The sequence below is a fragment of the Hesperophylax consimilis genome, chromosome 4 (genome assembly GCF_061612785.1).
Source record: "Hesperophylax consimilis isolate HC1 chromosome 4, BYU_Hcon_1.0, whole genome shotgun sequence".
NCBI classification, from domain to species: Eukaryota; Metazoa; Arthropoda; class Insecta; order Trichoptera; family Limnephilidae; genus Hesperophylax; species Hesperophylax consimilis.
In genome coordinates, this window is record NC_142839.1 from 44,144,316 (window position 1) to 44,216,404 (window position 72,089).

General features: G+C 35.7%; 3 protein-coding genes across 5 annotated transcripts; 1 reads left to right on the forward strand and 2 right to left on the reverse strand.

Annotated features, from left to right (window-relative positions):
- Positions 1-2,392: 2,392 nt before the first annotated feature.
- On the reverse strand, positions 2,393-21,050 carry LOC149424782 (aldo-keto reductase 1B-like). The gene is made up of 7 exons (XM_089631495.1): positions 20,806-21,050; positions 19,117-19,259; positions 14,668-14,809; positions 8,910-9,101; positions 3,540-3,739; positions 2,818-2,973; positions 2,393-2,596 (listed from the first exon to the last, which is right to left on the reverse strand). Exons 1-7 carry the CDS (start codon positions 20,881-20,883, stop codon positions 2,551-2,553), a joined length of 957 nt encoding a protein of 318 aa, XP_089487621.1. The 5' UTR covers positions 20,884-21,050; the 3' UTR covers positions 2,393-2,550.
- Positions 21,051-26,265: 5,215 nt separating this feature from the next.
- Positions 26,266-28,063, reverse strand: LOC149424783 (neuroguidin). Its single transcript, XM_089631496.1, has 2 exons — positions 27,847-28,063; positions 26,266-27,754 (listed from the first exon to the last, which is right to left on the reverse strand). The coding sequence occupies exons 1-2, from the start codon at positions 27,853-27,855 to the stop codon at positions 26,837-26,839; spliced, it is 927 nt and encodes a 308-aa protein (XP_089487622.1). The 5' UTR covers positions 27,856-28,063; the 3' UTR covers positions 26,266-26,836.
- Positions 28,064-36,408: 8,345 nt separating this feature from the next.
- On the forward strand, positions 36,409-52,316 carry TM9SF4 (transmembrane 9 superfamily protein member 4). Of its 3 annotated transcripts, XR_016302126.1 has the most exons (10): positions 36,409-36,648; positions 36,726-37,111; positions 37,292-37,447; positions 37,876-38,153; positions 48,636-48,839; positions 49,688-50,105; positions 50,302-50,485; positions 50,586-51,042; positions 51,375-51,564; positions 51,943-52,314. XR_016302126.1 is itself a non-coding variant. In XM_089631497.1 (9 exons), exons 1-9 carry the CDS (start codon positions 36,640-36,642, stop codon positions 51,473-51,475), a joined length of 2,193 nt encoding a protein of 730 aa, XP_089487623.1. In that variant the 5' UTR covers positions 36,409-36,639; the 3' UTR covers positions 51,476-52,316. The 3 variants fall into 3 exon arrangements, 2 of the variants coding, with proteins under 2 accessions (XP_089487623.1, XP_089487625.1); XM_089631497.1 differs by having other exon boundaries at positions 51,375-52,316; XM_089631499.1 differs by lacking the exons at positions 50,302-50,485; positions 51,943-52,314 and having other exon boundaries at positions 51,375-51,487.
- Positions 52,317-72,089: the final 19,773 nt, after the last annotated feature.

The following is a 72,089-nucleotide window of genomic DNA, read 5'->3' on the forward strand; positions in this document are numbered from 1 at the left end:
ACGCATGTGAATAAAGCAAGATGTGTTACTAATGAATACCGCACAAGAGTCCCAACTGCTCTCGGCTATGGCATCCCCAAATCGGGTATGTTGTGAAGCTGAAGGTAGTGGGGGGGGGGGAGATAGGGAAGAGGAGGGTGGGGAAGTACCTGGCTATCCAGATCTGCCCACCGAACACGGCCAAAGCCATTTCAAGAAACATTACAAGTGGCCTCATACCAGGGCGATACTAAGAGTATTTTCCACTCTGGAACATGCCTCAAATATACTATATATTATTTAAAATGAGTAATTCGTGAAATAAGGCAACTCCCGCATTTACAGTGGCGGCCGGTGGTCAAAATATGTGGGGGTTCACCAGACTACAACGCTAAGTCAGAAAATAAATTAAATGAAGGTACATACCTATTAATAAAAAAGTTCTATTCTCCACTCCTTTTATTATATTTAATGTTGAGAAACATCTTTCAATTTCAACTGAGGTCATTGGAATGGTGCACACAAGTTTTAGTAATTTGACAGCCTCGGAAAAGTCTTCTAATAAACAAGTACTATAAAAAGTTGTAAAATTGACAAAGCGCCGTCAGCATTTGAAAAATCGTCGCGGGCGTAAATTGCAGCTTTATTTTGGAAGTCTCTCTACTCGACCCATTGTTCTTAATATATTCCACATTCAAACACATTTTTTTATACGATGAAAAAATATAAAAGTAATCATAAGTTGGTACAACCTGCAATTGATATACCTAATTAACAATTGATATCTATGATCGATATAACCTGCAATTGAACTTCAAAACTTTCGCAGATCAAGAAAGGTTTTAAATTCAACGGACAATGCCCGACAACTGACTAAACTGATAACAGCTAATCTGAACATCACTCATCTCTTAATGACATATTTTATCTTGTATGCGAAGAAAGCTGTAAGCGGAACATTCGCTGAAAAAGAGCACATGGTAAATTAATTGAAGACACAATATCGACAATAATATCACACAGTTTTAGTTTAACTTTCTACTGAACAAACCGTTCCTTCTGATGTGGTGGTAAAGCTCCGGACGCCATCCTGGATAAGGTAATATTTGCAAAGAATAGTATGTACCCACACTTTTGACTGTTCCACAGAATATGCGAACAAAGCAGTCAAATTTTGGATCGCAATCGAAAACGAACTGCTACGAACATAGGCACAAGTCACAGTCGTTCTGCAAGTTAAGCGCGCTTAATAAGTAGGTACCTTTTGTATGAGATATTATAACCGAATCGAATTTCGTATTGTGATTAGCCATAGTGGAAATTTTGTTGGTTGTTCGGCGCTCGGGAGCACATATTAGCTGGCCGCCACTGGTTGAAAGTTTGTTGGTTGTTCGGCGCTCGGGAGCACATATTAGCTGGCCGCCACTGGTTGAAAGTTTGTTGGTTGTTCGGCGCTCGGGAGCACATATTAGCTGGCCGCCACTGGTTGAAAGTTTGTTGGTTGTTCGGCGCTCGGGAGCACATATTAGCTGGCCGCCACTGGTTGAAAGTTTGTTGGTTGTTCGGCGCTCGGGAGCACATATTAGCTGGCTGCCACTGGTTGAAAGCCTCAGACCTCGACCACGGAGACCGTCATAGTACCTAGCAAACATTTATGAAAATTTTCATACCTCATTGTTTTAGAAAAACACGAAACTGGGTTGTACTAAATTATTGTTATTTTGTAATCACTTCGAACCGCCAGCTGCACGTGCAAAGCGACAGATCTGAGTAGGTACCTACCTAGCTCGATCTATGAATTGTATACATAATAATATTCCTTGGACCGAACAATATTTGAACATTTGTAAAAAAACAAAAAGAATATTTTATCAGAATCACAAATCATTTCATGCAATTTTTTACCTTTTTACCACAAACATATTTAACTGTTCTGGAACCTGTTCAAGCTCAAGAGCTTGCACAAGTGCTCCAGGTAGATTTCCCTTTAGTTCGACTCTAGCGAACTTCGATACTAATTTACTTACTTCTCTCTCCAGCTTTCTGTGCTCTTGGTCTCACTTATGGTCCCCCTATTGCGGCGCTCCTGCTAATAAATGAAGTGTGTACATTTAACTGTAAACACCAACGGCACGAAACGCCGCTTGCGGTTGCTTCGTTCCTTTCCCATAATTCGGTTCACAAATGTATGTGGCATTCTGTCTACTAACAGTTGAAGGAACCTAACTGGTTATATTATTCAGATAGGTACGTGGGAGCTCCAGACCACAGCAATCTCAACAGGGCACACTTGTAATTTGTATAGTCAAGTGTGTTTGTACACTATGTACAGTATGCCTAGCTTTTGAGAAGATAACATGACAAATGGAGTTGTTTATTGTAATTTATTGGGTTTTAAAACATTAGATATTCATACATTTGATCTTTTATTGGTGGGTTTTGTATAAACACAAATATAAAACAGTAAATCACTTTAACACTTGCATAAAAAATGTCATTGCAAAATATACAAATTTCAATCTAGGTGTAAACTCAGTGCACAATGTGTTTCTTTTAGGACGGGGGACTCTTTTAATAGGCATCTTTCTCGAAAGGATGGTACTTGTGTCCCAGAGCTCTGTAATCATAAATAAAACAGTAATCAGCCTATGTAGTTAATACATGAAGACAGATTGAAGTATGGTTACCTATGTACAATTTATTTGTTTGAGGGAATATTTAGATAATTCATGGAACTGAATTGGTGTATTAGTATATTTATTATCGGTTATGAAACCGATTTGAGGAACTTCATTTTATGGTAATTACCATGTGAATAAAAAATGTAATATCATTTACCCATTCATTGGGCAGATTCGGCCATTGCAATCGAAAGTGTCTATCAGCTTAATGTCATCAGCAGTCAACTTGAATCCAAACACATCCTTGTTCTGTGCAATGCGAGCCGCGGTCACTGACTTGGGGATGACGATGTTTCCACGGTCGATTTGGTATCTGTTCATCATCAAACACATTAGTTGATAATATATGTATATATTATCACATTACATGTAATATTAGATCATATATTATCACATTATATATGTATATATCACATTATAAATATATGGTATTTGCACCAATATCAACACTAAAGTAAAAAAAAATAATATCGGTTATTTTCGAGTGCGGCATGCAAACAGATTGTATGAGAATTGATGCTTCTGTTTCACCTTAAATCTCGTAGCTAACAGCTCAGATCTTAATCAATGTGCACAACTTAAAGTGTACTCATAATAATGGAATACACATTAGACCATAATTCACACAATCGTTGGTCCTGGGTGAAATCTTATTCAATAAACTCACATTTACTTTGAATAAAAGTGTCGTTTTTAAAATTAGAACTAATTGTGTGAAGAACTCAGACAAGAGATAACGATAAAATATTTGAACAAAAAATTATTGATGATTTGTCAAGAATTCAGACTCTCTCGATTTTTCACGGGTCTGAACTAGTTATAAATAATATTGTAGATGTGCGTCATATTATATGTACTATGTAATATAATTAAAATGACCTGATGACAATTTGGGCGGGTGTCTTGTTGTATTTTTCAGCTAGAGATTTGATTTTGACATCTTCCAGGAGTTGGGGATCTTCGGGCTTGGCCCACGGCCTGTCGGGGGAGCCCAGAGGGCTGTAGGCTGTCACCAGGATGCCATTGTCCTTGCACAGCTTGATGAGCTTGGACTGGTTGAGGTAGGGGTGGCATTCAATCTACAAAGAAAATAGGAAAAATTAGGAGAAATAAAAGTAAAAAATACACAATTCTTTTGAAAAGAAAAACATCCACATTTTTTTGTTGCTACAACTGCAATGGAAGGTTCAATAAAATTAATAAAAGTAATTATTGCTCAAGGAAAGGTATTTATAAAATTTGTATATTATCATCTCGACAAGAAATAAGCTAATAGATTCTTATGAGAATCTCCCAAGTAACCAATCCTTAATCTGAAAGAAACTTTATAATTGCAAGTAAAAAGACGTTATAAATTTAACAGAAAGCTAAATTTAAATTTCAACTGTCATTAAAGTAACACGGATGTTAAATAGGATCACGCGCTGTTTCAAGTATAGTTTTGCTAAAATAATAGTTATTAGTGTGGCTAGTCTAAAAAGCAGAATATTCATGAAAATTATGTGAAAAAACACGCCACATTATTTTTTGGGGCTGCCACACCGACGATTTGTCTGTCCATTTATTTATGGATCTGTCTCTATGGTGACAGGCAACTACTTTACTGTCAAAATATTCTGCGGTTTGTATTTCATATCGTACCAAGGTACTATAATCTACAAATATAGCTGAATTTATCAAGAAGTAGAAATATGCGGTTCTACTTTTTTATTGACATGCCCTTATTAAGCATTGTGATAATATTATTATGGGAACAAGGCTAGCAATTTGAGCATTTGCTAGCAAGAAATTACAAAGTTAAATGTTGCGAAGTAGGTATTAATTCTATCCAACAAGTCGAATTCAATGGATTTGGGCACCAACAAGCAAAAGCCTGTGAGGTCGGGACTGTATCGAAGCTTAGTTCAACTGCAGTATGCCTGAATCCATTCTTTTAATTGCTTTGTGAAATGGAATATAATAAAGTCACAAAAGTTATAGTAAAAATATGGCTCAGATTAGAAAAATATATTTGTTAATTTAAGCTTTTTTCTAAATCTCCCACCATCACAAAGTGACAAGAAATATTTCGACATACGCGCCAGAAATCTTGAATTATCCCAAATAGCATATTGTTTACAAGTAGGTAATCAAAATGTGTTCGCTTTTAGCTGTAACACATATTGGATAAGGAATTCATTGTCACTGTCATCATATTCTGTAATAAATTACAATTAACAATCATAAGTTTTACCCTATTTTTCGACATTCTCACCATATAAACAAATAATACCACTTTTATTAACACGAATATTTCTCACCAGTATTAATATTTGCGGTTCTTTCTTGACAACACTTAATACATTTACCTCAATACTATTTAAATCTTGGAAAGAAAGTTACTGGAAATGCTCTAACTCTGTTTTAATTACATCTTTGTTCACTAACCTTGTTCTTATCTATTCATCACACTTACCCATACTCTTCATACATGCTCGTGATACAATTAGCTGGTACTAGTCAAACGAAATGATTGATATTAATCTACAAATAGAAAACCACGGTAACGTGATTTCTCCTGAAACCAATGATGCCTCAAAGTGCATAAATATTCTAAAACCCTATAAACGATTAAAAATATTCTCAACAAACATTCGAAGCATTGATAAGAACTATAATGACCTTCTTGTAACACTTTCCGATTTGAATAATATTTTTGACATAATAATTTTAACTGAATGTTGGATCAAATCAAATTACACTCACAAAAACATTACAGGATTTACAGTTTTCAATACACAAAATAATAAGACACAGTCAGATGGAGTAATTGTCTATGTAAAATCTGAGCTGGACCCGATTATCTCTGAATTAATCATTGATAATGCCAACTGCCTTAAAATAAAAACCATCCAAACCACAATTCTTGCACTATACAGGTCACCTAAACACCAAAATATTTCATCCTTCCTTAAATCCTTAGACTTGGCCTTAACTGTACACCAAATGAAGAGCTAATGGTGATCGGTGACATTAACATAGATTTACTTAAACCAAAAGCATCACAAACTCTCGACTATAAAAATCTCATGACTCAACACGGGCTTATTTCTTATATTAATGCTCCTACTAGAGTAACTGATACTAGTAACTCATGTATTGATCACATATTTCTACGAACAAAAAAAAATGCAAAGGGAATTATATATCAATCAACCATAACGGATCATTTCTCAATAGCAATTGGTCTTATGCATAATAAACCCACTACCGGAACGTCACGTAGTAATATAAAAAAGAAACACATTAATCTCGAGAAACTAACTTCTAAAATTATTTTAGAAAATTGGCTCTCCACTCTAAACTCCACAGACGTAGACATTGCTTTTAATACCTTCTCTGAAACTCTCTTGCAACATATTGAGGATGTCACTGAAGAATCCCATGTGAATAATTCAAAAAATAAAAAACTAAAACCATGGATAACAGATGGCCTAATTTTTTGTATTAAAAAACGGGACAAGCTTCACAAAAACTTACTCAATAATCCAGACATTCAAGCCCAAATATTTTATAAAAAGTACAGAAATATATGTAATAATATCATTAAAACCACAAAAGAAAACTACTACAAAGAAAAACTGTCCAGAGTCGGAAATAATAACAAACAAATTTGGAATATCGTCAAAGAAATATCTAACACTGTACACCCAGTACAACCAATCAATAAATTAAACATCAACGGCCAAGACACCTCCCTAAATGACCATCCAGACACTGTGACCAATCACATAAATGAATACTTTTGCAATATCGGTAAAAATCTAGCATCAAAGATTTTAAATAAGACATCAACCGATGAAAATGCCTTTGCCGACATTATCAATCAATGTGCCAGTGAAACAGATAATATACTCACCTTAAACCCGACCAACTACGATGAAATTTCTCAAACCATTAGACAATTAAAGCCCTCTCATTCGTGCAATCATGACAAATTTTCCTCAACTATACTAAAAACAGTTGAACCCTTTATAATCCATCCATTAGTACATATCATCAACCTCAGTCTCACTAAAGGTGAATTCCCAAACAAACTCAAACTTGCCCTAGTTCAACCAATTTTTAAGTCCGGAAATCCTACTGACATAACAAACTACAGACCAATTTCTATATTATCATCACTATCAAAAATTATTGAAAAAATAGTAAAAAAAAGACTTATCGACCATCTTACAAAATATAACATACTCTCGTCAAACCAGTATGGCTTTAGAGAAGGACTCAATACTGATTCAGCTATTTTAGAACTAACATCACATATAACACAAGCCTTAGACAAAGGTGATAAATGTCTGGCAATATTTCTGGATTTAGCTAAGGCATTTGATACAGTATCTCATCCAATCCTTCTAGCCAAGCTCAAAAAAATCGGAATAAAGAATAAGGCATTTGATTGGTTCAAATCGTACCTCACAGACAGAAAGCAATGTGTTAAGCTACCATCGCATAAACCATCCCATTCAACTAGCATTAACTTTGGTGTGCCACAGGGCAGTGTACTCGGTCCCACACTTTTTCTCATTTATATCAATGACTTATGTAAACTATCTATTATTGATGGCAATATAATCACTTTCGCCGATGACACTGCCCTAGTACTAAAAAGTAAGACATGGGAAGAAACATTTCACAGAGCGGATCTAACATTGCAAATTATTAAACAGTGGTTGGATGATAATCTACTCACCTTAAACATAACTAAAACGAAATATATAACGTTTAGTCTAAATATTCCGAGTCAGCCTTCAATCAATCATACACTAAAAATACATTCTTGTAGAGATAACTCTAGTTGTCTGTGCAATCCACTAGAACGAGTAGATTCCATTAAATATTTGGGTGTAATAATTGACAATAAACTACGATGGGAAGATCACGTAATAAATGTTACAAACCGTATACGGAAACTGGCATATATCTTCAGGTCATTACGAAATATTCTAAATAAAAATACACTAAAAACGGTATACTTTTCTTTATGCCAATCAATTATATCTTACGGTATAATAGTCTGGGGAGGATGCTCTAACACGATATTAGATCCATTAATTAAAGCTCAAAAATTGATAATGCGGACTATTTACAAAGTACACTATATTCACCCCACGAAAGACTTATTTAACGACTTCAAAGTACTCAACATAAAATCCTTATACGTCAAAAACATATCCTCCTACTATAAATTCAAACATACGAAAAAAAATATTTTTGAATCGACCCATAATACAAGATATTCCAACAAATCGAATTATACTATTCCCCCAATAAAAACCTCAATGGCACAAAGACAATTTAACTTTCTTGCTCCAAAAATATTCAATAATTTAACGTTAGAAATAAAATCAATAGCCAAACACGACAGTTTCAGGAAAGCGCTCGGGGATTTTTTGATGTGTGATTGTTATAGTGTTAGTAGCCTATTCCAAGTACTCAGATAGAGGTGTATATATTGTTTATATGCGTGAGGATGTGTCATATGGGTGTATGTATACATGTGCTGTTATATGTATATAGGTATGTCTGCTGCTATATACACATGTGTGCTTGCATGCACACATATTAAAAATTATATATATAATTATGTACATTTTTACAATCTAATGCTAATTTACTTCTTTCTCCTTTCTAATTTCTATCTTCTACTTTTTATTACAATTTTTCCAAAATTTGAGCTTCATCTATAGTTACTAATTTCATATGTTTACACTAGATTTCATATTTCATACAAATTAATTACACTCAATTGGTCACCATGAAACAGGCAGCCGCCTAGTATGGTGATTCATTATATCTACTTTATGTAAATTTCATAATAATGTAACATGTATTAAATAAATAAAAATAAAAATAAATAAATAAGTAATGTTGAAGCGTGCAATTCCGCTAACAGAACTGTCAAATGTGTCAAAATGGCTGAGTAACTATCGGTTTTCGGAAAGTAAAACCTAAAGTTAAAAGTGACGTAAAACAAGCAGTTAAATAGAATTAAAAATGCATATTGGTGAAATTTTACTTTAGCAATTACTTTTACTGTAGCAAGTGTTGAAACACATGGCCTTAATTTGATCCATAATTATATTTATTAATGTTACCTCATTCTAGAATACAGTATTTGTACAGCCCAACAATGTTTAATTCCTACGCCAAGCTCTAAGAGCCAGGTCTCTTCATTGGTGCAGAAATACAATTTATAAATGAATTGATTACCTGGTTAGTGACAGGCTTGATGGTGCAAGACTTGAGAAGTCGGTTGAGCTGAGCGGCATTGAAGTTAGAGACTCCGACGCTACGGACAAGACCAGCGCCCACCAGGCCCTCCATTGCCTTCCAGGTGTCCAGGTAGTCGACCTCCGAGAACTGGATCTTCTCATTCACAGTGGGGAACAGCTCACCGTCTTCCTGTTAAACAAATAACGAATATCAATATAGGAAATACTCTGCTAACCGTTGGGTTAATGCATGATTTGAAATGAAGTTTTGTCAGCGATGTTCACAGCGATAAGGGGCAGTTCCTCCTTATAATGGGAGATGCTTCACGTATTAATAGAAATCTTCCATACACTCTAGCATCAATTGAGGAGCTGCTACTGAACTGGGGGGTTGCTACTGAATTTGGAGCGGGTGGCTAAGAAAATAATTCCCTCAATTAACTAATTTCGTCAAGGTTTTTAGAATTTCTCTAGATTTTTGTGCTTTTTCACAAAAAAATATTTTTCTCCCCTATTTTGTTTGTATTAAAAAAAGGAGCTAGATTATCTGAAAAATGAGCTCTGAAGCTAAACCACTTTTATGGAGCTGACGGCCTCAATTTAGAGCTAAATCTAGCTCTAAAGGAGCTGACTTGGCAACACTGGTAATATTTTGACATTTCAAACATTTTTATTTAAAAACATTTTAGGCTAATAATCTCAATGAGAATTATATTGTCTAAGGTCGCGCCTTTTTTTGAGTTTCCTCTATCCTCATCGATGGTGTGTGACGTAGTTTTATCGCATGCATAAAATTTGTCTAAATATTGGCATATCTATGGTTAAATAGAGGACCAATTTGTTTCATACAAAAAGCCCGAAGATATCGCTCTAGTGAGTGGTTTTATTTAAAAATACTGCTGTAAAATAAAATAAAATAAATATGCTGCTATCTACAATCATATTTATCTGGTTCAAATTTAATTCTAAATTCAAAGAAGTTTATGCAAGCTGATTTTTGGTTGTTGATTGGCCTTGTCACAGCAGTATACTTCCCAGTAATAATAACATTATACAGGGTGTATCGGCACTAACCCGACAAACTTTAACCAGCTATTCCTTAGCACATTTGGAGTAAAAAATGTTATGTACACTTTGCTGTCCGGTAACATTTTTTTTCTTTTAAAAACAAAAAATAAATAAAATTTCCACACTCCGCTACTGCCCACAGTATAGGGGTAAAATAATTGGCAACGCCGCGCTACTGTCATCTCTTTCACACATATTCTGTCTCAAGTCCCGTGTGGTTCCCGCCACCCCGTCTCGTATCAGTGGTCAGTGCTGTTTTGGGAGTTCGCATGTCATCAAGTTTCTAGTTTCGTTTTTGTTTTGTTATCTAAGTTTTTACTGTTGAAATATGCCCCTCAATTATCCACCTGCCGAGCAAGCAGATATTGTTTTTGTTTATGGATTTTGCAATGGAAATTCACGAGCAGCCGTAAGGGAGTATCGCATGAGGTTTCCTGGAAGACGCGTCCCACACCATGCTACCTTTGTCCAGGTTTGTACCCTATCAATTGTTTATTGAAACTATTTACATTCATTGATAATGCCAAAAAGCGCTTTTGAAATTTAAACTGGGAACATTAAAAACATAACAAGGGGCCACCAACTTTAAAAATGTAAATTGTACTTTAGGTGATTTGTGTTCAGTGGTCACTAAACGGCGTTTTAAAAAGTTAATTAATTTTAATCTCTAATAAATGCATCATTCACTGCAATTGAATTCACTCCCTTTCTCACCATGGGATTATTTAAATTACTTGAATTCAATTTCACCCCTGTGAATCCAAGATATCAACCGTACCTAGTTAAGAAAATTATAATTTAAAACACTTTGTTATACATTTTACTATAAAAAAATGAAATAAATGAAGAGAAAACGTAAGTTTTCTGATATGTGCCTAAAATAAGTGTTCTTTAAAAATAAAATGAGTGAAAAAGCCCGCGATTGTTTATTTGACATTATTACTGAGCTGAATAATAAAAGCAGTTGTTATTTGTTGTTTTGTTTCAGATGTATCAACAATTGCGTGACTGTGGCATCGGACGGATTGAAGGCGCCGGCGGAGGACACAACATCGTTCCTGTGGCAGTTGAGGAGAGAATCCTGAACTTAATTACCGAAGACCCCACGCTGTCCGTGCGTCGGGTCGCTCTGATGATAGGACACAGGGAACACATGGCGGTATGGAGAGTTCTGAAGAAGCACGGGCTCAAACCTTTTCACTATAGGCGCTGCCAAGGCCTCATGGAGAATGACCACTTTTCCAGAGTCGTGTACTGCAGAAGAATGCTGCATAATGTCATAAGAGATGCAGACTTCATGAAAAACATATTGTTTACCGACGAAGCACAGTTCACTAAAACAGGAGTGCTAAATGTGCACAACTTGCACCATTGGGCTGAACAAAACCCCAAGCTTGTTCGGGAGTCGTCGAGCCAGGACAGATTTTCCATCAACATGTGGGCAGGAATCCTGGGAAATCAAATACTCGGTCCAATCGAGTTGCCTCCCAGACTAAATGGACCGATGTATTTGGAGTTCTTACAAGTGCAACTGGGCGAGATTCTGGAAGATGTGAACCTCGAATTACTACGGAGAATGTGGTTCCAGCACGATGGAGCCCCACCACACTATTCGATTGCCGTGCGGAACTACTTGGATGTCGAGTTTCCTGGTCGTTGGATAGGCCGTGGAAGTCCGGCCATTGCTTGGCCACCAAGATCACCCGACCTGACCCCCCTGGATTACTACCTGTGGGGGGCTCTCAAGGAAAAAGTGTATGCTAAGCCAATAGCCTCAAGAGAGCAACTGCTCGAACGAGTGATGGAAGCCGCTGCAGAAATTAAAGCAAATCCTGCAAACTTAAATAATCAAAATATAACAAGACTACACGCTTGCATCGAAAATAATGGTAGTCACTTCGAACAAATGCTCCAATAAAAAAATTAACATAAACTACATGTCCGCATTTTCATTTATTATTTATTGGTAAAATTCTCACAATGTCATTCATTTACACATCAATATTACCTACATATCAATATTTAATAAAATCTGTAGAAGAGTATGCCCGTCGGCATTCAACAAGTTTTTCGACAAGTGTGTCGAAAAGCGTCTTCTCTCTTTCCTACACACTAAATATTAATGGTTAAAAATGAGACGACTGATGCTTGTAAGCGCGCCAATACGTAAAAACAACGAAACTCGAATAAGAATTGCCAGGTGGGTTTTTTAATCGCTTTAATCTGACTTTAAACAATAATTAAACACGTAAAAATTATTTAATATAATATTACAGTACAGTACTTTGAACCTTCGCAATAAATTTATTTGATTTTAAGTTTAGTTTGTAGAACTCCATTTCAATTTAGAGATTTTTTTTATTTTAACAGTCTTATTAAAAAATTTATAAAAACAGTGTGTTTATAAACAAGTTCTGCTAGTTGTAATTATTATTACGCGTGACAGCTGTTTCACCTTCTGACGGCATTATCAAACTTTGGTAAAGCCACTTACAGACGACGTAAGTGATAACTTTCTTTTTTTATTATTCTGGCTTTATTGATTTCCGAGTAAATTGTCGTAAATTATTATTTGCTAATCCCAATATTATTTGCTAATGCTAATAATTAAGTGAAATTTTAAACAATGCAATAATAGGATTATTGCATTGTTAATTTCACTTAATGTCGTTGGTATTTCCAACTGATGACTCAGGGGTTTATTTCCCTGAATAATTAAGTATTTTGGGGTCTAATTATTATGCATTTCATTACATCCGATAATTTAAACAATTTTTATGTTGAATTGGGGTAAGTTTTATGGCTAAGGGAAGGAGTGGAAGGTGAGGAAGTACCTGGATATTCAGATCTGGTCACCAAATACGGCTAGTCATTTCAAGCAACGTTTAAATTCTAAACCTGGATATTCAGATCTGGTCACCAAATACGGCTAGTCATTTCAAGCAACGTTTAAATTCTGAACCTGGATATTCAGATCTGGTCACCAAATACGGCTAGTCATTTCAAGTAACGTTTAAATTCTAAACCTGGATATTCAGATCTGGTCACCAAATACGGCTAGTCATTTCAAGCAACGTTTAAATTCTGAACCTGGATATTCAGATCTGGTCACCAAATACGGCTAGTCATTTCAAGCAACGTTTAAATTCTAAACCTGGATATTCAGATCTGGTCACCAAATACGGCTAGTCATTTCAAGCAACGTTTAAATTCTGAACCTGGATATTCAGATCTGGTCACCAAATACGGCTAGTCATTTCAAGCAACGTTTAAATTCTAAACCTGGATATTCAGATCTGGTCACCAAATACGGCTAGTCATTTCAAGCAACGTTTAAATTCTGAACCTGGATATTCAGATCTGGTCACCAAATACGGCTAGTCATTTCAAGCAACGTTTAAATTCTGAATTAATTAATCAATTACGAAAAAGCGTGGGGTTAAGAATATTTTTTTTAAATTATAGTTGTAATTTATTGTCGATTTTTTAAAAAAATTGCGATATTTTAAATAAAATTTAATAATTATTGTTTAAATAAATTAGCAATCTGGCAGCATTCATTTGCAGGTGGTCAATCCAATGCAGTCATGACGTTTGTGTGAGTGCTTTCCTTTGTCTCAGTGTGTTGCGCAGCAGTTTTATATGAACCGTTTTTTGATTCATCGGGATTGTTTTTAAAACTATACATTCTTTGTACCTTCAAATTAGTGGAAATAAACTTAAGTGTGTCAAGCTGCTCGTTATATTCCGGTAATTCTGGAAGGCTTTTAACATAAGCAATAATATTCATAAATCACATTCCGCGAAGTTGTAAATAACTAAATTTATTAAAAAATATACGTTGTAGGATAGCCTAGCAAGTAACATTTTGACAGAGCACTTACGGTGATTTAAAAAACAACGGCGCTGTTCAAATAATCCAATTATTATTATTGATAAGTACCTAAGTGAGGAAAATTGTTTTTAAAAGTGCTCAGAATTATTGGACTTCGATTATAAATTCAGGAAATCTACTAATTAGTTTCTTAGTTTCAAAATTAGACTATTTAATACGTGAAACGCGTAAGAGGTGAAACCAAAGCATTCCAGAGGTGAAACAATTTAGATACAAAAATAAAACTGATGTGTACAATACAAGAAGACAATCAGTGATTCGCATACGAAAAATGTGAATAATCATTATTGTTAAATAAAATATTTCTTTTCTGGTACTGGATTATGTAATACGGGCTTCGTTCGCAGCAACACGCGAGAGTTGCGATGTTGCTTTCAAATTTTGACAAAGGATAAAACAGTGGTGACATGTGGTGAAAATATGTTTAATTAATTTTTTATTAAAAAAAAACGTTACCGGACAGCAAAGTGCACATAACATTTTTTACTCCAAATGTGCTAAGGAATAGCTGGTTAAAGTTTGTCGGGTTAGTGCCGATACACCCTGTATGTATTTGTTATAATGATTAGATTTGGCAGATCTGCCTTGCAAGTATTGTTTTTTTAACTTCAGTTAATTAATTAGTTAGCGTCATCTGAGGTATGAAGATAATAGTGAACATTCAATCTTATTTAACACTTATAGTAGGTCCACATCCGATAAGCATTAGACATGATTTTATAAGCATTGTGAATTTACATGCATATAATAAATTAAAATATTTATTTATTTCAATGGAAGATTTTCAAATTACCTTGTAGCCAAATGGCCAGTGAATGAGGTAAAGGTCCAAATATTCTAGACCAAGATCTGACAGAGTCTTCTTGACGGCTGGAACTACCAAGTCGGGGCGGTGGAAAGTGTTCCATAACTTGGATGTGATGAATAATTCTTCCCTGTAACAAGACAAACAAAAAATGTAATAATTTGTAAATATGTATTTATAAGAGTAATGCAGTATCCAAAGCGCCCCCGAGGTGACTTTTATCACAAAGCGGCGCTATATGAAGTTGACCATTTAATTATTAACAAATTATTTCCTACAGCCCTGGCAACATCGTATGATTTCCATATCAGGATTATTTCTTATCATCCACCCTTTAAATATAAAGCACTGCATTCACTTTGACGTCTATAAATATCATATTAATTATCAGCATGTCATGACACTGTATTGCCTGATTTAATAACTGCTGGGACTTATCAGATAAGCATGAGTGCGTATTTGATAGATTAAAAAAAAAACAATTAGATTGCTAACAATTACGGTCCTATATGAAAATATTAGCAGTTTGTAATGTAACTTCAAAATATAAGATTTTTCTAAAAATCTAACGGCCGTTGTTCCCAACATTTCGAACGATCAATCTCAGGGTCCGATCAGCCAAGTGATTTATTCAGTAACATTCGATTCGCCTGTTTCCAAACATCTTTACTGTTGATTATCTTAAGTGGCCATGCCCACTTTCATAGACAATAAAATGACATCAAAGTTAAAACTTTTAATGCTAAATTAACATTGAAGAATTAATTATTGTATTTATTATTAATGCATATATTTTTTTAAGTACTGTAATACGTAAACCGATATTTAATAGTTAAGCGTTTGAAATATGTTAAAAATAAAGTATTAGCTTGACTTTAATGCCACCGTGCCTTGGTCTCGCAAATATGTTTCACTCTGTTGACACTTTTTATAAGTAGTCATTTACTGAGGCAAGCTTAATCCAGTAGTTTGGCTTCCTTAAATTGGTTGATCACTCAGTTGTCACTTTTCCGTTGGAAAGAGCATAGTTGTGCGTTTGAGCAGTGTTGAGCCAAAATTTCGGCTCAGTAGTTGATCAGTAGGATTGGGAAGAACGGCCGTTTGAGAGCAATATTTCTAGAGGAATTGACAAATTCTTCCATTGTTTCAGCAATAATTTTTTTTTTTATTTAGTTACTTTTTAAAATAATTAGGTACATTTTTGTATGGCACATGAAATAAAATATATAAATAAAATTAAAACAGATCATTGAAGTCCTCCTCACTAGGAGATCCTGTGCTGAGGGGGACTATATATGTTAGAATACGTTTTCAGCAACTAAGATGATGTTTTAAATATATTAGTTAGTTCTTCTTCCGATATTTCCATAAGCCAAGATTTGATGTCCTTAATGTAGTTATTTTTCGTTTTCCTTTGTTTGATGTTGAGAGGGAGTTTACTATATAATTTAATTGCTAAAAATTCAGAGTTTCTTTGTCCAAAGGTAGAATTACATTTAGGAATATTTAGCATGTCTGTTTGCTTGGCTCTGGTTTTATGATCGTGAGAGGGGTTTGCCTCTGGTTTATTTTTTAAGTGATGAACTAGAATATTTTTAGCATAGATTTTTTGTAAACTTGGAACATCAAACAGATTAAAAATATCAGTAGTTGGCGTCCTTACGGGGAGCTTTAATATGGTCTTTATGATCCAATTTTGAGTTTTCTTTAGTAGTTTAATATGGGTTGATGATGCTGAGCCCCATCCTATTATTCCATATTCCAGTAGAGAGTGGCATAGCGCATAATATACTCTCTTTAGATCTGTAGTTGACAAGATATTTCGTAATTTTTTGAAGAAATAGATGAGTTTTGTTAGCTTTTTTGAGGTTCCTTCGATGTGTGCATCCCAATGAAGTTTGTCGTCAATTACGATCCCAAGATATTTAATTGTTTTAGTTTGGACTATATGCGGGCAAGAACATTGCGGATATTTATTTAGACATTCATGTAATTTGAGTGTATGTTCATTCGTTGGTTGACCTCTGTTGGTTTTAGAGAAAGTTAGATATTTAGTTTTACTCACATTTAATGTAAGGGAGTTTGCTTTTAACCAGTTTTGGAGTACAGTCAGACCTTGCTCCGCTTTTTTATGTGTGCTTGTCCAATTTTGTTCATAGAATATAATGACAGTGTCATCTGCAAAGCTCATTATGTCTCCTTCAATGGGAAGACTCATAAGGTCATTAATATAAATGAGAAATAGTATTGGACCCAATACGCTTCCTTGAGGGACACCGTACTTGATTGATAGTGTTTTGCTACTTTTATTACCAATTTGTACATACTGCTCTCTTCCAGTTAAGTAACTTTTAATTAGATTTAGAGTTGTTTGTGTTATTCCATTTTTTTTTAATTTAAAAAATAGTATTTCATGGCCAATTGTATCAAAAGCTTTTTGAAGGTCAATAAAAACTGCCAAGCATTTTTTACCTTCATCCAGTTTTTTTATAATTGTATTTGTTACTTTAGCTATAGCATCACCAGTACCCAGGTTTTCCCTAAAACCGTATTGTGTCGTTGATAATATTTTATTTTCATCCAAAAATTTAACCATTTGTTTTTTTATTACTTTTTCCAATATTTTCGATAGTGTAGGTAATAGACTAATTGGTCGATAGTTAGATATATCATTTTTGGGACCGCTTTTGTATATTGGAATAATCGTAGCAACTTTGAGACGTGTGGGAAAAATACCTTTTCTTATTGAAAGATTTACAAGGTACGTCAGTGGGTAGATTAGCTCATTTAGTAGATATTTAATTGCTCTGTTTGATATCAGTTCATTTCCCGATGAGGTATTTGTGTTTAGGGAGGCTATGGTATTTCTTATATCTTCACTTGTTATCTTGACTATGTTAAGGGAGTTTTCTTGATTGACATTTTCATTCCATACTGTTTTTTCGGCAGTAAATGAAGATTGTTTGATTTTATTCGCTAAGTTCGAGCCTATATTGCAAAAATAGTTGTTTGCAAAGTTGAGAATTTTTTCTGGATGTTCTGCAAAAGATGTTGGTATCCTGTCAATGTTTAATTCTTTAATGTTTTTAACATTGTGCGAGGCTTTAGCGTTTGTAATTTCGTTTATAATCTGCCAGAATTTCCGGGAATCATTATTACATTCCTCGATTTTCTTTTTATAGAATGCTTCTTTAGCATAACGGATTACATTTTTACAAATGTTACGATATCTTTTGTAGAAGCGATTAGCGAATTAGATTCATAGATCAATGTCAGTAATGCAGTTGAATGAAGGCCAATAATAAACAATATCATCTAGAATTATCTTCATTAAATAATATACTATTATGTAATTTAATAAATAATGAACAAACCAGATAATAATTGAAATATCATCCACCATATTACTTTTATCTTATCTCTGGTTATTATTTACTGTAATTATATTATATTTCATAATTAATGATGTTGTGCAATAATGTGAAGGATATTGATAGAAATCAGTTATACATCTAATTAAGTACATAACTTAAATTGAACGTCAGAAGTGTTTTGCAAATAAGATAAACTTGCAGAAGATGGTTCTAATGATAACAATAACACGATTTGGATCTCTCAAAATTGAATAAATATGGAAATCAAAAATGTCTGACTTTTTAGTAAAATATTACATTTAAACAATGCAGTTATTTGGCATGTCCAGTAATTCGGCACCATATGTGATGGAGGTACGGGCGGCGAGTGTGGTATGGCAAACTACTAACATACCTCTCCTTTTCTCCACATGCATTTCTTTTGCTTGCGGTCTAGCTATAGTAGCAAAACATTTCTAGTACACATATATATCTATATAAATAAAAATTTAATTGTTTGTTTGTTTAAAATCTTAAATCTCCGAAAGTCAATGCTCCATTCGAATACGCATGTGTTTTTATGTACCTATATTATATAGATGTCACTTGTGAGAGGTAGAAACATGTTTTTTTTTAAAAACAACAAACATGCTTAGTTAAAAAACAGCGCCATCTGTTGGACGTATATATACTATCTGCACAGACACACTGAGCCATAGCAATGGGTGGCGGGGTGCAGCTAATTTTATTTATAAAAGCACAAAGAATCACAAATTTTAATGTTTTGTATTTTTTTCAGTAATACAGCACCGTACAACAGACGAGACAGAGCGCGTATCACATGATCCGTTGCGACGTGTAATAGTGTGATCAGTGGCGACGTGAGAAATATTTTTTTTAGGTTTTATTAAAAAAAATATATCATTAGAGAGCAAAATGACATCCAAATTATTTACTCTAAATATGCTCAGGAATGGCTGGTTACAATCCTTCGGGTACCTGCCGTTACACCCAGTATATTGCCGGATTAGTGAGATTAGCCAGATTTAAAAATAATTATAATCACTTTAATTGAGTAAATTACCTCTTGACAACTCCTCCATCAATCTTGGTCTTCAGAGCTGCTCCGACTTCCTTCTCGTTGCCATAGACGTGAGCGCAGTCAATGTGTCTGTAACCAACGTCGATGGCCGCCTCCACAGCATTCTTCACCTCACCTGGGGGGGACTGCAACACATTATATCATCAAACGCGGCTCTTTTACTGAGCTACTCACCGACATCACTGTCAGGTCAAGGACATTATTACATCTAGCAAGTCTCTTTTACTGAGTTACTGACCTACTGCCCTCACAGTCACTGTCAGGTCAAGGACATTATTACATCTAGCAAGTCTCTTTTACTGAGCTACTGACCGACATCACTGTCAGGCCAAGGACATTATTACATCTAGCAAGTCTCTTTTACTGAGTTACTGACCTACTGCCCTCACAGTCACTGTCAGGTCAAGAACATTATTACATCTAGCAAGTCTCTTTTACTGAGTTACTGACCTACTGCCCTCACAGTCACTGTCAAGTCAAAGACATTATTACATCTAGCAAGTCTCTTTTACTGAGTTACTGACCTACTGCCCTCACAGTCACTGTCAGGCCAAGGACATTATTACATAAAGCAAGTCTCTTTTACTGAGTTACTGACCCCACAGTCATTGTCCGATCGATCGAGGATAGATCGTCAGAGGAAATATATTAGTTTTTAGTGAAATTTTTTGTTTTTTTACTTAATCTCCACACAGGAGGTCCTGAGGAAAATCATTTCCCTCAGGGCCTGTGTCATCTTTGGGGATGCTGTGTGGAGGGTCTCTTTTAAGGCAAAAAGGTATGAGGGGTGGGTAGGAATCTAGGGATCAGTGTGTCCAGGAGTGACGGACGTATGAATATATCAGTGGGAGGGGACAAAGCAGCCTCTCCCGTTCTGGCACGCCACGCAGCTGGTGGGCTGGCACATCTGAATACCTCAAACCACTCGGGGTGACCTATGGCAAAGGTGTTGGTTATCCAATAAACAGTTCCCAGGGCGGAGATACCCGCCTCCCAAATTGAGTTGTTAGAAATAAGTTATGTACTCATTAAAAGGTAAGCAAATTGAATACCACACAACCCTGGCTCACTCCACATTCATACCTATGTACTCTTAGGTAATTCCAACTCCTTTATGAATTAGTTTTATATGAGTGTGTGTTGTCTTTATCGAAAGTAACATTTTAAGCTTGTCATGGAGGCGTTGCGAGCTATTTAAACATTGCTAGATTATTACGAGTTATTCAAATGTTTGTTTCTTTTTTTAAATAAGAAAATTAAGTACATACCTAATGTAAAATAACTTATTCTAGTCAAGATTTAAAAAACATAAATCATATGTGTACTAAATAAAATGTTTTCTGCTAACACATTACTAAAATGCAGTACATTTGAGGGAAGGTTGTTAATATTTATTAAATATGCTGAAATAGGCCAAGCCACGAAAATATAGCGCGCTTATAGCGTGGTCTGTCACAAACTTTAAGCGTGGCCAGCGATCCCGAATAATTACCGAATTTATGAATAGAAGAAGAAAAGACATTACTTATGGAATGTTTAATTATCACTAATGGAATGTTTGAGCCAAAGGTAAATTATCTATATCACAAATCCAATGACATTACAGTTGTGTTGTGGTGTTATTGCTAGAAACATAAAATGCCGGCTATTAATTGAAGTTTGTTTGTTTACCTTCCATGTTCCCAATCCCAGGACGGGAATCTCCTTCCCGTTGTAGAACTTCAATGTAGGAATAGTGGCTGCCATCATCAGAACTGTCACTGTATATGTATAAATTGTTGGAAAGTCAAAACGAACACCACCGACCAAACCAGGAATTGGAATGCCAGTTTTCACCGGCTGTGCTGTAATTTATTGACAGTTCCCTCCGCAAACAAGCGATAATGACAACACATAGATAGATATGTGCATAGATATGTGGATATACACATGACAGTTCAACACATTCAAACAGCATGGCAACATGACATCACAATACATAAACATCAATCTAAAGTTCCATCTGACACATTAATGTTATGCGATAATGGACTCTAGAAGAAGTAACTCTAGATATCATTATCTGATAATATTGTTATGTCAGATGGGATCTTGTTATTCTGAGAGGGTCATCACGCGAATATCATTGAATTACGCGTTTGAAATTGGGTAAAGTTCCCAGTTATCAATATTAGGTATCTACTTTATGGGGATGTTTTGGTTATTCAGTTTTTTTGTGCAATGCCTATATAATATGTAAAACATGTTTATTTCTAAATATGGCAAATATCGTTTTAAAAATATAGCTTTGGAGTGGTTAGATTAGATAAGCAGAAGTAAGTGATTCAGTTTCCGAAAATTAAAAAAAATTTAATCTTCATTTCGTAAAATTAAAATCGATTGTTCATTTGGCGGTGAAAGTTTTGAGGTTAGTCTTTTTCCTCTCTTATTTAACCCAAAATATCATTTGACCTGTGATCCTAAAATAGGTTTTTAGTTTGGGTAATTAAAATAATGAATAAAACTTTTTTAATAATAGCATGTCAAAACATGGCGTGAGGAAAAGACTGTATATAAATTATCCGTTTTTTTAACGAAATAGCTAATCAAGTGCATTATTTTCCATCTCCGGAAACTGGAATACATGCTTCTCATTATTATCTGATATAATTATCTCATCTTAACTGATGCAAATTGTTTTAAAAATAAAATGTGCACATTAAGCGTTTCCCTATTTTCTGTACATTTACCCTGAATATGTGTAAACATTTAAGACTTTATAGGCTACTTAAGTAGACACCTGAATGAGATTTTAGTAGTCATTGTGGAAAAGCATTTTCGATGTCAGATCTTATAGAAAGTAGTTTACTTGTATGGAAACTATTCACAAAAAAATGAAGAACATTTCTACTTTTATTAGATACTAAACTCCGTGGTCGAGGGGTAAGCCTCGACTACCAAGTTGGAGGTCACAGCTTCAAATCTCGGCGTGAACAAGTAAATTTTATTTGATTAATTTGTGTTGCTTCGCACTGACTTAACTCACTAAAAATAATATGTTGTATATTTGCGGCACATTCCAAAGTGGAAGATACTGTGAGTATCGCCCTTGTGTAAGACCACCATTTGGAATTGAAACGTTGCTTGAAATGGCTTTGGCCGTGTTTGGTGACCAGATTTGAATGGTCAGGTACCTACTTTCCCACCTTCCCCCCCACTACCTTCAGCCTCACAACGTACCCCAATTAAGGACGCCACAGTCTCTAGACGGAGCAGTTGGGTCTCTTGTGCGTTTTCACATTAAAAAAATATACATTTATTAAAGAACTGAAACTTGTAATATTGTATTGAAAACTTATGGGAAAGGAACGAAGCAACCGCAAATGGCGCAAAACGCCGCTTGCAGTTGCTTCGTTCCTTTCCCGTAATTTGTGGCTCCATAAAAAACCTTGTTTTATGTCCATCATTTATTTATGTGTCTGATATTTTGTACGGAAACGGCGTCTTTGATCCTACACTAAATGTATTGTGCACATGATTTGAGGTTGCAAGTCATTGCAAGTTCACCGCATTACAAACAGATAGGTCAGTAGGTAATGTTCTAATAATGTTTTATTGTTTTGCTGATTATTATGGGCAATGTCAATTTAGGCTGGCCACGCTTAATACGATTTAAAAAAAATTAAAACCTTTGGATTTACCTTAAATTAATATAAAAGGAAACTGTCTGCATTTTAAGTGCGGCCAGCGATCCCGAATATTTACCTCAATTTATTATTTTAGCTAGAGTCCAAAACAGTGACACACAACTAATAATATTTAATCATCCATCACTGAGTGATTATTTATTTATGCTATATTACTTATTTATTGCTAACGAGAGTGCGCCACAATACAGACTTGATAACAATCAATAACCTGACATTTCGTTTCATATCTTTACCTACACCATTATTAAATGATTATAATTTAATTAATGGAGTGAGATTTTACTTTCTCCCTTGCTTCTTCTTTTTAGGTTGGCACATCATGTTCAGTGTCTGGAAATGTGATAGGTTAGCTCTATACTTACAATACTTAACATTAGCGATTAAAAAGAGTTTGTTATTTCCAATTCCGAAAAAACCAAATTGCGTCACGAAAATCGCCACCTACCAGTGGCGGTTCTTGCAATGAGGTAGTATGTGTATTATATATATCATAATTTACCCAAAATGTCTCCGTAAAAGATGCATGTATCCGATGCATCTGTACATCACAAATATAACTTTAATTTAAATATTGTAAGCCTTAAAGTTACTTCAATTTAAATATTAGCCATTAATATTATCGTATTTCACTAGGACTGGTTGTCTTTATGCATACCAGAGTAGTTCGGCTGGCCACAAGTGGATTTCCACTCACCCAGTTACTACACAACATAGTAGAATAATAAGCTAGTGAGGCAAATAAAGGGCCCGCCTCCAGGAGTCAATGAAGTGGAGAAATCAGAAGATCGAGGTGTGTTCAGGTCTTGGCGGCAGATGCGCATCAGGTATGCGGTTTAGGGAAACCCTTTGACATCTTCAGCTGGTACCTCTAGATCCATCGCCTTGCACCGCACCGGGAGGGATTACTGACCCAGATTCCTATCCACCCCTCATACCTTTTCCTTCCCAAATATTCCTCTCCACAAAGCATCCCCAAGGAGAATTATTTTTCTCAGGGCCTTCCTGTGTGGGGTTAGTAGAAAAAAAAAAAAAAAATATATATATATATATATGGAACGGTCGCATATTGTTTAGTTTGAAGAAACAGTTTCAAACAACAAACACTTCCGAAGTATAACCGATCATTTATGTTAGCATTATTGCAGGGTGCAATTGGAGCAGTCCGAAGTGTGACCTAAACCGAACTGAAAATTTACATGAGAGGCTAAAATTGATTATCTGTTCATGAATGAAAAAGTTTGCTGTTTGTGAAAAATCAAATTCTCTTAAAGTAAAGGAAAATTGACCTTACTTCAGGCACACTAGACGCGCCCACAACACACTTCTAGAAAAGACATTAAAGAACAGTCTCAGGAAATTAGCGTAAGTACCTACACTAAACTCCTCCAAAGCAACCGATGACCACTTGGAATGAACTGTAGCCTTTTCATGCTTAATGTCGTTTTCTTCAAGTCTGAATGTCGATTTTAGAGTATTCGTGCCTGGGCCAACAGTCCTCTTTAATTATAGTATCATAAGTAGGTACTTTCAGCCTAACAATATTAGTTAAACCCGTTACAGCATGGAACGAAACAGTAAATATAGGTGGTTGTGGTTAGGGCCTGGCAAACAAGAGAATGCTAATGATTGTCGATGCGCAGAAACACATTTTGGTAGGAGGTGGAAACTGGACAAAAATCACCAATCACCATTTGGATTTCCGAGGAAATTCAGCAAAGCTATGCAGAACACAAAGAATATTGTATAACTACTATTAAAATAAGTTTATACTTAGCCATGAGTTTCCAACACTGTTCAGAAAGTAAGCAATTTCTCTGATTGTTATTTTTGATAATTTTTATTTCTTTGACGCACGATTTGGAATTGTGTATTATTTCCCACCTAATTAAGTACATAGTTCTTGATAATATCTGATCGGTAGATAACCACTCACTTATTTAGTACCCATAATCTTGACTTCTAATGACAAAAACCAATGACTAAATAAAATACAGACAAAACTTATAGATTTAGATTAGCGCCCCTGAGGTGATAACTCACAAAAGCGGCGCTATAAAAATTGTCCAATATTATTATTATTATTATTATTATATATAAATGTTTTGGTTGAAGACGGGATCTAATAGAAGAGCCACAATTTGTAGCTAGAAGGAACTTATCACATAGCCTGAAGTAGTTACCCACCTTGTGGATAGTGGATACAACACAAACGTGGATTTATCAGATGAGGCATTACACTTGACGTTGGATTCAGGTGTTGACATACACCCTAGTAAGAAAGGGAATGAATTGAAAATAGTACAAAATATTGTATCTACCCACAGCATTGTCTATGCATAAAAAATTATAATTAATATTTGTTTAACCAACAAAATACCTGTAACAGATATAAAAATGATATACAATCATTTCCGGTATGCGAATACCGGGAATAATTCTATCTCTTTTTTAATAAATGATTTTTTTGTCACATACAAATATTATTATGAAAAAAGCAATGAAAATGCTCGGTTTCATAATAAAAATTTGCCAAAGACTAGGGAAATAAGAGGGGGTACGCAAAAGAAGCCAACTGATGTTGTGGTGGGTGGTGTTTTTGTAGTTTTATATCTACTTCAAAATGTCTGTATTGTATACTTCATTAGTCCCAAGCCACATTGAGTATAACTCAGCTATTTGGTCACCGCATTTTAAGGTTCATTCAGATTCTATTGAAAAAATGCACCACCAATTTTTAATACATATAAATTATAAACCTATTGAAAATTTAATCTTCTGTCAGAAGATTGGCATCTGATGTCATGTTTCTTTTTAAAATTATTAATGCCCTGCATTATTACAATAGATTTCATTTCATATTCTTAATAGTCACACCAATTAAATCTATATTTCACTGCAACAAAAATGTCAATACCAATCCGTTTATAAACTCCCTTATACCACACATAAAATAGCTTAGGTAACCAATATGCAGGAGTAGCAGATATTTTTGATAGCACTTAAAGAACTTACAAAAAAGCATTTCACATATTTTTTGAAAATAGTTATTGGTTAACATTTTGTTTCCTGTAGCACGATTGTAAATTTTAGTTATCATACTAGTTTGTTTAGACTGTATAATTGATTTGTAACCCTTTTTTTGTTGAAAATGTTTTATTGTGTGTTGAGGTGATTTTACACGAAAACAGCGCTATTTAGCCAAATATTATTATTATTATTTAAAGGTGCTTGTACAGTAAATAAATAAATAGTTGATTTGCTTTGCTTGCTTGTGCAATGACCGAGGAATTACGAAACAGAGGATTTAACCCGGGATACCTGGATGGGAACCATTTATCATAATTCTTTAAAATCACACTCTTGATTGTATCTCTCAACATCCATGCACCCACTATCACAGGTGAAAATACATACAGACTAGGGTTATATAAAATGATATTCATATTTTTTCAACTCAGTGTATTAACAGATATTATGTATAAAGTTGTCTGATGATGATAAACTCTCGGATTTATTTACAAAAAGGCATTATCAAAAATTTAATCTTCATGTTTGTAAGATAAACCAATGTATATCTTGGCTATAAAAATAATACAAAATTAACGACTATAAGAGAAGACGGTAACAGAGTACTCCCGGTTCGTGGTGGTTTGTGAAAACCCAAGGCCACTTGTTCTAGTCCCTACGTGTCGAGTGCTGCAGCCTGTAGCCAGTAGAGACATGTTCAGTTATATCAGTGAAGACTTCGGTGGAAACTACATTCCAACAATTATTATAAAATGAATGGGTTTCCAATGGAAATCGTTCAATTCTGAAACTTTGAATACAAGTCAGAAACATCGGCGTTTGCTTCATAGAATTCTCTTGAAGGTACACTCAATCGGTATAAGGTTAAACATTTGAACTGTTGAGCTTCATTTTACCGAATGAAAACTTTCTACCCGGAGAGGCTTGTTTAGCTCCATTTACATTTATTTGACAGAAATATCGCACATCTTGAACACATCGCTATGTTAAAAGAAACGCTTTTTCTTTGAACCTTTCTTTGAAGGGGTGCTTTTGCGCTTCTTTTTCTTGCCAGAAGATGATGTTCCACTTTCATCCAGAGCGCTGTAGTCTCCAAAGCTGGTGATTTCGTCACCGAGAGTGCCGATAGTGGTGACTTTCCTCTTTTTATGTTTTTCAGATTTGGTCAAAGGTAAACGAGTCAGGTAGTTTTCTTCATAATCTGTCTTTTCCTGTTCAAACTTAGAGACGGTAAGGTGGCGTCTGCTTCCGCTGGATATTTCTAAGGGAGAGTCAGTGAACTCGTCTCGTAACTCGCGCATGACACTAGAATTTAAAGCCCGTCTTCTATTTCGATCAGTCTGACGGCCTTCTCTTTCAGCTTTGGTTTCATTATCTGCGTAATGCATGGCGGCAACCTTAGGAGGAACATAGACACCGACCTTTGAACTCTTGTCCTTATCTTTCGACTCTTCATCGGCACTTCCCTCCGAGTCTTCCTCTCCTAGCTTACTGACTAGGTTCTCCGGGTGAGCTCTGTATAAGTTAGGATTATTTTCTGAATTGACGCCAGTAATGGCATTTTTCACAACTTTGTCAATTTGATACTTTAATTTAGTGTCAATAGGGCGTATCTTCTCCAAAACGGTTCTAATTTCAACAAGTCGATCAATAGATGGGTCGGCTTCGATCTTTTCACCGGAGCACTTTCGCAAGACGATGTATGTTAAATCGATAAGGTAACTCAGAAGCATGTGATACTTCATTTCTAAAAAACTTAAACCTTTGTCGGTTGTGATTTCTCCACTCTTAACCCTGACGAGCATGCTATCCACTAAGGCTGTTACTTGCAGCACGCTGCTGTTCATCTCCTTCAGTAAACACAGCGCCGCTGGCAGGTCTTGCTGCTCCGTCTCCTCCGATGCCTGCGACGAAAATAACACTAATTATTACAAGATCAAGAAAGGAAAGGAATATTATATAGTGTTAATAACAAATTTGGATAAAGTTTGACTACCTGCACCATGTCTGCGTGGTGTTTTCAACAGTGTACACATATATTTTTAAAAGTATTTAAAGAATATCGATGAAAATGTGGGCTAAATCAACAGGAAGACCACCGGTGGTTCGTTATACAGAAAATAACATTTAGGAAAATAATGAAGAGTAATCAGTCATTCAAAAACACAAAATTCACACATGTGCCCAGCCCATCAACAATCAAAGCAGCAATAAAAATAAATAGACAAAAATAAAACTCAGAGTCATAGATAATACATGCTAAAAGGTCTATGGCAAGGCTGCCCAACCTTTTTAACAGTAGGGCGAAATTGACGATTTTGAATCACTGGCGGGCCACTGAATACCTGACGGTTCCTATTTCCATGGGGGGGGGGGGGGTTGTTAGAGAATTTCTATAAAACATAATTCCCCACAAAAAAAATTCAAAATGAGTGCTCCCCACAAAAAATATTTGAAATCCATGGGGGAGGGGGGTTGTTACGGAACTTCGCTGAGAAAAAATTCCCGCGCACCCAAAAACATCATATTGTGATTCCCCGCAACAATTTTTCGAATTCCATGGGGGGGGGTGGCTACAGGATTCCATTTCGGACGCAAATAATTTTATTATATCAAAAACCGGTGTATTTTTGTTTAAAAAGTAAGTTCAACAGGTTAGATTTTTTCGTCGCTGATTCTCGTTCTGAGTAGCCTAAATAGCGATAAATCGCCTTCGTTGGCAACACTGGGGACCGCGCGCAAGCTGCATTGTTTGTTTTACCGCGGGCCCGCGACACTTTTTCAAATTGGCGGGTTTTTTGAAAATGGTTCACGCGGGCCACTTATAATTCGTTCGCGGGCCACAATGTGGCCCGCGGGCCTGGGGTTGGGCAGCCTTGGTCTATGGGAAACCGAATACCGAAAAATAATTATGAACCCTACAGACCATTCAATTTGGGTGAACGAAAAAGTTGAACCATGTGGAAGAGCGTTGTAAGCGATAAGGGGGCGTTGATATCAAGTTAGACGGTTGTAGCGCCAGAACATCCGACCACCATTCAACCAACCGACCGTCCAACCAAGGTGTCTGTAGGGTGGTTGAGCGGTTGAACCAACTTTATTCAATGGCAGCTATCACACGTCCACTTCGGAGCGGCGGTACAGCGTGCCACTCCAGACTGCCGCGCAGAAAAGTAATATCCGAAAATAAGATAACGGTTTACAGCGCAGTACATTGTAATACTTTCCTTCGCGGCGGCCTGGAGCGGTGCGTGATACTGTTGCTATGAAGTGTACGTGTGGGTGGGCCCATTTTTCCTAGGGAAAAATTAACGAATAAAAATATTTGAAATTCCGGGAACGTGAAGTTTGGACAGATTTTTTGATATTATATAATATATTTTTGATATTATGTACATCTTGCTTGTGTGATACTACAAGCAAGATGTACTCTGATAGAGATGCCAGGAAGAAGCTTTTGTGATTATTTTGGAGCATTCAAATTTATTGAAAATGATGTAACGATTAAAATCGTAAACGCTAAATTTTCATTATTTTTGTAGGATCTTATGACTGATTTTTTTTTCCATGAACCGTTTTTGTCCACGTTTTTCTTTTCCTTTACATGGTAGTAATCGACGATGCTACTAGAGCGTTCGCATTTAAAAAAAAAATAAAGTAGGATACACGCTGCGTGTGTCTTACTTTATTTAAACCCAGAGAAGTAACGGATGAAATTGAATCGACCATCGCGTTGTCTGTACGCAACACTTAACAGTTGGCACAGAACGATTGAATCAACCAAATTAAGTGGTCTGCAGTGGTGACCAGTTTTATTTATGCACATAGTTCAGCCTGCTTTGGGTAGTTAATGTAGGGGCTGTAGGAAGGGATTTATTGAAAAACGAAAACAGATTTTCACGTCATGCTTCACATACATGCACCGGTGCATCGGGGACATATCGGGAATCAATGCTGCTAGCTGCTAGGCTGTTTGCAACTTCCCGAGCTGTTCGGACGTAATAAGTGGAAGGTGGCTTGTAAAAAAGATAACCACCGTGAACTGTGCTGTCCTCAGCTCAGCAATGAATTGGTTCACATTTAACGAGATCGTTGTGTGAATTCGAATGTGCAACAAAAGAGCGTTGGTGACAGCACAGATTCTTGTGGAACCCCAGCATTGATTTGGTGCGGAGAAGAAGAGTCGTCAACTACGGTTTGAATTGTTCTTCCCCTGAGAAAGTCCGCAAATCAACTTTGCAGGGTTGGGATGGATCCCATACGATGGCAATTTCCCGACAAGCACTCGGTACTAGACCGTATGGAAGGTTTTGGGAAAAGTATTTGAGTTTCTCCAAAACACTCCAAGTACCGCCCCCAAATATGTGTCACATATCCGAGCAGATCGCTTAGGATTTTGTTATTCTCGGTGACCAGATGACTAAAAAAGATTTTCATAACATGAGTTTTCAACACCGGCATATTGCTCACATACATATTCGTCATATGACAATTAAACACGGTTATGGTTAAAAACGATCGTAACTAAGAATAGTGATTTTTAAAAACATGACATATTCAGCACAATTTGCCAGTTATTCTACGCAAGTGGTACCAACTACCAATATGCCAAACAATACCAAGCCAACTGTCACCGACATGCCACGACATGCGTCCGACCACGTCCGAATAAAGCCTTTTATTTATGCCTTTTCCCCAAAATGTGTTCTTCACTGTTCTTCACCGTTATTTTCGAGGTAAGTGAGAAATGTGTTATTAACCACCCCTTCCAAAACCTTTGAGAGTACGAAAGGGATGGCTATGGGGCAGTAGTTGGAATCGGAGTGGTTCCCCTTAGGGTTGGGTGGACGATCGCCTTTTTCCGAAGATCTGGCACCTGTCACTTTTGAGTGAGAGTTAAAATAATTTTGAGAGCAACGGAGTTAACTAACTAACTAACTAACCATCACGCCGTTTCCCCGCAGGGGTAGGCAGAGAGGACGGACCGCCAAACAACTCGGTCTTGGCACACACTCCTTGCCTCATTCACATTCATACATCGTCTCATACATACTCTTCTATTATTCTGACTCTTGACATGGCCCAAGCAACGGAGTTAATTCTGAAAAACAGCTCTCAAGGACTAGGGTAGAGATTCCGTCAGGCCCGCTGGCTTTGTTGACTTTCAACTCATTCAATCCACGGAAAAACTTCCCGTTCCGGATCTTTGGTTCCTTCATTTGGAAACAGCACTGCGAGATGGAAGGGGAGCAAGGCCGGCCCTACGCGGCCGCCATTGAAGCAGTGCGCTCCGGACGGTGAATTGCCAAGGCGCGGAAATGCTGATAATACCTAACAACTAACTCATCGCCTATGAAATATTTTTCATAAGAACGGCGCTACATAAAAGTACAAATCATCCAAATATTATTGATTACCAGCTGTACCCCGCCACGCATCTCTGTGGCTCAGTCTGTCCGTGCAGATAGAAAAACAGCCCGTGTTGCTTAAGAGATTTTTTTTTTAGGGATTTAAATTATATTTATTCAAGAAAATTTTTGACAATGTGTGATATACATACATATTTCACTAGTAACAAGATAAAAGATATTATGATATGATTATTATTTATTAATTTTAAATGTTCTCCCATAATAAGCAATTGATTGTGTGTATGGGATGAGGTATTATTTGTTTAGTTTCTTAGATTATATTTGTTTTTTTAATTTTTGTTGTTTTTTTTCTATTTTTGATTTATTTAAAAAAAAATAGTTTAGGTTTTCAGTATATTTTTCAATTATGTTTTGAATTCTTTGAATCTATCACTAAGCGATCTTATATTTTCTGGCAATTTATTGAAGAAATTTGCTCCTAAGTATTTGTAGTTTTGTTGACCAAAAGTTTTTTTACAAATCGGAATTGGTAACATGTATTTTTGCCTGAGATTTGCTGTGTTTTTGAATGGTGCGGTTTTGTTTAGGATACAGGAAATGATTATTTAATTTTTTTAATTCTTTGAAAATGAATTCAGATGAATATAAAAATGATTTCTTTAATATTATTTTAATTATTAGTTTTTGCGCAATGTAAAGAGGTTGTGTGTGAGTTTTATAGGCGCCCCACATCCTATTATACCATATTGGATTATGGATTGACAGAATGCGAAGTAAGTCATTCTCAGTAGATGGCGCTGTTTTCCAAAAAAACATGTTTGTCCAACAGATTGCACTGTTTTTCATCAAATAAGCAAGTTTTTACCTGTCACAGGTGAGATCTGTTTATAAAAACACACGCATATTCAAATGCAAAGAACTTTCGGAGATTTAAGATTTTGAGCAAACGTACATTAACATTTTTATTTATAAAGATTGATGAATGGTGATCACCTAACTAAATAGGCGTCAATTGGTTTTGACAAAGGTGCGCCAAGATTTTACTTTTGTTTCAGGGCCGCCCCCGAAGAGGAACCTCTCCATCATCTTTAAGAGTTTTTAGTTTTCTGGGAAATTTTTGCCTATTAACTCAGCTTTCTCGCGGGCCGGGTTAGCCAGCCGACCATCGGGCTTGGTCAGAAATGGAAAAGTAATTCTGCAGAAATTTCTCCAGATTGAACTAGCGAGCGAGCAAAAAGAATGGCTGCCAGTGGAGCAATCTGCAAGTTTTTGAAAAGTCTTCGGCCATGGTCGCTCTTAGCTCTATTTAGAAATCTCTTGTAATCCCTTGCCGCTTCTTAGTACTTCAAAAGATTATCCAAGGCGCCAAATTTCCGGAGTGCATTATAAGCCATGTTTTGGAGTCTGAGTGTTTCAGCATAGCGATAGTCAAACCACGACTTTGTGCCCGCTCCAGAGGATTTGACGGAGATTGCTTTGTTTACGTCCGTGAAAGTACGCTGTACTAATGCCCCATTCAGAGAGAGCGATTTTAGTTGAACGACTTTTATTGAACCACAAAAATTGAACAAGATTTCGTTAAGACGTTTAAATTTAACTCGAACCGATATTCTAAATCAAAATGGCGTCAAGTGAAGTTATCGCTGCGTCTATTTCGAACCTTTTACGGAACGAACTTAAGAATATGAAAATAATAATACATATATTTTTAAGTTTAGCTTTTATGCAAAGAGTTCCAAAAAATACGATATCATTGTTAATAAAAGAAGTGCTGGTTTCAATAGTTGATGCCCTAAAGTTCGTTATGATGTTTGTTGTATAATTTTTTGAAACATTGAGAGACGTGTTATTGAATAATAATAACTACTTTTTTTTTTTTTTTTAATTTATTCACATTTAAACCCGCTAAACTACTTATGTAGTTTGTCAGCAGGGACATAGAGACAACATTTATACATTCATAAGATACAATTTGAACGGTACATAATTACATAAATTGGTTACATTGCAGAAAAGTTTAAATAGCAGCATAAAAGCCTTATATAATAAGCAAGTAAAAATAAATGTATGAACAAATTAGTATTATCAACAAGTACATCAATAGTTTCATAAATAGAGGTAGGTAGTCAGGTATTACAAAATAATTGTTTTTCCATTTTCTAAGAATATGAATTCCATTTCAGGGGCATCAGTATAATATGATTTAAGATTTTCACGGCCAAAAGTATTTTTGTTATTTGTTTTTACAAAGTTAAGTTAACTAAGTTACAGTAACATTTCAAAAATAATATTATTGATTGCAGTGTTACGGGCATTCTTATTTATGTAAACTTCTTGCTGCTTATTCAAACGACAGGGATGGCTTTGGTATGGATCTTTAGGGATCAATGGTGAAGGCAAGAAATAAAAGGCGTGTCGTGAAGTTCACTGTGTTTTATTGATGAGTCAGTGAAGCCGTAACGAGAGTTGACGCTGGACAGAAGAATATACCAGATGCTGGCTGATGATGTGCTGGTCAGGCGCGGGTCAGTGAGTCGACGCCGGGCGCTGGTGACCGGGACTCGATGAAGGTCAGGCACTGGCGAAGAACGTAGGTCTTCAGGCACTCCAGTGCTGACGAGACGGCCGAAGGTGCGGCGGACCTTGTAGGCGGTTGAACGGGAACGGTGTGACCAGTGAGGATGCTGCGTGTCCTCGTGGTGGTCATGGTAGCGTGGAAGAAGCGCTGGTCAGAGACACTGGAACCAGGGCGCTTGAAATCCGAGTGGCGCTGGCCACGGACGTGGCCGAGGCGCTATGATGGTGTCCCGATGGAGTCCATGATGGTACGGGCGAAGCCGGGAATATTGTCCTTTGCGCTAGTAAGAGTAGCGCGGGTTATCACTCGTTGAGCCTTGTAGACTGACGGCGGAAAGACTGACTGACTGACTCGCTGCGTCGGGCTTATTTATACTACACGGCCGATGGCGACAGTAGGTAGTAAATTGCAATTAAATCGAGACCACTCACTCGGACTGTGTGTTTCGGGAACCTTTGACATTGCGGCGATTATGCAAAGGCCGTAGACTCAAACCTTCTGGCGAGTTCTCGTAGTATCCCAGACGGGCTGCAGTATTATTGTCGTCGATAGACAGGTAGGTACTTGAAGTACGTAGATTACTTTGTTTACGATGCGATGCAGGTACATAATTCGGGAGTAGGTACTAAGTAGGTCGAGCGGTTTATTATTAATTATTTAATCTAGTTTTTTCTCGACGCTACAGATCCATAAATCTGAACATCATATTATCCGATCACTTAATACATTCTTTCATTGAAGTAGATGCCGTGATGGTAAGTAAGAGGTACGCATAAATAAACCACTCATTAATAACGTCTATCGCCTACTTTCCACCCCATGGAACTAAAAATCGTAAGCGACTTGAGACATAAGTTCATTTATTCGGAAGGAAATCGAATGATATCTCATACTTGAATAACAAAACTAGACGGGCTTTCAACTTTCGTCGCACAACCAAAAACTTGATCAACTCTGTTGGAAGTCTGTCCACATTAGTCGATTAGCTTTCATATGTCATTCAGCACAAAGTCGTTCAACTAAAATCGCTCTGTCTGAAATAGTGATGGGAATGATCGAAATATTTATATAATCGATTTTTTTTAACCGAAACATCAAAAGAATCGAATGATCCATTCGAATGAATCGCTCGGAGTGCGGGAGCAATAGCTACGGACAGGGGAAAAAAATTTCTATCCAATTGACTATTCCTATCGTAAAAAAAATTGTTTGCATATTCCGGTTGTAATTTATTTTCATTAGTATGGCAATATTTTTGGTAAGCAGGTACTAGCGAAATTTCAATCACTAATTTTCATTCCTGGCAATGATTCCCTTGTTGTCTGCTAGCAACATTAGTATTATTCCTGTTAGCCACGAATTTCAAATATGTATGCATATGCAATTAACATTTTTATAAATAATTAATAAGATTCGAATATCTACATACGTACAGTTAAAATAAATTATTATACAAGTTTTTTAAGTACAAAGAAAAATATTTTCTGAATTTCTTTACGCTAAGCAGATATATTATGTTTATATGAACGCACACATGTCACTTGATGAGTTTAATATATACTAAATATTGTATACTGCCCGAAGAAGCTACGGTTGTAGTGAAACCCGATCAGCATTAAATATAAAAATGGTGTTTGCTAAATTATTGGTTTATTTTATTTTAAATATACACTACCCGAATGTCCCGAATATATGATACATAACCTAAAAATAACAAAGGTAGGTATTAAACCTTCAATTGTGAAAAACTATCACCATGAAAATCTTTTACACATAAACTATACCTACTGAAAACGTAAATCGTCACCTAAAAGTATTAATTCATAATTTAAAATTCACACACGAGGTTGATTATAACATCAACATGCTTCAGTAGGCAGCCAACAATGTACTTATAAAATATTTCGTTTGTCAAGCAATCTGAGATATTTTGACATCTCGAAATATAACCTCTCGAATGTGAGAATCGATTTGCGTTTTCGAACGAATTCTGACAGTTTGAAAACGATTGTCTCGGACTGAACATTCGAATGATTTCTGATATTTCAGAGCGATTGTCTCGATTCCACTTTCGATGACATTTGAAAACGATTATTTCGGACCGTGCATTCGAAATAATTCTGACCAATCACAACGCTTGGCTGGCATCGATTATTTCTGACCAATCACAGCGACGACTTTCGATGACGTTTCAAAACGATTGTCTCGGGGTTGCATTCGAATTAATTCTGACCAATCACAACGCTTGGCTGGCATCGATTATTTCTGACCAATCACAGCGACGACTTTCGATGACGTTTCAAAACGATTGTCTCGGAGTTGCATTCGAATTAATTCTGTCAATGAATCGAGATATTTCGAATGGTAAAAAAGATCGAGTAAACCATCGATGATTCATTGATTCCGCCCATCGCTAGTCTGAAAAGGGTCCGAATTTGAAATTATGTTTGTTTATGCTCATTTTCTCATAAATTTGTCCATACACAGAAAGTTTCAAAATCAAATACGGACACCAATGGTCGTCGCTGAATTTGACAACTGCTTGCTCACAGAAACACCAACCCCCTAGAACGAAAATAATATTTTTGACAGATCGAAGCGATAGAAAACACTTATCTTTGCATATCTTTGGTTTGTAGACTTTTCATATCGTAGACGGATTTACACAAATTTTGCCGACTGATGGCAGAAAGTGAATATCAACAACGTCCTGTAAAGTTTAGATGCGAATAATTTTGCCTTTCATCTGAATTCCACCACTTCTTCTACATGCATGTGATATGTTATTATTGAGTCCTTTGTAAATTGAATGTGTCACTGTTCAGTGTTTTGAATTGCCATGGATTTCGTAAGTTCTACCATTGTACAGAACTTGTTTATGTATTTTATAAAAGTAAATAATCTATAAAAGCTTTTGTTTTTCAGCTAACATTTTCTTTCGCCTCGTTCCTTTTGTTATTTACTGCTGCGGAAGCGTTTTATGTCCCGGGTGTTGCTCCTGTTGAATTCCGAAAAGGGCAAAAGATTGATGTCAAAGCCGTCAAAATGACCAGTGTCCACACTCAGTTACCATATGAATATTACTCGCTTCCCTTTTGTTTGCCCAAGAATGGCACCTTCGTTTACAAATCGGAGAACTTGGGCGAAGTCCTCCGAGGGGACAGGATAGTGAACACTCCCTACAGCCTGCAGATGGCTGAGGATGTACAATGTCGGTTACTGTGTCATACTAAAAATAACCCCATGAATTGGAATGCCGAAGAATCGCAAAATGTTGGGAATCGAATTGAACATGAATACTATGTGCACCTGTGAGTAAATCTCTTATTATTGAAAATGCTTATTTTAATTTATAATACCATCTATATGATTCATAAACATTGTTGATTTGGTTAATGCAAAATATTTGATTGTATCCATAATGTTTATTTAATGCTGTTATAATGACTCCTGTTCTGACGACTAATGTGTTTTCTTGCATCATTCTGTAGATTGGTAGACAACCTCCCGGTAGCAACGCATTCCTTGAAGAGCGGCAACTCGGAGCAGGTGGTGGAACAGGGCTATCGCCTCGGCCTCATGACGCACCAGCGCCCCTACATCCACAACCACCTCAAGCTCATCCTGCTTTACCATCCGCGGAGTGCGTAAGTTCACCACACACTGTAATAGTACCTCCAGGCAACCTTCTTGCCAGGATGCGAGGCAAAAACCGCAGCCTTGGGTGTTGGGAACTGGAAATAAAAACAGCAGGACATCAGCTGGAGTAGAACCTGAAAGGAAATGTTATCTTTGTTGTTATCATCATTCCGTTTCAATGCAGAGTAGCAGTAGACAGAGAGGATAGACATTCAAACTCCTCGGTCTTGGTACACTTTCTTGCTTCATTCTTCACAACTATTTTATTCACTCGATGGTGAAATATCTTCCTCGGGCATCCCCAACGTCTTCTATCATATACATTCGCATTATATATTCTCCTTTCTTCGTACATCCGCTCTACATGCCCAATGACTTTTCTCAATCTTATTCATTACTCTGAAGTGTTTGTAGTAAAATGTTTGTTTTATTTCAGTGACAGGTATCGCGTGGTGGGCTTCGAAGTGGAGCCCATGTCGGTGGATCGCGAGGAGCTGCAGTTCAGCGGGGAGTCGTGCAGTTTCCCCAGCGACCCCAAGCCGCAACTGGTCAACACGCAGACCGGCACCAAGCTCTTCTTCACCTATTCCGTGGAGTGGATCCAGTCTGATGTCAGCTGGGCCTCTCGCTGGGATATCTATCTCGGCATGAACGATGTGCAGATTCACTGGTTCTCCATCATCAACTCTTTGATGGTTGTGTTCTTCTTGTCAGGTATACTTTATTATTAGAAGAAATAAAACAATTGATTAAAAATAATTAGCAAGTTTTAGCCACTTATATTGTTCAGATACGACCGACATGTTCACCTCAGTAAACACTCAGTAAATACTTTTTCCTGAGAGCAGGGTTTACTGAAAACATTTATTTATGCAGAATGTAAAGTCAGATGTTAATTAGTTTTTTTAGGTATAAAACAAAACAATCTTTGTAAAGAAGTGTTGAATCTTCTTTTTGGATTAGCTTTTATTCTATAATGAGGAAAATTCAGTTATTAACTATTACATAGTCTAAAATTTATTTTTGGCTATGTTTTTTTTTGCTTAAATGAACACATAACTGGCATCAAGTGACAAATTCAACCTTATCGTCATAAGCGTAATGACTGCATTATTTTGTTGGAGTTCAAATGGATTGGCTTTAATCCTGTAAAGGATTGGCAGAATGCTCATATCGACAGAAGTAATAATGTTTCAGTAAAGGATTGGCAGAATGCTCATATCGACAGAAGTAATAATGTTTCAGTAAAGGATTGGCAGAATGCTCATATCGACAGAAGTATAGGTCTCGCAAGTTAAGTTGGCTTCATCACAGTACTCACACAGATGCAAAACTTACATACAGCGTGTTTCGATTTAAGATTGAAAAAAAAAAACAATTGATGATTATTTCACAATTGAGAACTCTAAGCCAAAGCGTGTTGAAGTCGGTCACATAAAACTTATTTTGTTTTGCGACATCGTTATTGAAATATTGAAGTTTATCATTTTTTTTTCTAAACTAATGTGATAATTTTCAGGATTGAATTCAAATGGGTAGGTATTCTTAAAAAAGACAATGGTATTGCTAACAATTCTTAGTCATTTATGTAAGAATGCTGTACATAACAAACTTCCATCGATAATGACCCTAATTCACGGAAATTACGGCAATTGGAATTTATACCTAATTGTTTTTCGGGGAATAATTATTATTCTGACCAGAAATATTTATTTTACAAAGCATGTTTAATGTTAATTTGATATATTTCCTAGAAGTATAATTAACCCACATTTCCAAAATTTTATCGTTTCCTAGAATATTTATTTATCTATTTTAACGAAGGGATGGTTTCTTTATGTCTTTGAAAGAATCGCAAAGATGTGATTTTTTTTACAGGGTCATTTCGGAAAACATCAATAATTGCATTCAGAGTGAATGAGTGGTTTCTTCAGTGAGATCATAAGTAGGAGATTCTTTCCATACCATTTTTTAGAGAACATTTATAATTGTATAATTAGAATGTACACATTTATAAACCAATATATTTATGACATATGAGTTCCCAATGTTTATATGACTAGATATTTAATTTTAAATAAAGTACTATAATTTTTAGAATTTCTTAAGTAGTAGATTTTACACATTTATAAACCAAGTATATGACAAATGATTTTTTTTCAAGCTCGTTTTGGAGAACATTAATTTGTTAGTTGTTTCTTTATTTATTTTGTTTTGCGCCCAGAGGGCTTTTACATAAATAATAAAGGCAGGCAGGCAAAAAATGATGAAAACTATTTATTATTTCAAATTCAAAAATTGGTAATTATTTCACTTGCGATATGTAGGTGCACGTATGTTTAAATCAAATTACGAACTGAATGAATAGGACACCCCGTAAGTAGACCCCGTAACGGTATTGTTAAAACTTGCCTCTCTTCTAACTAGTTACAATAAGTGAGCGTAAGCAAGACAGAGAGCCTTATCGCGTTAGTGGGCGGCGCTTGACGTTCACACAGATAGACCAATACATCAATTCTAAGCATTTTTATTGCTTCCTTCTTTCGTTGCGTTACCTATAATAATGTTTCAGTAAAGGATTGGCAGAATGCTCATATCGACAGAAGTAATAATGTTTCAGTAAAGGATTGGCAGAATGCTCACATCGACAGAAGTAATAATGTTTCAGTAAAGGATTGGCAGAATGCTCATATCGACAGAAGTAATAATGTTTCAGTAAAGGATTGGCAGAATGCTCATATCGACAGAAGTAATAATGTTTCAGTAAAGGATTGGCAGAATGCTCACATCGACAGAAGTAATAATATTTGACATAAAACTATTAAATTATTACACACGACATAAATTATATTGTAGCGTTATGGCTTGCATTTTACGAAACACTCCTTTTTTATTTAAAATTTTATCACCACACTTTATTTTTTATATCTTTTCTGTGAACAAAATATTGTATAATAATAAGAACTATAAATATATAGTTCTTATTCTTAACCCAGTTACAACTTGAAACCTTACGACGGGTTTTTTCACAGAATTTAAATAATTCATCAAATTTCAAAGTTAATATTCAAGTTTTATGAAACAACTGGCCCATGATGAAATAATACCAGCACTTGAATAGAATTCTCAAGTAACTAGAGTTTTTACTTTTAAATGTAATGAATTAATGATAATGATTAAAGCAATAATTGTCAAGTGTATCAACATGTCAGGGAATATGTGTCAAGTGTATCAACATGTCAGGGAATTTTTGTTGTTTGTTTTTGGGGTGTTATGCCGTGTTGCGCTAACTCTGGATCTGCCCTGATGATGGACACTGCAACGCTGTCCGAAACGTCGGCTAAAGAAGGAGTTAGCGCAACACGGCATAACACCCCAAAAACAAACAACAAAAATGCTTTTGGCCGTGAGAATCTAAAAACTTACCATGTCAGGGAATATTTGTCAAGTGTATCAACATGTCAGGGAATATGTGTCAAGTGTATCAACATGTCAGGGAATATTTAAGTATACTAGATTTTTGCCCGTTGCAGGCAACTAATAGGTAAAAATGACTCAGTTAAACTAATGTTTAAAAAAAATGATGTATGATTTGGTGTTGAATGTGGATGAGTGTATGAGTACATATATATGTTTGAATGTGGATGAGTGTATGAGTACATATATATGTTTGAATGTGGATGAGTGTATGAGTACATATATATGTTTGAATGTGGATGAGTGTATGAGTACATATATATGTTTGAATGTGGATGAGTGTATGAGTACATTTATATATTTGAATTTGGGTGAGTGAGTGCCTACTTTGTATTTATGATTTGATGTTTGAATGACTACTTTTGACTAAGGGCTCAGGAATTTGACTGTTCAGTTTAGTACACCTAGTTTTCACCGAGCCACTCGGGTTGTGTAGCTCTTTACTCGTAGTTTGATACCGATATTGGCTACTTTCCAGTTGTAACGAAGATTCCTACCGCTGAGCCACTTTAAAAGGGGATTATGTGCTTTGATGCATATTCAGTACCTACATACAGTGCCTAACTAGGATACCTTCCTGCGGTACCTACACAACATACGCATACGGGAATGTGTGTACTGATGCATATAATGATTGATGCCAAACGTCACTGAGAAACAGCAATTTGTCAATGGGTACAGATCACACTTCTATGGATTCTGTTACTTGTTACTGTCACTTCTGTGGACCACTTGGAGTAAGACCCAGAAGTGTTTGTCATCCAATGACTGGTTCTCGGGGCAGCGGTACCGAAATAAAATTATCATAATAAACATGCAAAACGTAAAAACGGTGAATATCTATTTAAACTTTTAAAAAAAAGATTATATCAATGAACATATAATTTTATCAATTGTATTTTTAATAAAATTTCATCTTTAAAAAGTTCTGTGCTCCTGGTACATTTTACATCACGTGAATTTTCACAGAAATGGCGCTGTACAAATTATCATAATTTAGAAAAAAAATATAACATTAATTTAAAATAAAAATACAGATTACATATTTCCTACACTATTTAAAAGTAGGTAATTTTGCATCTTCACAATTCAAAATCACATGGCACTTATCCATAGTTATTTCAAATTATTTAATATTTATTTCATATTATTAAATATTTATTTCATATTATTTAATAAGCCCTATGGGCATTTAAATGAAATAAAAAACTTTAAAAAAATAAATGTATATTATTAGATTAATTAAGTAGGTACCTACCAGGATTACAGCTAACAAAAAATAATACTGGCAAACTAGTCAAAAGGCAAAAGAAATGAACCCAGATGAAGTGTGCACTTGTCCGTTGAACGCAGGTTGAGAAAAGGGATATTTTCTCTCCTGTCGACTACATATACGCCTGCAAATCAACTCGAATTACACCAAAACCTTATGAAGTTGAATATCTTCGGCATATTTTTTATATTCTGCAGTGCAATTTTTAAGGTCTATTCGTCCTGGATCTACAATGGGTGAATATTTTTTAAAGTAAAGTACTCTGATGACTGGACAATTTTTTGACAAAAGAGATTTTCTAAAAAAGTTCGATAGATGTCCGTATAATCAGTTAAAACCACTTTATACGGAGCAGAGGAAAATTACAAATGAAAAATTCAGTAATCTGCAGCAGCTGAAAAGTGTGATTCCCCGTGATTATCAGTTATTTGATGATTCCTTAAGCATGAATAGTGTAGTGAATTTTTAATTTTATTTGGGATCCAACTAATTTTATATTGTTTAATGTATTCTTCAAATATAATTTTTTTTTTAAATTTCAATACAATTTTAACAACCTTAAAAAACTGTTTATATGCCACCTTAGTTATTATCTGAGTTATTAAATCTATACAAGAAAACCACCCAAGATTCTTAAAAAGTTATATTAAGCAAAATTAACAATATTTTCACACTAGCATGATGTCGGTAATACCATAAGCTTGCCAAACAAATTAAATTTGTATTTTTGTTTCTCAACATAAATTTTTGGTGGTGTATTTTTCTTCTCCTCTAACATTTTTCTAAAACAGACTTACGAGGTCTTAATAGTAATGGTGACGATATGTATCAGGGGAATAAGAGAAGAACGGCTGCGTGGCTGTTTTCTAAAACAGACTTACGAGGTCTTAATAGTAACGGTGACAATATGTATCAGGGGAATAAGAGAAGAACGGCTGCGTGGCTGTTTTCTAAAACAGACTTACGAGGTCTTAATAGTAACGGTGACAATATGTATCAGGGGAATAAGAGAAGAACGGCTGCGTGGCTGTTTTCTAAAACAGACTTACGAGGTCTTAATAGTAACAGTGACAATATGTATCAGGGGAATAAGAGAAGAACGGCTGCGTGGCTGTTTTCTAAAACAGACTTACGAGGTCTTAATAGTAACGGTGACAATATGTATCAGGGGAATAAGAGAAGAACGGCTGCGTGGCTGTTTTCTAAAACAGACTTACGAGGTCTTAATAGTAACGGTGACAATATGTATCAGGGGAATAAGAGAAGAACGGCTGCGTGGCTGTTTTCTAAAACAGACTTACGAGGTCTTAATAGTAACGGTGACAATATGTATCAGGGGAATAAGAGAAGAACGGCTGCGTGGCTGTTTTCTAAAACAGACTTACGAGGTCTTAATAGTAACGGTGACAATATGTATCAGGGGAATAAGAGAAGAACGGCTGCGTGGCTGTTTTCTAAAACAGACTTACGAGGTCTTAATAGTAACGGTGACAATATGTATCAGGGGAATAAGAGAAGAACGGCTGCGTGGCTGTTTTCTAAAACAGACTTACGAGGTCTTAATAGTAACGGTGACAATATGTATCAGGGGAATAAGAGAAGAACGGCTGCGTGGCTGTTTTCTAAAACAGACTTACGAGGTCTTAATAGTAACGGTGACAATATGTATCAGGGGAATAAGAGAAGAACGGCTGCGTGGCTGTTTTCTAAAACAGACTTACGAGGTCTTAATAGTAACGGTGACAATATGTATCAGGGGAATAAGAGAAGAACGGCTGCGTGGCTGTTTTCTAAAACAGACTTACGAGGTCTTAATAGTAACGGTGACGATATGTCAGTCGTCAGGGGAATAAGAGAAGAATGGCTGCGAGGCTATACCAAACTTAATTTTATATTTGAAACCAAAGTATCCAACCAAACTGAAAAATTAAAAGGTATAGCAAATATTTAGTAGGATGAGGGCTATTTGATTTATTTTTTTATTTTAAATTATAAAGTAAAGGCCAATAAAGAATTATAAATTACAGGCCAATAAAGAATTATAAAGTACAGGCCAATAAAGAATTATAAAGTACAGGCCAATAAAGAATTATAAAGTACAGGCCAATAAAGAATTCTATTTTCTTGATAAAAGCTGTTAGAAGTTCTACCGAGCCGAACCCTCTGATATGAAAATATCTGGAGTCGGTGAATTATTTTCCCATTTGATCTCTGGTGAGTTGACGTGTTGTTCTTGTATTGTTTTGTATTTATTTTTCTTATATAACGCACTTGTATAATGTTGATAGACTAGATGATCATTTGTGGAAAAGTGTGTGGAAGGGTTTAGTTTTTCCTATGGGGAAGATTTAACCCGGACATAAAATCGGAAGTAGAAATAAAAAATATAAAATAAATTATAAAATCAAACAACTTTTTTATCATGGTTATTTTAAAATGTTAAACGTAGGGTTACCCTCATGCTAATTTGTTCACCTTTGGGAACAGAAATCGTTCAAAACAACTAACTTGAGAGTGTATTTATAAATATCCACTTGGGCGATCGCTTTACTAATTGAAAAAATTAGTCGAACGGCCGTGATATTTCTGAGCATTTGATTAGGAAATTTATAAAAATATTATAAAAAATCATTTCTCTGAATTTTAATATGAAGACATATAAACTGATTATAGTGCTATATAGCCAATGAATCCACCCATATTATAACATGAAGACGTATAAACTGATTATAGTGCTATATAACCAATGAATCCACCCACATTTTAATATGAAGACATATAAACTGATTATAGTGCTATATAGCCAATGAATCCACCCATATTATAATATGAAGACGTATAAACTGATTATAGTGCTATATAGCCAATGAATCCACCAATATTATAATATGAAGACGTATAAACTGATTACAGTGCTATATAACCAATGAATCCACCCACATTTTAATATGAAGACATATAAACTGATTATGTATACTAGTGCTATATAGCTAATGAATCCACCCATATTAGAATATGAAGACGTATAAACTGATTATAGTTCTATATAACCAATGAATCCACCCACATTTTAATATGAAGACATATAAACTGATTATAGTGCTATATAACCAATGAATCCACCCACATTTTAATATGAAGACATATAAACTGATTATAGTGCTATATAGCCAATGAATCCACCCACATTTTAATACAAAGACGTATAAAATTCAAAATTCAAAAAAATAGTTATTGCACAAAAATACAGAGTACAAAGGGTTAGCTTTTAGGTTACATCCTATTTCTTCCAGCTAACCCAACAAATATACATTATATTACATAACCCAACAAAACAGAGGTATTTAATTTATGTAAGGTATTCATTTAATGTGTAGTGACATTTGTAAGAAATGTTTTTAGTGATGATTTAAATTTAAGTATGTTGGTTATTTGTTTGATGCTACCTTGTTATATACTTTTGGCCATGTAGTGTGGTGCTTTTTGAAACATAGTTTTGTTTGCTTTGGGATTAATAAGTTTTTTGTGAACGTTGTAGCGTGTTTATGTGTTTAGTTTTTTTGTGGGAACTTTTCTGGAGATGATTGAAAACTATAAACTGATAATCAAAATATTCACTTTATTCAAAAGATTATAATTGCAAACCAAACTTAACCAAAATATAATAAGTAAAATGAAATATTATACACGTTCTTCAAGAATTATCCACAAATACATACACTCACATATAAAAGTGTGTTTTCATGTTTCAATATAAAAATGTCTGTGAAAAAAAAAAATAATAATAATAACTTTCTACCACAACACATAAATACCTGTCACCATTAATCACAAACACGTTAACACCTCAGCACAGGTTCTCCTAGTGAGGTGCTCACGTTACATATAATATCACACACACACAGTTTTACCTAAATCAACCTATGTTCTTCATTTTTTATACCTTTTTTCTGTACTTTTTTCTCTGTACTGCAATATAAACCACTGTAATAATTTGTAAAACGTGTATTCAAGAATAGACATAAATAAATAAAATAATAAAAAAAATAAAAAAAATATATATAAACTGATTATAGTGCTATATAGCCAATGAATCCACCAATATTTTAATATGAAGACGTATAAACTGATTATAGTGCCAATGAATCCACCCATACTTGAATATAAAGACATATAAACAGATTATAGTGCTATACAGCCAATGAATCCACTCATATTTTAATATGAAGACATATAAACTGATTATAGTGCCAATGAATCCACCCATACTTGAATATAAAGACATATAAACAGATTATAGTGCTATACAGCCAATGAATCCACTCATATTTTAATATGAAGACGTATAAACTGATTATAGTGCCAATGAATCCACCCATACTTGAATATAAAGACATATAAACAGATTATAGTGCTATACAGCCAATGAATCCACTGATATTTTAATATGAAGACGTATAAACTGATTATAGTGCCAATGAATCCACCCATACTTGAATATAAAGACATATAAACAGATTATAGTGCTATACAGCCAATGAATCCACTCATATTTTAATATGAAGACGTATAAACTGATTATAGTGCCAATGAATCCACCCATACTTGAATATAAAGACATATAAACAGATTATAGTGCTATACAGCCAATGAATCCACTGATATTTTAATATGAAGACGTATAAACTGATTATAGGGCCAATGAATCCACCCATACTTGAATATAAAGACATATAAACAGATTATAGTGCTATACAGCCAATGAATCCACTGATATTTTAATATGAAGACGTATAAACTGATTATAGTGCCAATGAATCCACCCATACTTGAATATAAAGACATATAAACAGATTATAGTGCTATACAGCCAATGAATCCACTCATATTTTAATGTTCATCCCATATTTTTTAAGATTTAAATAAATTTATTAAAAAGTTGTAAACTTTATAAATGCGCGAATTCTGTGCATTAGTTCCTTTGAAATTGCAGTGCGAGGTACTTATTCGGGTCAACATTGGATATTTTATATTTCTGTGTGTTGTTTATAACCTAGTTGATAATCAGAGATGCAAATATATATTAGAAGACTCTATTTTTAATTGTTGTTTTATAAATAAATATTTTTTTAAATTTTGGGTTCACGGATTGTCAAACTGAACGCACTAAATTAGGATATTTGATACATTTACCACAAATAACTGTTATACTAGAGCAGACTATATTTTATCTCCATGGCTTCCGTGGTCTAGGGTTAAGGGTCTTGACTAACAATCCGAAGACCTGTAAGACGTGTAATAGTTATTAAATTAGAAAGATATGTTAATTATCTACCATTATCAATAAAAATAATTTCGATTCTTGCTTTATTTAGTTCAATTAATCGTTTTACACAGCCAGCCTGAAATTGAAAAAGACGTGAGGCGGAGAATTCACACTTTGTTGTGAAAAATTTGGAAAAAGCCACTATATATGAATTCAAATCAGTTGAAAACACGTTAAACGATAGATTATTCATTTACGATTACACTGGTATGTAATAAAAATCGAATAAATCAAACAAACTTACACCATTTTAACAAGCGCGCTTTTGAGAAAAAACTTTTGTGAAACTTGAGAATTAAGAAAATTGTATAACAAATCATTATAAGCAATAATTAGTTTTTCGAAATATCCATACAAATTGAAAATATCCCCCGAGTAAAAATAAATGCCGCCGACGTGAATTGAACCCACACCTTCTGATGTCCATTCAGGTGCTCTGAGACCGCTGAGCTACGTCGGCTTATTTCCAACACGCCAAATGATTCAATATGTACTAGTGCTTCAATCAACAATTACTGCTTATTATATTTTTCACCTGTAAACAACCAACTTTATTTTGTAGGAAAGGCTTTGTTAGTGCTAAATTTCCCACTAGATGGCGTCGTGACATATTATATCTACATTTGTTGGTGAAATATTTTGACTTATCAAATATTATTATTTACTAGGTTTTTTATGCATAGCACAAAGGATAACAAATTATTATAAGCAATAATTAGTCGCTTGAAATATACGTACAAATTGAAAGTATCTCCCGAGTAAAAATAACTATTTATTGCTTATAATAATTTGTTATCCTTTGTGCTATGCATAAAATCCTTGTCTTATAAACATGAGTTTATCATTAAAAGAAATTGTAATTTAGAAGCATATAGAATGGTCCACAGGACGTCGCTTTGTTTTTGTTTTGTTGATAAAATGGGTATTATTTCAGCTCTCTACAAACTGTAGATCGTGAGATGGTTTGGAAAATTTTTCAAAATGTTTTACGAAAGGTAGATAAATTTGACACATTATGGCAACGGTCGTTTGTAGTATGCTAAAAATCGCTAGAGTGGATATAATAGTGACAAGATTCCCGTCGGCTATTTGATTTTGTAATTGTTGTTTCTTATTCCAGGAATATTAACAATGATAATGATCCGCACGCTGCGGAGGGACATAGCGCGCTACAATGCGGACGAGGGAGTGGACGATGTGATGGAGGAGACGGGCTGGAAGTTGGTGCACGGGGACGTGTTCCGACCGCCTCGGCAGTCGCGCCTGTTTGCCGCCGTTATCGGAAGCGGAATACAAATATTCTTCATGGCTCTTATCACCTTGTGTATGTATAAGTTTCAATATGGGGTTCTCAATTCTCTTTCAATCAGTATTAGTTATGTAGAATCCTCTCATTTTCCCCACATCTAGGTTTTCCCCACAAAATACCCAATCGGTTTAAATTCCTTGAAATTCCCTGCAATTCGGGGAATTTCAAAGAATTGGCAATCTGCTGAGAAGCGGCTGGCTTTTTTTAAAAATGATTTTTGGCTATTTAATAATTTTTTTTACGCTCTCATAAAGTATCCATTTTAGGGATTGAAATTTAAAAATTATCATCATGGTTTTAAAAATACAAATAAAACAAAACATTGAATGACTTTTTGAAGAATTTTTGGCTAAACTGGAAAAAAGTGATTTATCAATTGAACTACACGTTAATTCAAAACATTTTAACTGATTCTTAATAAGAGAGAGCTTTGTACAAATATATTATTTTCTATTGAGGTGATTTTTCTCAAAAAACGGCGCAATACAAATCATCTAAATATTATTATTATTATTAAAAATCGTAATATACAGTTGAGTAGTGGAGTTTCAAAACCTGCTGTGGAATTTTCTGCTGGTTTTGATAGTATTTGAAATAAATTGAAAGCAAATATACTATTAATACTTTTTGCTAAATATCAAAAGAATAATGTATAATTATTTAGATATGAAGCAAAAAATGCATATTTTCGAATATTCAAGATGTTCCAAGCAGTTTTCCTAAAAATCAAGAGCAAGTTTTGAAACTCCACCGATGTGTTAGGATTGTTAGCTGTGTATAATACTTGTGTTGAATCTCTCTCCAAACAGTATTGTTACTTTGCTAGTTCTTATTGAGAATGTGAGTTTGAATATGTATTTCAGTTTTCGCAATGCTCGGGATGCTTTCCCCGGCGTCGCGCGGCGCTCTGATGACCTCGGCTATCTTCCTGTACGTGTTCATGGGGCTGATAGCGGGGTACTTCTCAGCCCGCCTCTACAAGACCATGCGCGGCCGCGAGTGGAAGAAGGCCGCTCTGTCCACGGCCACCTTCTACCCGGCCATCGTGTTTGGCACCTGCTTCTTCCTGAACTTCTTCATCTGGGGCAAGCACTCGAGTGGGGCAGTGCCCTTCAGCACCATGATGTCGCTGCTGTGTCTGTGGTTCTGCATCTCGCTGCCACTTGTGTATTTGGGATACTACTTTGGGTTCAGGAAGCAGGGATTCCAGCATCCCGTGCGCACAAATCAGATTCCCAGACAAGTGCCGGACCAACTGTGGTACATGAATCCTACTTTATGGTAAGTAATAATGGCGAAGGTTGTTTTGAATATCTAAAAGTTGCTATGTAGTTATGTACTATGATGGAAATGAAATGGATATGTGTTCAAGTTAAGTGTTATTTTGAGTGAAAAGCAATTCAACACTGTTGTAATGTCATGTTATAATGTTAGTATATAATATATATAATATGTTGATTTCCCCTCCTGTGTTTAGCACCCTGATGGCGGGCATCCTGCCGTTTGGAGCCGTGTTCATCGAACTGTTCTTCATCTTCACGGCCATCTGGGAGAACCAAATCTACTATCTGTTTGGCTTCCTGTTCCTGGTGTTCTGCATCCTGGTCATCTCCTGCTCGCAGATATCTATAGTCATGGTTTACTTCCAGTTGTGTGGAGAGGTCACTTTTCACTTTACTTGCAATAGTCTTCTGCTAGCATGATATTATATCATATGAACCAATCCAATTGATGGGTTTTTGCTTCTGTTCCCTTCTGCAGGACTACCACTGGTGGTGGAGAAGCTTCCTGGTGTCTGGGGGCTCAGCGGTGTACGTGCTGGCCTACGCTGTGTTCTACTTCTTCACCAAGCTGGAGATCACCGAGTTCATTCCCACCTTGTTGTACGTGGGGTACACGGGTAAGTCATTTCCTCCCTCTTTCATTGTTGCCAGGACCAAACTGGCTGATGTACGAGAGAGCTCGGCGGTATATGTGCTGGCCTACGCTGTGTTCTACTTCTTCACCAAGCTGGAGATCACCGAGTTCATTCCCACCTTGTTGTACGTGGGGTACACGGGTAAGTCATTTCCTCCCTCTTTCATTGTTGCCAGGACCAAACTGGCTGATGTACGAGAGAGCTCGGCGGTATATGTGCTGGCCTACGCTGTGTTCTACTTCTTCACCAAGCTGGAGATCACCGAGTTCATTCCCACCTTGTTGTACGTGGGGTACACGGGTAAGTCATTTCCTCCCTCTTTCATTGTTGCCAGGACCAAACTGGCTGATGTACGAGAGAGCTCGGCGGTATATGTGCTGGCCTACGCTGTGTTCTACTTCTTCACCAAGCTGGAGATCACCTAGTTCATTCCCACCTTGTTGTACGTGGGGTACACGGGTAAGTCATTTCCTCCTACTTTCATTGTTGCCAGGACTAAACTGGCTGATGTACGAGAGAGCTCGGCGGTATATGTGAAAACGTGAGGCGGAAAAAGCATTAATCTTTGATATCCTGTTTACTTAATTTGAACAGTTTGTTTGCACAAATTAATGAATTTGTTGTTTTTCCAGGTTTGATGGTCCTGACCTTCTGGTTGCTCACCGGGACAATAGGATTCTTCGCTGCATACGCCTTTATAAGGAAGATATACGGAGCCGTGAAGATTGATTAGTCGATTTAGTGCCGTTATTGAAATTATGGACCTTCCGAGTATCAAATTGGACAAAGTCAGTTGAAATTGGAGAAGTTTATTTAAGATGTAGCGGGTACGTCATACTCCGCTCCCCTCTCCGCTATGTAGCGGCTATGTCACGCCTCGCTCCCCCCTGTACTGCCTGCTTGTCACTTCAGTTAATAAACGCACTAGCTCCGTAACAGACGTGTTCGCCTTATTGCTCTGCATTTACTCCCACACACATACCTATCCAAGGCGTACTGCACTTACGCCTCCAAAGTGGTGACCCCGACGTGATCTAGAAGTGTGTGTGTGTGAGAACAATAGAGCAATAAGGCGAACACGTCTGTTACGAAGCTAGTGCGCTTATTAACTGAAGTGACAAGCAGGCAGTACAGGGTATAATACATATGTTGAGGCGAGGGGAGCAGGGCGTGACGTAGCCGCTACATAGCGGAGAGGGGAGCGGAGTATGACGTAGCCGCTACAAAGACAAAGCTTAGTTGTGAATGTGAAATAAATGTAAAAGTGACAAATAATATAATAGTTTTGTTCTACATTTATGTGTATCCATTTTATTATGTCTTTTGAATAAATTGTCATATTATTCTTTTTATTTAAAAATCTTTTAGTTTAATTTTCTTCAAGAAGAGCTTAAAATAATTGTTCAAGAAAAGGTAAAAAATGAAGAAATGGTTCTTGCTGGAAAGATTTCTTCCATTGAAGGTGACTAGATTGTCATTTCAATCCCTTTTAGTCGTATCAGACATAATGGGTCTTTGAAAGATTAAAATCAATAAGGTTATTCTTTATTAACTTTATTCTTCACTAACAAATTTGTAGAACTCCCATTATAATTATAAGTTTATCTTTTACATAATCAAAATAAAATTATCATTCAGTTTATAAAAAATAGTTTATTTATTAGTAGTTTATGTATTACAGTTTATTATTCTTATTTTATTTTTTAATTTCCGACTTTATGTTCGGGTTAAATCTTCCCCATAGGAAAAACTAAACCTTTCCACAGACTTTTTCAAAATGATCATCTAGTCAATCAACATTATGTAAGTCCATTATATGTATAAGCAAAATAAATACAAAACAATAAAAGAACAACACATCAACTCACAAAAGATCAAATGGCAAAATAATTCACCGACTCCAGAGGGTTCGGCTCGGTAGAACTCCTAACAGGGCCTATAAATCCTACTGATCCCTCAACATAAATATTTAAAAAATCTTTCATAATCCTACATGTATTTAAAATGACTGATTTGCATTTTTATATATAAATTTTTTGATAGATCTAATACGCCTAAATTTTTAATTACAGAGCTAGGTATAATGCCAGTAGCCGAAATAACAAATGGTAATATTTTTATAGTCTGAGAATGCCAAATTCTTTTTATCTCATTTCATAAATCTGTGTATACTTTCTTTTCCGATTTTATGTCCGGGTTAAATCTTCCCCATAGGAAAAACTAAACCCTTCCACACACTTTTCCACAAATTATCATCTAGTCCAGAGGTTCCCAACCTTTTTTGCCCCGTAGACCACTTGCCAAATATTTTTATTTCCGTAGACCCCCTGCCTGCCCAATATTGAATTTTCCTAAAACTATTAACGTCCCATGTGATAATAATTTATTTTTTTAGTAACAATATTCCCTTCGCTTGCCTGCTCAACAACCGGGTGGAGGTATAGTTGCTTTGTCTTTACACTGTGCAGACAGGGGCGCCCTTGTGAGGTATTACACTAAATGAAAATGAAGCAGGATAAGCAACGGGAATTTCTATCTGTAGCTAGCCCTACAAAACTGTCCCTTAAGTTCTTTGCCAGTGATTATTCCGATCAGTTCTTCTTGTCACATGATATTCGATTCTTCAACGTTGCATTTCCATGTCAAAATGTCCTCAAACTTAGTTTTGAAGTCTGTGTGAAGTGCATTTAAATGTTGAACGTCATTATCACCCTGGACGTTTTTCAAAACAAATTTGGGTAACTAGGAAAATTCGCGGCTTCCAATGTGCAATGTTTTTTTTTTGAAATATGCATTAAGTTGTATTTTTAGAAAAATCATCATTCCTATGGACACTAATTTCAGACTTGGGTTCGATTTTTTAAGGGCATTTTTTCAAGTTCCATGGTACCAAACGGGCTGAAATTTACGAAACGTGATAAGAATCACGCTTTAAAACGAAATCAGTCATGAAATTTGCAAAACGTTGTAATTTTAGAAAACTCATCATTCCTATGGACACTAATTTTGAATTGGGTTCGAACTTTTAATGCCATTTTTTCAGGTTCCATGGTACCAAACGGGCTGAAATTTAGGAAGCCTGATAAGAATCACGGTTCAAATCGAAATCAGTCATGAAAGATGCATAAAGTTGTAATTTTAGAAAAATCTTCATTCCTATGGACACTAATTTCAGACTTGGATTCGATTTTTTAAGGGCATTTTTTCAAGTTCCATGGTACCAAACGGGCTGAAATTTACGAAACGTAATAAGAATCACGCTTTAAAACGAAATCAGTCATAAAATATGCATAAATTTGTAATTTTAGAAAAATTATCGTTCCTATTGACACTAATTTCAGATTTGGGTTCGAATTTTTGAAGGCATTTTTTCAGGTTTTATGCTACAAAATGGGATGAAATTTACGAAACGTGATAAGAATCACGCTTTAAAACGAAATCAGTCATGAAATTTGCAAAACGTTGTAATTTTAGAAAAATCATCTTTCCTATGGACAGTAATTTCAGACTTGGGTTCGAATTTTTAAAGCCATTTTTTCTAGTTCAATTGTACCAAACAGGCTGAAATTTAGCCAACCTGATGAGAATAACGGTTCAAAACAAAATCTGTCATAAAATATGGATAAAGTTGTAATTTTATAAAAGATATCATTTCTATTGACACTAATTTCAGACTTTTCAAAGGCTTGACTCGACGAAAGAATCGACTTTTTAAAGGCTTTTTTATAGGTTCTTTGGTACCAAACGGGCTGAAATTTAGGAAACTTAATAAGAATTCTGTTTCAAAACGAAATCAGTCATAAAATATTCATAAAATTGTAATTTAAAAAAAAATCATCATTCCTACGGACAGTAATTTTAGACTTGGGTTCGAACTTTTGAAGGCACTTTTTCAGGTTTTATGGTACCAAACGGGGTGAAATTTACGAAACGTGATAAGAATCACGGTTCAAAACGAAATCAGTCATAAAATATTCATAAAATTGTAATTTAAAAAAAATCATCATTCCTATGGACAGTAATTTCAGACTTGGGTTCGAACTTTTAAAGCCATTTTTTCTAGTTCTATTGTACCAAACAGGCTGAAATTTAGCCAACCTGATGAGAATAACGGTTCGAAACGAAATATGTCATGAAATATGGATAAGTTGTAATTTTAGAAAAATTATCATTCCTATTGACACTTATTTCTGACTTGGATTCGAACATTAAAAGGCATTATTTCAGGTTTTATGGTTCCAAACGGGCTGAAATTTAGGAAACCTTATGAGAATAACGGTTCAAAACGAAATCAGGCATTAAATAAGCATAAAGTTCTAATTTTAGAAAAATCATCATTCCTACGAACATTAATTTCAGACTTGGGTTTGAACTTTTAAATGCGTTTTTTAAGTTACTATGGTACCAAACGGGCTGAAATTTAGGAAAATTAATTAGAATCACGGTTCGTAACGAAATCAGTAATAAAATATAAATAAAGTGTTTATTTTAGAAAAAAAAAGTGGGTGTGTCAAGCCTACGCAAGACAGAAGTGAAACTTCTAGTTTCAGCTGATGCTTGGCGTGGCGCAGTTCGCTGGTGTCTGAGAGAGAGGAAAGAAGAGAAGAGAGAGAACGTTCGTGAGCGGCTCCCCCACCTCAACAAGGTTTCACTTCAAAAATGCCACAGCCGAGAATCGAACCTCGCTTAACTGATTGAAAGCCAACCACGCTGAGCACCAACTGTAAGCAAAGCCGCATAAATTGATTATATTATGTAGGTTCTGAAAATATGAGAGCTTGTTATGTTTTATAATGTTACCTACATCACACCCAAAATATAATATATTTTTAAAAATAATGTACAATGTACAGAAATAGAATCCCACACAAGATCGCGTAGTGCGCTCTAGCGAACGGATATTTTATCAGAGGGAGATAGTTTTAATTTTTTTTTCTGTAAATTATTACATATTATCAAAATAAATAAATTAATTAAATAAATGTAATACAATTATCATAATATACGGATTAGATAATAATTTTAATCCAACACAATAACGCAAAGCGCGCTCTAGCGGAGTAATGTTTTATCACAGTGAGATAAGTGTTTTTATTATTTTGCAATATTATTTTCTTTTAAAAAATGTTCTGACCTACTAAAAAATAAGATATTGAATGAAAAAGGCGTTAAAAACAAAAAAATAATGTGCGATGGCCGAGAATCGAACTCGGATCAACTGCTTGGAAGGCAACTATGCTGACCATTACACCACCAACGCCAGTTGTCGGGATGAGCTAAGAAGCATTTATATGTTACTTCAAAACTTTGACTAGATCAAATGAACTTTAATCGGTGGTGGGGGTACCCGCATTTTCGTTTCGGTCATGAGTCGGTTTTACTCCGGTCCTCGAAATTGCATGACGCGCGTAAAGAAGTTTCACTTCAATAATCTTTCCTATGGACGGTAATTTTTGACTTGGGTTCGAACTTTTAAAGCCATTTTTTCAACTTGATGAGAATAACGGTTCAAAACGAAATCTGTAATAAAGTATGGATAAAATATGGATAAAGTTTTTTTTTTTTTTCCATTATTTCTGGCTTTCACCCTTCAAGGGTGTTCTTGGCCATCATTTAAAGTTATTGAGAAATGAAAGGTGAATTTAAATATTAATTTTATTTAAATAGGCAAATTTCAAAATTATAATGAAAATTGGAGTCGAGTTCAGACTTAGAAGAGATGAGATGTTGAATGGAGGGGAGGCAATTTTAGATAAGGCTTGATAGAAGAGAGGATATTTGTTTAGAGAGGGACAACCAAAAAATATGTGATCTAAAGTTCCCACTTCTAGACCACAGAATGTACAATCTGGGGAGTCAACAACGTGAATTTTACAAAGATGGGAAGGAACGGAACAATGTCCGATCCTCATTCGAATGAGTGAAGAAATTTCTTTTTTGGAAAAATGAGGGAATTGCTGAAACCACGGTTTTGATGGAATAGTCCTTTGTATTGAGGCATAGCAGGCTCCCTTGGATTGACTAGCAATGTGCCAATACTCCGACCAAACATTGCGGGATCTATCTTTGATGATGGAAAAAATGTCAGATAGGGGAATGTGGTTTACGAGGGTAACAACAGGGTTGGACGCTCCTTGTTTTGCCAAGGCATCCGCAATATCATTACCCATGACACCAACATGTCCAGGAATCCAAATCAGAGTTACAGTTTTACCAGAGCTTTGAATGGAGGCTATCATCTCTCGAATAAGGCATACAAAGTGATCATCAGGATGAAGAAGAGGACTGGATTTAAGTTTTTGGAGGGAACTGAGAGAGTCAGAGAGAACGAGGGAATGTTCAAAATTATTTTTGATTATATATTTGAGAGATTCTATTATTGCAATGCACTCGGCTGAAAATATTGAAAATTGATTTGAAATTGAATGAAATATTCTGTCATTAGAATTATTGTGGTAAACGTTAATACCTATACCACAGTTAGGAGAGTCGGGAGATTTGGATCCATCAGTAAATAAAAGAGAAAAGTTGGGCCATTTAGATGAAATAATGTCATTGAACATATTATTAACAGTTCGGGCCGGGAGATTGGAATGACTTTTAAGGATTCCGATCCCTTCTATTATTGTTGGGGACAGGGTGACGTGACTATATTTTAATTTGTATAAGGGAAGTAGATCATTTTGGATGATGTGAAGCTCTGAGAGAGACTTAAAATTTTTACAGATGTCAGGAAGAGGTTTAGTTGAAGCTCTGATTGTAGATGAATGGGTTGAGTCAATGAACAACGAGACGCTGGGGATAACCTGATGACATTTAGAATTTAAACATTTAAGAACAAATTCGTCAGCAAATAGTTGACGCCTTAAATAAAAAGGAGGATCAGAACATTCTACTTGAAGGGAATTGATGGGTGACGATTGCATCGCTCCAGTTATAATTCGCAAAGATTTAGATTGAATTTTGTCTAATTTATCAAGTACATTTTTTGAGGCAGTACTAAAAAGTGGGCAGGCATAGTCAAGATGGCTTCGAATAGGTGCGTTGTAAAGCAACTTAATGCAAGTAGGGTGAGCTCCCCACCAAACGCCAGATAATGATCTGATGATATTTAAATTTTTTTCGCATTTAGTAACTAAATTATTAATATGGGAAGACCATTTAAGTTTCCTATCAAATGTTACTCCCAAAAATTTTACTTCAGAAGCGTTGGGGATTGGAGAATTTTTAAATAAAATTTGAACGGGGGGATTTTTATGGCGGTTTGAGAAGGTGACACACTGAGTCTTTTGGATTGAAATTTCAAGACCATTTAACGTGAGCCATGTGCAAAGAGCATTCATGGCTTCGTTAAGATATTTGACGGCGAGAGGGATGATTTTGGATGATAAGAAGAAAGCTATGTCATCTGCGAACTCAATAAATTTTACTTGTGGGGGAATAGTGACATGCATATCATATGTGTATATATTATACAGTAAGGGGGACAATACATCGCCTTGTGGTAAACCCTTCCAAATAGACCTACTTTGAGGAGAAATATCTGGAAGTTCAATGAAAATTTTTCTATCTAGAAATAGATTAATAATAGATTGGACAAACATGGGGGGAAGGCCAAGGCCTAAAAGTTTTTTTTCAGGATTGAGATGGAAACATTGTCAAAGGCGCCTTCTATATCCATAAAGACGGCAAGACAAACTTCCTGTTTAGAAATTGATAAATTAATATCAGTACTGATGATGGCAAAGTTATCTTGAGTGGATTTTTTTTTCCTAAATCCAAATTGAGATGTAGACAGAAGCTGTTTACTCTCGACAAAAAATTCTAATCGGTTTTTAATTAATTTTTCATACAAGTTTACTGAGGGTGGATGAAAGAGCGATTGGCCTGTAGTTGGATCCAGAATTTGGTGATTTGTTTGTTTTTAAAATAGGGATGATTATTTGACAACTCCAGTCATCAGGCATTATACCAGTCTGGAAGATTTTATTTAAGATGCTTATGAAGTGGTTTAGAACATTATCATTACTATTTTTGATTATGCTGTAAGGTATACCATCTCTGCCTGGAGATGAGTCCTTGACTGTTGATAAACAATTTTTTAGCTCAATTAAGGTGAACGGAGAGTCTAGCCAATGATTAGACATAGGAGTATTATAGATAGGCGTTATTTCATCTAAGTTAGGTACAGAAGGGGGGGCAATTTTGTCCAAGAATTCATCTATCCATTTAGAATGAGACGCTCGAGGAGATGGTGAACTGAAGGAGGATCGAAATCTTCGGATCATAGACCAAACTTCCGAAATTGGAGTGTTCGGAGATACTGAACTGCAGAAGTTGTACCACCCGGATCTTTTTTTGACCTTAATACCCTTTTGGCATTGGATTCAGCGTTTTTGTATATAAGATAGTTCTCCATAGTCATATTGTAACAATAGGAAAGAGATTTAGCTTTCCGAATTCTTACTACTTTGGAACATTCCTCATCCCACCAGGGAGTTGGAGGGAGTTTTTTGAGTGATTTGGTTTTAGGGGGAGGATTTGATTTATTTATTGCAGTTATGAGCATTGATTTGAAGTTATTATAATCATTAGAGACCGGATTATATGCAAAAAAATAGCCCAAAATATGCATGCAAATATGTAATAAAAACAGCTAAAATATGCACGAAAATCCATAAAAAGGGTCAAAATATGCAACATGAAATAATACAGGAAGTCGTATTTTTACATATTTTTATTTATTTTAGTAAGCTATTAGTTCTCAAGGATAACAATTATCTTTTCGAAAATATCAATTATAAAATGTATACAACAATAAAATTTAGAATTTACCTTTAAAAACGTATTTGACTAAGTACTGTTCTAAATTTTCTGTACACAAATTGTGTCTACGATCGCTTAATATATTTTTGTAAGCGGAAAAGGAACGTTCTACGTCTACTGATGTGGCTGGACAGAATTTAAATTTGGGTTTGCGATTTTTGAACTTATTGTTCCGGGCAAAATTTCACCTGCCCCGTTGATGAAGTTATCAATTTGGCACAAAGGTTCAAACCCTGGGTTATTATTCAGTATGTTTTCAAAATTTTCTTTGAGTTTACTCGGGAATAGCTTTGGCAACGAGGAATGCATAAGGCGAATTTCCTTCATAACCTGAATAGATGCATTCAACGCCAATCCATGAGTTTCAAGCGTTTTTATACTTGCAGGTATGTAGGCAAAATGAGTGGTAATCATAGCTAGGTTTTTTTTAAATACTGGCGTCGTCAAACGATTTTTTGCTCTGGAAAACTGCCAAAGCCTCTGCACTATCGAAGTCATTGATAACACCCTTGATGGCTTCAAAATGTTCATGGTAAAACATCGCAGCTTCGATCCGTGTACCCCAATGTGTTATTACTGGCTCAGGAGGTAAAGGGATATTTGGCAGTTTTTCTTTGTAGGCCTTTATACGAGCAGGCACCTTAAGAAACACTTTCTTTGCTGATGAAATCAGGTTATTTACATTCGCACACGTGGATCTTACTTCTTCGGCGAGTCTGTGAATTCCGTGAGCAAAACACGTCATATGAATCAAATTGGGATAAAATACTTGGAGGGCTTTGCCTGCTTTGATCATATAGGGGGCAACATCTAAGAGCAATATATACACATTTTCATCCGCAGAAGATTCAGGAAATATTTTTTTTATACCCTCATTCGCAAATCTGGCGATCGTAGAATGATTTGCCTTTTCAAGTTCTCTGCAGGCCACCAAATAGGAAGGTGAAGGTTCAAGTTTTAATGCACCAACAATCAAATTTGCAAAGTAATGGCCGCAAGTGTAGGTGGTTTCGTCAGCTGAAATTCATATGATGTTATCCTTGAGTTCATTGCGTATTTCTTCCAGCACATGTAGATAAATTGATGGTATGTTATTTTTACGTAAAGTAGATTCATCCGGTATATTTTGATTTATGCAAAATTTTCTGAGAAAATCCTTCAAGGCAGGATTTGTCAGTTTGTATAGATGGATATTGCTTGCAAGAAATGCTTCACATAGATCCATGCTTAAGTGATTTTGGTGTTTACATTTGCATATGCAAATATGCAAATGCATATAATCCGGTCTCTAATAATCATCTTTGACGGAAAATATATCGGTGGCGGGTGAATTTAATAGGAACTTGTCCATATGAGAGTTAAATTCATCCCATTTGGTGTGTTTCGTTTTAATCTTTGTCGAAATATGAGACTTGTCCGATTGGAAAGAAGTTTGATAAGCAATGGTGATCGGGAAATGATCACTGGAGCAAGGGCCGGGGGACACCACCCACGAGGAGAGAGAAGCCAGACTAGTAGAACATATCGAGAGATCCACTGCACTGGGGTTTGTGCTGGGGCGTGAGATCCTAGTAGGAGATCCGTCATTCAAAAGGAAAAGGTTGGATTGATCTAGGAAATCCATCACACTTCGACCATCTCGGTCGGAGAAAGCAGAACCCCAGACGGGCGAATGGGCATTAAAATCGCCTAATATAAAGAAAGGAGGGCTTAGTTGACTTACAATTTGCAACCAAGTTTGTTTATTGAAGTGGGCTGTTGGGGGAAGATAGACTGAAATAAAGGATGTGTCCTTTATTTTAGCTGCAACCATTTGGAAGTCAGCATTGGGGGTTTGATATTATTTATGGGGGAAAATGATATGGATTTTTTAATAAAAAGGGCAGCACCGCCGCCCCAACCTTCCGGGCGGTCGTCGCGGAGACAGGAATACCCTCCTACATTAAAGTGGGTGGATGGAGTAAACCAAGTCTCCGAGATAGCAGCCAAAGAAATAATGTTGGAATTTAATAGGTTAAGGAGATCAGATTTGTTAGAAATAGCACTTCGGCTATTCCACTGAAGTATTCTGACATCCTGAAGAGTCATTTTGAATAAATGATTTTAATGTGGAAATAATAGTAGCAGCGTTGGACGGTAGACTAGTTTGAGAAGAAATAAGCTCAATTAGAAGCATAATAAGAGTTTGGATAAATGAAGAATTGTCTTGGGAGAGTTTTTAAGAAAGTTTAAGAGAGTTCATTGAGGACGGATTATAATTATTTGCACACCCATTTGTGGCTTTTGAAAGAGGTAAACCATTGGGATTTAAGAGCAGTGAGTTGTGTTGTTGCTGATCGTATCCAGGAGCCGGTTTAGAGATAGCGTTTTTGTATGTGAATTTAGTTGAACGAGAAGAAGTTGTTGTAGTGGAGGGAAGAGGGTTGGATGAGGAGTTGCTGGATAAAGCCTCAGCAAATGATTTTTTGACAGGCGGGAATAGTTTAGCAGCCTGCAGAAAAGACAAGTTCTGAGAGGCCATAGAAATTTTAATATTTTTTTGGCGAGATTGTTCTGGGCAAGATGTGTTGATAGCTGTATGTGAGCCTGAGCAGTTAAAACATTTAGGTGAGGAGGAAGAAGGACATTGGTCAGCTGCGTGGTTTTCTCCACATTTAAAACATCTGGGTTGAGATCTGCATGCAGCTTTGGTATGACCATAACGGCAGCAATTGAAACATTGAGTGGTGGGATAAGTATACATTTTTATTGGGGAAGAAGGAGTAAATTTCCTTTTTTTGGTAGAAGTCAAAATGACAGAATCACTGTCAGAAATTTCTACATTTTCCCCGTCTGGGGGGTCCGGAGAGGGATCTGGGGGCTTTGAAGGGGGTCCAGGAGGGAAATCTTCCTCCATTATTCACAACAGTAAACAACTACAATAATAGTATGAAAAATGACGGAAGTAAAAAAGTTTATAAATATCTGGAAATCAGCAGCGAAAAGTGACTCCTGGAAGATCAGAAGGGAGAAGAAACCTCAAGGCACAACACACTACACTTTTTTTTGCCAGAAAACAAAAAAGAATGGTAAAAAATTAATTTTAGATAGAGCAAAACAAAACAACCGATGACAGCCAAATGTTATTGTTGCAAATCGATGGATAAAGTTGTAATTTTAGAAAAATTGTCATTCCTATTGACACTAATTTTAGACTTGGGTTCGAACTTTTGAAGGCACTTTTTCAGGTTTTATGGTACTGTAGTGGTACGCCACTACTTCATTCGAACGCAATTCTAGAAGTCTCGATTTTTCCAAACAAGCTTCTTGGATGTTCTTTTATTTATTTGTTTGGAAAATTCTACATAGCAACCAAATTGTTCCAGAAGCTTCTTCACCTTTTAAAATCGACAGCATGAAGAAGTCAGTCATCAATCCGCCATCAGTTAACAAGGTGCTCAACTAGTGATAATCCGCGCACCTCACTTGCGCGAAGGACATTCTTCCCGGCTCTGCGCATGGACTCCATCGGGACATCATCATAGCGCTTTGACCAGATCGCCGTTCCTGGCCAACGCTACGTGGATTACAGCGCCCTGGTTCCAGCGTCTCTGACCAGCGCTTCATCCACTCACCATGACCACCACGAGGACACGCAGCATCCTCACTGGTCTACCAGCTCCCGCTCAACCGCATACAAGGTCCACCGCACCTTCGGCATTCTCGTCAGCACTGGAGTACTGATTGCCAAGATCGCCAGTGCCTGACAGACAACGAGTCCGGTCACCAGCGCCCGGCGTCGACTCACAGACCCGCGCTTGACCAGCCATCACAGCCAGCATCCGGAGAATACAACATCAGTCCTACGCCCACTCTCATCACGGCCTTGACTCACAAAATAAACACTCTGACCTTCACAACATCTTTCATTCCGTGCCTCCTCACCAGATCACTAAAGTACCAAACGGGGTGAAATTTACGAAACGTGATAAAATTGTAATTTAAAAAAAATAATCATTCCTATGGACAGTAATTTCAGACTTGGGTTCGAACTTTTAAAGCCATTTTTTCAACTTGATGAGAATAACGGTTCAAAACGAAATCTGTAATAAAATATGGATAAAGTTGTAATTTTAGAAAAATTGTCATTCCTATTGACACTAATTTCAGACATGGAATCGACTTTTTAAAGGCATTTTTTCAGGTTCTTTGGTACTAAACGGGCTGAAATTTAGGAAACTTAATAAGAATTACGGTTCAAAACGAAATCAGTCATAAATTATGCATTAAGTTGTAATTTTATAAAAATCATCATTCCTATTGACTCTTATTTCTGACTTGGATTCGAACATTAAAAGGCATTATTTCAGGTTCTATGGTACAAAACGGGGTGAAATTTGGGAAACATGATAAGAATCACGGTTCAAAACGAAATCTTTCATGAAATATGCATAAAGTTGTAATTTTATTAAAATCATCATTATCACTAATTTCAGACTTGGGTTCAAACTTATAAAGCCATTTTTTCTAGTTCTATTGTACCAAACGGGCTGAAATTTCGGAAACTTAATTAGAAGAATCACAAACTCAGTTATGAAATATGCATAAAGTTGTAATTTTAGAAAACTCATCATTCCTATGGACACTAATTTTGAATTGGGTTCGAACTTTTAATGCCATTTTTTCGAAATTAGTCGTAAAAGATGCATAAAGTTGTAATTTTAGAAAATTTTTCATTCCTATGGACACTAATTTCAGACTTGGGTTCGAACTTTTAAAGCATTTTTTCTGGCTTTATTGTAGGAAACAGGCTGAAATTTAGGAATAGTGATAGGAATAACGGTTCAAAACGAAATCTGTCATAAAGTTGTAATTAAAGAAAAATCATCATTCCTATAAACAGTTTTTTTTTTCTAAACGTGTTGAAATTTACGAAACGTGATAAGAATAACGGTTTAAAACGAAATCTGTCATGAAATATGGATAAAGTTCTAATTTTAGAAAAATCATCATTCCTATGGACACTAATTTCATATTTGGGCTCGAATTTTAAAAAGCATTTATTCAGGTTCTTTTGTTCCAAATGGGCTGAAATTTAGAAAACCTGATAAGAATCAAGTGCAGTGACTATCGATTAATAAGCCTGATGAGTCATGTCCTTAAATTATTCCTGAAAATAATACATGCCAGGATACGCAATAAGTGCGAGCAGGACTTGGATGACACCCAGTTTGGCTTCAGAAATGCGTTTGGGACGCGTGAGGCATTATTGTCTATCGATGTACTATTGCAAAAGTGTCGTGACCAAAGAAAGGAAGTTTTTGCCTGTTTTATTGACTACGAAAAGGCATTTGACAGGGTAAAACATGCTGACCTAATGAAAATGCTTGCGGATTGTAACGTTGACACCAAAGACCAGAATTTCATAAAAAACCTGTATTGGTTCCAAACAGCAGAAATAAGACATGGGAATGAGAGATCTAATGCAATTGCCATTCAGCGTGGAGTACGACAAGGCTGTATCCTGTCGCCACTATTGTTTAATCTCTATTCCAACTATGTCTTTAAAAGAGCCCTAAGTAATACTGAGAAGGGTCTTAAGATCAACGGAGTTGTCATTAATAACATAAGATACGCAGATGATACTGTATTACTAGCTGACTGTATCGATGACCTCCAAGACCTATTAAATCTTGTTAATAATGCTGGTGAGCAACTGGGCCTAACAATCAACGTCAATAAAACAAAATGGATGACTTTTGGACGACTAGATCACTCTGAATCAGTGATACAGTTAAATGGTTGCAATGTCGAAAAGGTCGAAAGATTTAGATACCTCGGCAGTATTCTCACGGAGACTCTTGACCCAGATGTAGAGGTTAGGTGCAGAATTGAAACAGCAAGAACTGCGTTCATTAAAATGAAATCCCTCTTCTGCAATGATAATATCAGCTTAAAACTAAGGCAGAGAATGCTAAAATGTTATGTGTGGTCGGTCTTGTTGTATGGATGTGAAACATGGACCTTGAAAGTAAATACCATGAACAGGTTAGAGGCTTTTGAAATGTGGCTTCACCGGAGAATACTCAAAGTACCATGGACCGACATGATCACCAACACAGAAATTCTCAGGCGGGCTAGAGCAGAGAGAGAACTGCTTAGATTAATAAAAATCAGGAAAATTTCATATCTGGGTCATGTACTTCGAGGGGAGAAGTATCACTTGCTCCAGTTAATTTTGAAAGGGAGGTTGAGAGGGTCGCAGAGGGCCTGGTAGGAGACAAATGTCTTGGCTGCGAAACATACGAGAGTGGACCGGCATTAGAAGTGTGGAGGAGCTATTCCGGGCAGCGCAAGACAAAGAGACATTTTCAAGAGTGATCGCCAACGTCGGGGGGACCTGATACGGCACATAAAGAAGAAGATAAGAATCACCGTTCAAAACGAAATCAGTCATAAAATATGCATTTATTTGTAATTTTAGAAAAATTATCATTCCTATTGACACTTATTTCTGACATGGATTCGAACTTTAAAAGGCATTATTTCAGGTTATATGGTACCAAACGGGCTGAAATTTAGGAAACTAAAAAAGAATTCTAGTTCAAAACGAAACCAGTCATAAAATATTCATAAAATTGTAATTTAAAAAAATCATCATTCCTATGGACAGTCAAAATTCTATGGAGTCATACTGTCATACTTTATGGAGTTTTTTTCACTGAAAACAATTTGGACAACGACTCTCATAACTATTCCATAATTTCAGCCCGTTTGGTCCCATAGGGCCTGAAAAAACTGCTTCCGAATTCAGAACCCAAGTCTGAAATTAGCGTCCATAAAAATCATGATATTTCTAAAACTACAACTTTGTATAGATTTTTTGACTGAATTCGATTTGGGCAACGAAACTCATCACTATTCGAAAATTTCAGCCCGTTTTATCCCATAGAGCCTGATAAAACTGCTTCCATAGTTCGAACCGAAGTCTGAAATTAGCGTCCATAAAAATCATGATTTTTATAAAACTACAACTTTATGGAGATTTTTTGACTGAAAACAATTTGGACAACGACTCTCATAACTATTCCATAATTTCAGCACGTTTGGTCCCATAGGGCCTGAAAAAACTGCTTCCAAAATTTGAACCCAGGTCTGAAATTAGCGTCCATAAAAATCTTTATTTTTCTAAAAATACAACTTAATGGAGATTATTTGACTGAATTCGATTTGGGCAACGACTCTCGTAACTATTCCATAATTTAAGCCCGTTTTATCCCATAGAGCTTGAAAAAATTGCTTCCATAGTTCGAACCCAAGTCTGAAATTAGCGTCCAAAAAATCTTTATTTTTCTAAAAAAAAAACTTTATGGAGATTTTTTTCTGAATTCGATATGGACTACATATTTCATGACAATTCCAAAATTTCAGCCCGTTTGGTCCCATAGAGCCTGAAAAAACTGCTTCCAAAGTTTGAACCCAAGTCTGAAATAAGCGTCCATAAAAATCTTTATTTTTCGAAAAATACAACTTAACGAAGATTATTTGACTGAATTCGATTTGGGCAACGACTCTCATAACTATTACATAATTTTAGCCCATTTTATCCCATAGAGCCTGAAAAACTTGCTTCTTAATTCCGAACCCAAATCGAAAAAAGCGTCCATAAAAATCATGATTTTTCTAAATATCCAAACATTATAGAGATTTGGAAGCTGTTTTCTCAGGCTCTATGGGACAAACCGGGCTGACATTTTGGAAAAGTGTCAAGAATCGTGGTACAAATCGAATTCAGTCACAAAATCTCCATAAAGTTGGATTTTTAGAAAAATCATGATTTTTATGGACGATAATTTCAGACTTGGGTTCGAACTTTGGAAGCAGTTTTTTCGGGCTCTACGGTACCAAATTGGCTGAAATTTTGTAACAGTGATACGAATCATGCTCCAAATCGAAATCACTCACAAAATCTCCATAATGTTGATTCTTAGAAAAATTATGATTTTTATGGACGCTTAACAGTTTGATTCTTAGAAAAATCATGATTTTTATGGACGCTCATTTCAGACTTGGGTTCGAACTTTTGAAGCAGTTTTCTCAGGCTCTATGGGACCAAATGGGCTGAAATTTAGGAAGATATGTAAGAATCGTACAAATCGAATTCAGTCACAAAATCTACATGAAGTTTGATTCTTAGAAAAATCATGATTTTTATGGACGCTCATTTCAGACTTGGGTTCGAACTTTTGAAGCAGTTTTCTCAGGCTCTATGGGACCAAATGGGCTGAAATTTAGGAAGATATGTAAGAATCGTACAAATCGAATTCAGTCACAAAATCTACATAAAATGGATTTTTAGAAAAATCATGGTTATTTTGGACGCTAATTTCAGACTTGGGTTCGAACTTTGGAAACAGTTTTTTCGGGCTCTACGGTACCAAATGGGCTGAAATTTTGGAACAGTGATAAGAATCATGCTCCAAATCGAAATCACTCACAAAATCTCCATAATGTTGATTCTTAGAAAAATCATGATTTTAATGGACGCTAATTTTAGACTTGGGTTTGATCTTTGGAAGCAGTTTTTTCGGGTTCTATGGTACCAAATCGACTGAAATTTTGGAAAAGTGGTAAGAATCGTACTCCAAATCGAAATCAGTCACAAAATCTCCAAACAGTTTGATTCTTAGAAAAATCATGATTTTAATGGACGCTAATTTCAGACTTGGTTTCGAACTTTGGAAACAGTTTTTTCGGGCTCCACGGTACCAAATGGGCTGAAATTTTGGAAAAATGGTAAGAATCGTATTTCAAATCGAATTCTCCATAATGTTGGATTTTTAGAAAAATCAAGATTTTTATGGACGCTAATTTCAGACTTGGGTTCGATCTTTGGAAGCGGTTTTTTCGGGTTCTATGGTATTAAATGGACTGAAATTTTGGAAAAGTGGTAAGAATCGTGTGACAAATTGAATTCCTTCACAAAATCTTCAAAGCGTTTGATTCTTAGAAAAATCAAGATTTTTATGGACGCTAATTTCAGACTTGGGTTCGATCTTTGGAAGCGGTTTTTTCGGGTTCTATGGTATTAAATGGACTGAAATTTTGCAAAAGTGGTAAGAATCGTGTGACAAATTGAATTCCTTCACAAAATCTTCAAAGCGTTTGATTCTTAGAAAAATCAAGATTTTTATGGACGCTAATTTCAGACTTGGGTTCGATCTTTGGAAGCGGTTTTTTCGGGTTCTATGGTATTAAATGGACTGAAATTTTGCAAAAGTGGTAAGAATCGTGTGACAAATTGAATTCCTTCACAAAATCTTCAAAGCGTTTGATTCTTAGAAAAATCAAGATTTTTATGGACGCTAATTTCAGACTTGGGTTCGATCTTTGGAAGCGGTTTTTTCGGGTTCTATGGTATTAAATGGACTGAAATTTTGCAAAAGTGGTAAGAATCGTGTGACAAATTGAATTCCTTCACAAAATCTTCAAAGCGTTTGATTCTTAGAAAAATCAAGATTTTTATGGACGCTAATTTCAGACTTGGGTTCGATCTTTGGAAGCGGTTTTTTCGGGTTCTATGGTATTAAATGGACTGAAATTTTGGAAAAGTGGTAAGAATCGTGTGACAAATTGAATTCCTTCACAAAATCTTCAAAGCGTTTGATTCTTAGAAAAATCAAGATTTTTATGGACGCTAATTTCAGACTTGGGTTCGATCTTTGGAAGCGGTTTTTTCGGGTTCTATGGTATTAAATGGACTGAAATTTTGCAAAAGTGGTAAGAATCGTGTGACAAATTGAATTCCTTCACAAAATCTTCAAAGCGTTTGATTCTTAGAAAAATCAAGATTTTTATGGACGCTAATTTCAGACTTGGGTTCGATCTTTGGAAGCGGTTTTTTCGGGTTCTATGGTATTAAATGGACTGAAATTTTGCAAAAGTGGTAAGAATCGTGTGACAAATTGAATTCCTTCACAAAATCTTCAAAGCGTTTGATTCTTAGAAAAATCAAGATTTTTATGGACGCTAATTTCAGACTTGGGTTCGATCTTTGGAAGCGGTTTTTTCGGGTTCTATGGTATTAAATGGACTGAAATTTTGGAAAAGTGGTAAGAATCGTGTGACAAATTGAATTCCTTCACAAAATCTTCAAAGCGTTTGATTCTTAGAAAAATCAAGATTTTTATGGACGCTAATTTCAGACTTGGGTTCGATCTTTGGAAGCGGTTTTTTCGGGTTCTATGGTATTAAATGGACTGAAATTTTGGAAAAGTGGTAAGAATCGTGTGACAAATTGAATTCCTTCACAAAATCTTCAAAGCGTTTGATTCTTAGAAAAATCAAGATTTTTATGGACGCTAATTTCAGACTTGGGTTCGATCTTTGGAAGCGGTTTTTTCGGGTTCTATGGTATTAAATGGACTGAAATTTTGCAAAAGTGGTAAGAATCGTGTGACAAATTGAATTCCTTCACAAAATCTTCAAAGCGTTTGATTCTTAGAAAAATCAAGATTTTTATGGACGCTAATTTCAGACTTGGGTTCGATCTTTGGAAGCGGTTTTTTCGGGTTCTATGGTATTAAATGGACTGAAATTTTGCAAAAGTGGTAAGAATCGTGTGACAAATTGAATTCCTTCACAAAATCTTCAAAGCGTTTGATTCTTAGAAAAATCAAGATTTTTATGGACGCTAATTTCAGACTTGGGTTCGATCTTTGGAAGCGGTTTTTTCGGGTTCTATGGTATTAAATGGACTGAAATTTTGCAAAAGTGGTAAGAATCGTGTGACAAATTGAATTCCTTCACAAAATCTTCAAAGCGTTTGATTCTTAGAAAAATCAAGATTTTTATGGACGCTAATTTCAGACTTGGGTTCGATCTTTGGAAGCGGTTTTTTCGGGTTCTATGGTATTAAATGGACTGAAATTTTGCAAAAGTGGTAAGAATCGTGTGACAAATTGAATTCCTTCACAAAATCTTCAAAGCGTTTGATTCTTAGAAAAATCAAGATTTTTATGGACGCTAATTTCAGACTTGGGTTCGATCTTTGGAAGCGGTTTTTTCGGGTTCTATGGTATTAAATGGACTGAAATTTTGCAAAAGTGGTAAGAATCGTGTGACAAATTGAATTCCTTCACAAAATCTTCAAAGCGTTTGATTCTTAGAAAAATCAAGATTTTTATGGACGCTAATTTCAGACTTGGGTTCGATCTTTGGAAGCGGTTTTTTCGGGTTCTATGGTATTAAATGGACTGAAATTTTGCAAAAGTGGTAAGAATCGTGTGACAAATTGAATTCCTTCACAAAATCTTCAAAGCGTTTGATTCTTAGAAAAATCAAGATTTTTATGGACGCTAATTTCAGACTTGGGTTCGATCTTTGGAAGCGGTTTTTTCGGGTTCTATGGTATTAAATGGACTGAAATTTTGGAAAAGTGGTAAGAATCGTGTGACAAATTGAATTCCTTCACAAAATCTTCAAAGCGTTTGATTCTTAGAAAAATCAAGATTTTTATGGACGCTAATTTCAGACTTGGGTTCGATCTTTGGAAGCGGTTTTTTCGGGTTCTATGGTATTAAATGGACTGAAATTTTGCAAAAGTGGTAAGAATCGTGTGACAAATTGAATTCCTTCACAAAATCTTCAAAGCGTTTGATTCTTAGAAAAATCAAGATTTTTATGGACGCTAATTTCAGACTTGGGTTCGATCTTTGGAAGCGGTTTTTTCGGGTTCTATGGTATTAAATGGACTGAAATTTTGCAAAAGTGGTAAGAATCGTGTGACAAATTGAATTCCTTCACAAAATCTTCAAAGCGTTTGATTCTTAGAAAAATCAAGATTTTTATGGACGCTAATTTCAGACTTGGGTTCGATCTTTGGAAGCGGTTTTTTCGGGTTCTATGGTATTAAATGGACTGAAATTTTGGAAAAGTGGTAAGAATCGTGTGACAAATTGAATTCCTTCACAAAATCTTCAAAGCGTTTGATTCTTAGAAAAATCAAGATTTTTATGGACGCTAATTTCAGACTTGGGTTCGATCTTTGGAAGCGGTTTTTTCGGGTTCTATGGTATTAAATGGACTGAAATTTTGCAAAAGTGGTAAGAATCGTGTGACAAATTGAATTCCTTCACAAAATCTTCAAAGCGTTTGATTCTTAGAAAAATCAAGATTTTTATGGACGCTAATTTCAGACTTGGGTTCGATCTTTGGAAGCGGTTTTTTCGGGTTCTATGGTATTAAATGGACTGAAATTTTGGAAAAGTGGTAAGAATCGTGTGACAAATTGAATTCCTTCACAAAATCTTCAAAGCGTTTGATTCTTAGAAAAATCAAGATTTTTATGGACGCTAATTTCAGACTTGGGTTCGATCTTTGGAAGCGGTTTTTTCGGGTTCTATGGTATTAAATGGACTGAAATTTTGGAAAAGTGGTAAGAATCGTGTGACAAATTGAATTCCTTCACAAAATCTTCAAAGCGTTTGATTCTTAGAAAAATCAAGATTTTTATGGACGCTAATTTCAGACTTGGGTTCGAT

Coding starts and splice junctions, on each gene's coding strand:
- LOC149424782 (XM_089631495.1), bottom strand. CDS start 20,883: ATGATGGCAGCCACTATTCCTACATTGAAGTTCTACAACGGGAAGGAG. Junction 9,102..14,667: donor ACTGGCCATTTGGCTACAAG/GTAATTTGAAAA, acceptor TTTGTTTAACAG/GAAGACGGTGAGCTGTTCCC. Junction 3,740..8,909: donor TCAAGCCTGTCACTAACCAG/GTAATCAATTCA, acceptor TTTTCTTTGTAG/ATTGAATGCCACCCCTACCT.
- TM9SF4 (XM_089631497.1), top strand. Junction 37,112..37,291: donor CATGAATACTATGTGCACCT/GTGAGTAAATCT, acceptor ATCATTCTGTAG/ATTGGTAGACAACCTCCCGG. Junction 50,106..50,301: donor TACATGAATCCTACTTTATG/GTAAGTAATAAT, acceptor TCCTGTGTTTAG/CACCCTGATGGCGGGCATCC.